The sequence below is a fragment of the Ixodes scapularis genome, unplaced genomic scaffold (assembly GCF_016920785.2).
Source record: "Ixodes scapularis isolate PalLabHiFi unplaced genomic scaffold, ASM1692078v2 PGA_scaffold5__190_contigs__length_132052651, whole genome shotgun sequence".
NCBI lineage: Eukaryota > Metazoa > Arthropoda > Arachnida > Ixodida > Ixodidae > Ixodes > Ixodes scapularis.
In genome coordinates, this window is record NW_024609880.1 from 44,749,374 (window position 1) to 44,810,321 (window position 60,948).

The window sequence follows — 60,948 nt, forward strand, 5'->3', positions numbered from 1 at the left end:
CAGAAGAAAGCAAAGCGTCGCGGGCGTCGAAGTCGGCGTGTCAGCAGAATCGAGCGCTAGGGCGAGACTGACTCGACAAGGTCGCGGGCGGCCTCTTATCTAGAGTGCGCCGCTTATCTCGAAGATTCGGCGAAAGCGGTTCGAGCGTCGCGTGATCGGGGCGAGAATGAACACGTACTTTCTAGAAAACAAAAGCAGGGATAAATGATAGAAGTTACGTGCGGTACATGAATAAACGGGAACTTTCTGGAGGACCGTGACCGAGCGTTTCTTTCTCAGCCTTGCGTGCGGCAATATAACGTGGAACACGGATCAGAAGGACCATTGCACTGCTGTGCACTGCGCAGTTCCGACTCCGAGTGTTTTAGTCATTGGAATGCAGAATAAAAGTTGCTGTATATGTGGTGCAGGTGCCAAAGGGTTTCTGCATCGATTTCCAAGAGATCCTCAACGGTAAGCAAACAATTTATATTTCCATTTTGTCTTCGATCTCACTCTGCAATTCGTGGAAATTAGTTACATTGCTGTAATTTTTTTTAAAGGTATAGTTTTCTTTTTTCTTCCTTTTTTTTATGGCATTGCGAGCGTATACTCTTTCTTAGATTGAATCACATGATGAACGGAATGAAGCGATCGAATTTGTCTTCATTTTATGTATTCGATGCAAAACAGATTAACATGTGCTAGCTGCTACGCATCCCTCGCTTCACGTTTGATTTATTGCGAAAGCAATGAATACCACAAGCGAGGGAGAGAAAAAAAAACGGACCTACGACGATGGTGGGGATATCTCAACAATGCAGGCTTTATAATTGACAGCCATGCCTGCCTCCTCTATGTGCACCTTCAATTGGTCTTCGTCGTTTCCAGCGCTATTACCGAGAGTGCACTCGGCGAGCGCGCAGCTATCATGCAAGTGCTCGGTTTGGCATTGCAGTATAATTAGCAGCTTCAGGCCAGCTTCTCTCGTATGTGCCTATTTCTCCTCCGTCTTTTTTCGCACTATTTAGTTTCTACACCGGAATTATTTAATTTACTTCGGTAATTTTCCCTCATACTCTGCTTTCGTTGCACGTCGCGTGAGTATATCCGTTACGCATTGCTCGATCGATTTTGTTAATTTGTCTGCTAAACAAGACCATTATGTAGCGTGATAGTTAAAATACATCGCCTAAAAATTATTAAAAAAAATTTCCTGCTCATTTTAGGGCCATATTCGCCGTAGTAAAGTAAACCGGGAGTGAGCGATGGATGTAGATTATCTTGTCATATAGCGAAAATTCATATACATTTTTCTTACGATCACGAATTAATTTTTTTCTCTGCTTTACATCTGTAGCAATCTCTCACCTAAAAAAAAAAAAAAAATTAGAATATATTTTTGCTCATGCTGCGAATGTAGTTACACGCGATGTACGTGCTCGCGTCAGTAGTGCTAACTTTGAAATAAAAAGTCTAAAAATTTTATCTTGCACTCGGAATGCCTTACGTGAGGCGCGTGGTCATCATTGTTCTTGATGCAAAGCATAGCTTTTACCTGCCCACCAGAGTGGGTCAGGATCACTTTGTTATAATTCATTATTTTATTCCTCTAATGGCCAGTTCGTCTGGGCCTGCACCGCAACCGTCCTGTGCAGTAAACTCTTTCCACTTCAGTACACAAAAGACTGGTGGGGAGAGAAGGAAGCCCCTCTCCCCTCTAGCCTTCCGTGTACCACGAACCGCACTGCACCAGAGCGATGCGGGCCCAGACAAATTGGCCATAAGTTGTATGGGGTAATACGACTAAAACGAACCTAGACAGATTATATAGCACGAAGGAATAAGGTTTTCTGTTTAGTAGCCAATATTCACATAAAAATGTAAAAAAGATCAAATATAAAATGGAGTGAAAACCCTTGATTTTAAAAATACCATTTATTTAGATATGTATGTATCATTGTTGTGTTTACTTGTAATTTTTACGTATATATTTTTTTGAGACTTGTGTATGTGCTGACTATTGTGCCAGGATCTGTATGGGAGGCAGGAACAAAACTGGTATACAGCCATTCTATCTTTTGTCCTGGCTTCCTTTCCATAAATTGGAGTAAGGAAAAATAAATTTAATTGACAATCTCAGTGTTTTTGTGTTCATCGAGCCACCTGGGAGAAAGCTCACAAACCAGTTAGCAGACGCCGTTTTTGCTTTCTTTGTAATATTTCACCAGCTTCGAGTTGAACTCTAAAAAAATTGGGCACAAAACCTCTAATGAAACGACGTTTGCATGCCCAGTTTCAGGAATGTATGTTTGGAATTAGAATTTTGCAGGGCAGGCCGAGTGTACTGGTCCTTACGGCTGCACCCTGTAATCGAAAGCGCCATTGGCTGACTTTTAAAAAATTTTCAGAAAATTGCTTACAACTGTAGACTAAGGTAATGGTTGTTCTGAAAGTTTAGCATCTGGTTTGGATTGCTAGTTCTACATTTGGGGGTAGAAGTGTCCGGCAAGGCATAGTCTATTTTGCAATAAAACAAAAAGAAAAAAAAATTTGGGGGGGGGGGGGGGGGGGGGAGGGAGGGAAGTGGGGGGGAGTCACCATGTATGTATATGCACAAACATATTGGGATATTGGTTAGGAAAATAATCTCATCACTGTCATAGCAGCATTTACCAAAGTCAAGGTGCATGCTTAATTATGAAGAAATGCTTTCATGACTTGCAGGCTGCAGCTTTGGCTCCAGGCTATCGGGAGTAGCACTCTGCAGGCAGTAGAGCACCGAACTCTACACAACCAATAGAGGCTTTGCAACAGACATTTTAAGGACAACGATTTTACAAGCACCGTGCAGAGATGGCTAACCAAATTTGCAGTACCAAGCCTAAGGTAAGCATGAGATATATGTCACTCTACAGCATGCATGAGGTGGCCCCTTTATTTTTTATCTGTTGGATGTAATAAATTTGACAAAAATATGTAGTCTTCTAAAAATCAAATTTTAAGTGACAATGTATCTATGCAGTGATGAGCTTTAATTGTGTATTTATGTATGAAGCAGTATTAAAATATTAGTGGAGCAGAATTTTATTGTCCGAATTTGAACGATTCTGCTATGGCATATTTCAATTAGAGATACTACGCAGACGTGCAAGCTGGTGTGAATACGGGTAACAGTATTCCAAAGGGATCATTGTTTTTTTTATACTATTTGCCTTAGAAAAGACACCCTATGATGGCAGTGAGTAATAAAATTTATCATTACATATATCCTCTCAAAATGTATGTTTAATATACGACATTATGTTCCAGAGTTTTTAGCAGGGACCGAGTCATGGTTTTTCTAATTTGATTTTTTTTCCCTTATTGACAGGTTGACTGCTCTGGGGGGGACGCACGTCACATCACCGCCCGTGCCAAGCCCAGAGCTCGAGCCCTCGCAGCTGATCCCCTCGGAACCAAGCCAGGCGTGCCCTAAGTAAGCGATGCTCTTTCGTGCTTGTTGCATAGAATGTAAGAATGTTCTGGATACTCATTTCGAATTAAAACTTGTGTTTGGGCGAGTTGGTTCATAATGATTTAAAAGGTTAAAAAGCGCAACACAACAAGGACAATAAAGGCACAAAGACGACCGTCTTCGTGCCTTGATTGTCCTTGTTGTGTTGAGCTTTTTAACATTTTAAATCGGTACCCATTTTGCTTTTTGCCCTCTCCAGACTTCCCGGCCCAGAGCCGAGGCAGACGATGCCTGCCCTTCTGGCCGTGACAAGCCTAGTGCCCGGGCCCTCGCGAACGATCCCCTCGGAACCAGGCCAGGCACGCCCTCAGTAAGCGGTGCTCTTTCGTTTTGCTTGTTGCATCGAATGTAAGAATGCTCTGGATACTCATTTTGCTTTTTGCCCTCTCCAGACTTCCCGGCCCAGAGCCGAGGCAGACGATGCCTGCCCTTCTGGCCGTGCCAAGCCCAGTGCCCGGGCCCTCGCAAAGGATCCCCTCGGAACCAGGCCAGGCACGCCCTCAGTAAGCGGTGCTCTTTCGTTTTGCTTGTTGCATCGAATGTAAGAATGCTTTGGATACTCATTTTGCTTTTTGCCCTCTCCTGACTTCCCGGCCCAGAGCCGACGCAGACGATGCCTGCCCTTCTGGCCATGCCAAGCCCAGTGCCCGGGCCCTCGCAAAGGATCCCCTCGGAACCAAGCCAGGCACGCCCTCAGTAAGCGGTGCTCTTTCGTTTTGCTTGTTGCATCGAATGTAAGAATGCTCTGGATACTCATTTTGCTTTTTGCCCTCTCCAGACTTCCCGGCCCAGAGCCGAGGCAGACGATGCCTGCCCTTCTGGCCGTGCCAAGCCCAGTGCCCGGGCCCTCGCAAAGGATCCCCTCGGAACCAGGCCAGGCACGCCCTCAGTAAGCGGTGCTCTTTCGTTTTGCTTGTTGCATCGAATGTAAGAATGCTCTGGATACTCATTTTGCTTTTTGCCCTCTCCAGACTTCCCGGCCCAGAGCCGAGGCAGACGATGCCTGCCCTTCTGGCCGTGCCAAGCCTAGTGCCCGGGCCCTCGCAAACGATCCCCTCGGAACCAGGCCAGGCACGCCCTCAGTAAGCGGTGCTCTTTCGTTTTGCTTGTTACATCGAATGTAAGAATGCTCTGGATACTCATTTTGCTTTTTGCCCTCTCCAGACTTCCCGGCCCAGAGCCGAGGCAGACGATGCCTGCCCTTTTGGCCGTGCCAAGCCCAGTGCCCGGGCCCTCGCAAAGGATCCCCTCGGAACCAAGCCAGGCACGCCCTCAGTAAGCGGTGCTCTTTCCTTTTGCTTGTTGCATCGAATGTATGAATGCTCTGGATACTCATTTTGCTTTTTGCCCTCTCCAGACTTCCCGGCCCAGAGCCGAGGCAGACGATGCCTGCCCTTCTGGCCGTGCCAAGCCCAGTGCCCGGGCCCTCGCAAACGATCCCCTCGGAACCAGGCCAGGCACGCCCTCAGTAAGCGGTGCTCTTTCGTTTTGCTTGTTGCATCGAATGTAAGAATACTCTGGATACTCATTTTGCTTTTTGCCCTCTCCAGACTTCCCGGCCCAGAGCTGAGGCAGACGATGCCTGCCCTTCTGGCCGTGCCAAGCCCAGTGCCCGGGCCCTCGCAAAGGATCCCCTCGGAACCAAGCCAGGCACGCCCTCAGTAAGCGGTGCTCTTTCGTTTTGCTTGTTTGGTGCTCTTTCGTTTTGCTTGTTGCATCGAATGTAAGAATGCTCTGGATACTCATTTTGCTTTTTGCCCTCTCCAGACTTCCCGGCCCAGAGCCGAGGCAGACATTGCCTACCCTTCTGGCCGTGCCAAGCCCAGTGCCCGGGCCCTCGCAAACGATCCCCTCGGAACCAAGCCAGGCACGCCCTCAGTAAGCGGTGCTCTTTCGTTTTGCTTGTCTGGTGCTCTTTCGTTTTGCTTGTTGCACCGAATGTAAGAATGCTCTGGATACTCATTTTGCTTTTTGCCCTCTCCAGACTTCTCGGCCCAGAGCCGAGGCAGACGATGCCTGCCCTTCTGGCCGTGCCAAGCCCAGTGCCCGGGCCCTCGCAAACGATCCCCTCGGAACCAGGCCAGGCACGCCCTCAGTAAGCGGTGCTCTTTCGTTTTGCTTGTTGCATCGAATGTAAGAATGCTCTGGATACTCATTTTGCTTTTTGCCCTCTCCAGACTTCCCGGCCCAGAGCCGAGGCAGACGATGCCTGCCCTTCTGGACGTGCCAAGCCCAGTGCCCGGGCCCTCGCAAAGGATCCCCTCGGAACCAAGCCAGGCACGCCCTCAGTAAGCGGTGCTCTTTCCTTTTGCTTGTTGCATCGAATGTAAGAATGCTCTGGATACTCATTTTGCTTTTTGCCCTCTCCAGACTTCCCGGCCCAGAGCCGAGGCAGACGATGCCTGCCCTTCTGGCCGTGCCAAGCCCAGTGCCCGGGCCCTCGCAAAGGATCCCCTAGGAACCAAGCCAGGCACGCCCTCAGTAAGCGGTGCTCTTTCGTTTTGCTTGTTTGGTGCTCTTTCGTTTTGCTTGTTGCATCGAATGTAAGAATGCTCTGGATACTCATTTTGCTTTTTGCCCTCTCCAGACTTCCCGGCCCAGAGCCGAGGCAGACGATGCCTGCCCTTCTGGCCGTGCCAAGCCCAGTGCCCGGGCCCTCGCAAACGATCCCCTCGGAACCAGGCCAGGCACGCCCTCAGTAAGCGGTGCTCTTTCGTTTTGCTTGTTGCATCGAATGTAAGAATGCTCTGGATACTCATTTTGCTTTTTGCCCTCTCCAGACTTCCCGGCCCAGAGCCGAGGCAGACGATGCCTGCCCTTCTGGCGTGCCAAGCTTAGTGCCCGGGCCCTCGCAAAGGATCCCTTCGGAACCAAGCCAGGCACGCCCTCAGTAAGCGGTGCTCTTTCGTTTTGCTTGTTTGGTGCTCTTTCGTTTTGCTTGTTGCATCGAATGTAAGAATGCTCTGGATACTCATTTTGCTTTTTGCCCTCTCCAGACTTCCCGGCCCAGGGCCGAGGCAGACGATGCCTGCCCTTCTGGCCGTGCCAAGCCCAGTGCCCGGGCCCTCGCAAAGGATCCCCTCGGAACCAAGCCAGGCACGCCCTAAGTAAGCGGTGCTCTTTCGTTTTGCTTGTTTGGTGCTCTTTCGTTTTGCTTGTTGCTTCGAATGTAAGAATGCTCTGGATACTCGTTCTGCTTTTTGCCCTCTCCAGACTTCCCGGCCCAGAGCCGAGGCAGACGATGCCTGCCCTTCTGGCCGTGCCAAGCCCAGTGCCCGGGCCCTCGCAAAGGATCCCCTCGGAACCAGACCAGGCACGCCCTCAGTAAGCGGTGCTCTTTCGTTTTGCTTGTTTGGTGCTCTTTCGTTTTGCTTGTTGCATCGAATGTAAGAATGCTCTGGATACTCATTTTGCTTTTTGCCCTCTCCAGACTTCCCGGCCCAGAGCCGAGGCAGACGATGCCTGCACTTCTGGCCGTGCCAAGCCCAGTGCCCGGGCCCTCGCAAAGGATCCCCTCGGAACCAAGCCAGGCACACCCTCAGTAAGCGGTGCTCTTTCGTTTTGCTTGTTTGGTGCTCTTTCGTTTTGCTTGTTGCATCGAATGTAAGAATGCTCTGGATACTCATTTTGCTTTTTGCCCTCTCCAGACTTCCCGGCCCAGAGCCAAGGCAGACGATGCCTGCCCTTCTGGCCGTGCCAAGCCCAGTGCCCGGGCCCTCGCAAAGGATCCCCTCGGAATTAAGCCAGGCACGCCCTCAGTAAGCGGTGCTCTTTCGTTTTGCTTGTTGCATCGAATGTAAGAATGCTCTGGATACTCATTTTGCTTTTTGCCCTCTCCAGACTTCCCGGCCCAGAGCCGAGGCAGACGATGCCTGCCCTTCTGGCCGTGCCAAGCCCAGTGCCCGGGCCCTCGCAAACGATCCCTTCGGAACCAAGCCAGGCACGCCCTCAGTAAGCGGCGCGCTTTCGTTTTGCTTGTTTGGTGCTCTTTCGTTTTGCTTGTTGCATCGAATGTGAGAATGCTCTGGATACTCATTTTGCTTTTTGCCCTCTCCAGACTTCCCGGCCCAGAGCCGAGGCAGACGATGCGTGCCCTTCTGGCCGTGCCAAGCCCAGTGCCCGGGCCCTCGCAAACGATCTCCTCGGAACCAAGCCCGGCACGCCCTCAGTAAGCGGTGCTTTTTCGTTTTGCTTGTTTGGTGCTCTTTCGTTTTGCTCGTTGCATCGAATGTAAGAATGCTCTGGATACTCATTTTGCTTTTTGCCCTCTCCAGACTTCCCGGCCCAGAGCCGAGGCAGACGATGCCTGCCCTTCTGGCCGTGCCAAGCCCAGTGCCCGGGCCCTCGCAAAGGATCCCCTCGGAACCAAGCCAGGCACACCCTCAGTAAGCGGTGCTCTTTCGTTTTGCTTGTTTGGTGCTCTTTCGTTTTGCTTGTTGCATCGAATGTAAGAATGCTCTGGATACTCATTTTGCTTTTTGCCCTCTCCAGACTTCCCGGCCCAGAGCCGAGGCAGACGATGCCTGCACTTCTGGCCGTGCCAAGCCCAGTGCCCGGGACCTCGCAAAGGATCCCCTCGGAACCAAGCCAGGCACGCCCTCAGTAAGCGGTGCTCTTTCGTTTTGCTTGTTTGGTGCTCTTTCGTTTTGCTTGTTGCATCGAATGTAAGAATGCTCTGGATACTCATTTTGCCATTTGCCCTCTCCAGACTTCCCGGCCCAGAGCCGAGGCAGACGATGCCTGCACTTCTGGCCGTGCCAAGCCCAGTGCCCGGGCCCTCGCAAAGGATCCCCTCGGAACCAAGCCAGGCACGCCCTCAGTAAGCGGTGCTCTTTCGTTTTGCTTGTTTGGTGCTCTTTCGTTTTGCTTGTTGCATCGAATGTAAGAATGCTCTGGATACTCATTTTGCTTTTTGCCCTCTCCAGACTTCCCGGCCCAGAGCCGAGGCAGACGATGCCTGCCCTTCTGGCAGTGCCAAGCCCAGTGCCCGGGCCCTCGCAAAGGATCCCCTCGGAACCAAGACAGGCACGCCCTCAGTAAGCGGTGCTCTTTCGTTTTGCTTGTTTGGTGCTCTTTCGTTTTGCTTGTTGCATCGAATGTAAGAATGCTCTGGATACTCATTTTGCTTTTTGCCCTCTCCAGACTTCCCGGCCCAGAGCCGAGGCAGACGATGCCTGCCCTTCTGGCCGTGCCAAGCCCAGTGCCCGGGCCCTCGCAAACGATCCCCTCGGAACCAAGCCAGGCACGCCCTCAGTAAGCGGTGCTCTTTCGTTTTGCTTGTTTGGTGCTCTTTCGTTTTGCTTGTTGCATCGAATGTAAGAATGCTCTGGATACTCATTTTGCTTTTTGCCCTCTCCAGACTTCCCGGCCCAGAGCCGAGGCAGACGATGCCTGCACTTCTGGCCGTGCCAAGCCCAGTGCCCGGGCCCTCGCAAAGGATCCTCTCGGAACCAAGCCAGGCACGCCCTCAGTAAGCGGTGCTCTTTCGTTTTGCTTGTTTGGTGCTCTTTCGTTTTGCTTGTTGCATCGAATGTAAGAATGCTCTGGATACTCATTTTGCTTTTTGCCCTCTCCAGACTTCCCGGCCCAGAGCCGAGGCAGACGATGCCTGCACTTCTGGCCGTGCCAAGCCCAGTGCCCGGGCCCTCGCAAAGGATCCCCTCGGAACCAAGCCAGGCACGCCCTCAGTAAGCGGTGCTCTTTCGTTTTGCTTGTTTGGTGCTCTTTCGTTTTGCTTGTTGCATCGAATGTAAGAATGCTCTGGATACTCATTTTGCTTTTTGCCCTCTCCAGACTTCCCGGCCCAGAGCCGAGGCAGACGATGCCTGCCCTTCTGGCCGTGCCAAGCCCAGTGCCCGGGCCCTCGCAAAGGATCCCCTCGGAACCAAGCCAGGCACGCCCTCAGTAAGCGGTGCTCTTTTGTTTTGCTTGTTTGGTGCTCTTTCGTTTTGCTTGTTGCATCGAATGTAAGAATGCTCTGGATACTCATTTTGCTTTTTGCCCTCTCCAGACTTCCCGGCCCAGAGCCGAGGCAGACGATGCCTGCACTTCTGGCCGTGCCAAGCCCAGTGCCCGGGCCCTCGCAAAGGATCCCCTCGGAACCAAGATAGGCACGCCCTCAGTAAGCGGTGCTCTTTCGTTTTGCTTGTTTGGTGCTCTTGCGTTTTGCTTGTTGCATCGAATGTAAGAATGCTCTGGATACTCATTTTGCTTTTTGCCCTCTCCAGACTTCCCGGCCCAGAGCCGAGGCAGACGATGCCTGCACTTCTTGCCGTGCCAAGCCCAGTGCCCGGGCCCTCGCAAAGGATCCCCTCGGAACCAAGCCAGGCACGCCCTCAGTAAGCGGTGCTCTTTCGTTTTGCTTGTTTGGTGCTCTTTCGTTTTGCTTGTTGCATCGAATGTAAGAATGCTCTGGATACTCATTTTGCTTTTTGCCCTCTCCAGACTTCCCGGCCCAGAGCCGAGGCAGACGATGCCTGCACTTCTGGCCGTGCCAAGCCCAGTGCCCGGGCCCTCGCAAAGGATCCCCTCGGAACCAAGCCAGGCACGCCCTCAGTAAGCGGTGCTCTTTCGTTTTGCTTGTTTGGTGCTCTTTCGTTTTGCTTGTTGCATCGACTGTAAGAATGCTCTGGATACTCATTTTGCTTTTTGCCCTCTCCAGACTTCCCGGCCCAGAGCCGAGGCAGACGATGCCTGCCCTTCTGGCCGTGCCAAGCCCAGTGCCCGGGCCCTCGCAAAGGATCCCCTCGGAACCAAGCCAGGCACGCCCTCAGTAAGCGGTGCTCTTTCGTTTTGCTTGTTTGGTGCTCTTTCGTTTTGCTTGTTGCATCGAATGTAAGAATGCTCTGGATACTCATTTTGCTTTTTGCCCTCTCCAGACTTCCCGGCCCAGAGCCGAGGCAGACGATGCCTGCCCTTCTGGCCGTGACAAGCCTAGTGCCCGGGCCCTCGCGAACGATCCCCTCGGAACCAGGCCAGGCACGCCCTCAGTAAGCGGTGCTCTTTCGTTTTGCTTGTTGCATCGAATGTAAGAATGCTCTGGATACTCATTTTGCTTTTTGCCCTCTCCAGACTTCCCGGCCCAGAGCCGAGGCAGACGATGCCTGCCCTTCTGGCCGTGCCAAGCCCAGTGCCCGGGCCCTCGCAAAGGATCCCCTCGGAACCAGGCCAGGCACGCCCTCAGTAAGCGGTGCTCTTTCGTTTTGCTTGTTGCATCGAATGTAAGAATGCTTTGGATACTCATTTTGCTTTTTGCCCTCTCCAGACTTCCCGGCCCAGAGCCGACGCAGACGATGCCTGCCCTTCTGGCCATGCCAAGCCCAGTGCCCGGGCCCTCGCAAAGGATCCCCTCGGAACCAAGCCACGCACGCCCTCAGTAAGCGGTGCTCTTTCGTTTTGCTTGTTGCATCGAATGTAAGAATGCTCTGGATACTCATTTTGCTTTTTGCCCTCTCCAGACTTCCCGGCCCAGAGCCGAGGCAGACGATGCCTGCCCTTCTGGCCGTGCCAAGCCCAGTGCCCGGGCCCTCGCAAAGGATCCCCTCGGAACCAGGCCAGGCACGCCCTCAGTAAGCGGTGCTCTTTCGTTTTGCTTGTTGCATCGAATGTAAGAATGCTCTGGATACTCATTTTGCTTTTTGCCCTCTCCAGACTTCCCGGCCCAGAGCCGAGGCAGACGATGCCTGCCCTTCTGGCCGTGCCAAGCCTAGTGCCCGGGCCCTCGCAAACGATCCCCTCGGAACCAGGCCAGGCACGCCCTCAGTAAGCGGTGCTCTTTCGTTTTGCTTGTTACATCGAATGTAAGAATGCTCTGGATACTCATTTTGCTTTTTGCCCTCTCCAGACTTCCCGGCCCAGAGCCGAGGCAGACGATGCCTGCCCTTTTGGCCGTGCCAAGCCCAGTGCCCGGGCCCTCGCAAAGGATCCCCTCGGAACCAAGCCAGGCACGCCCTCAGTAAGCGGTGCTCTTTCCTTTTGCTTGTTGCATCGAATGTAAGAATGCTCTGGATACTCATTTTGCTTTTTGCCCTCTCCAGACTTCCCGGCCCAGAGCCGAGGCAGACGATGCCTGCCCTTCTGGCCGTGCCAAGCCCAGTGCCCGGGCCCTCGCAAACGATCCCCTCGGAACCAGGCCAGGCACGCCCTCAGTAAGCGGTGCTCTTTCGTTTTGCTTGTTGCATCGAATGTAAGAATGCTCTGGATACTCATTTTGCTTTTTGCCCTCTCCAGACTTCCCGGCCCAGAGCTGAGGCAGACGATGCCTGCCCTTCTGGCCGTGCCAAGCCCAGTGCCCGGGCCCTCGCAAAGGATCCCCTCGGAACCAAGCCAGGCACGCCCTCAGTAAGCGGTGCTCTTTCGTTTTGCTTGTTTGGTGCTCTTTCGTTTTGCTTGTTGCATCGAATGTAAGAATGCTCTGGATACTCATTTTGCTTTTTGCCCTCTCCAGACTTCCCGGCCCAGAGCCGAGGCAGACATTGCCTACCCTTCTGGCCGTGCCAAGCCCAGTGCCCGGGCCCTCGCAAACGATCCCCTCGGAACCAAGCCAGGCACGCCCTCAGTAAGCGGTGCTCTTTCGTTTTGCTTGTCTGGTGCTCTTTCGTTTTGCTTGTTGCACCGAATGTAAGAATGCTCTGGATACTCATTTTGCTTTTTGCCCTCTCCAGACTTCTCGGCCCAGAGCCGAGGCAGACGATGCCTGCCCTTCTGGCCGTGCCAAGCCCAGTGCCCGGGCCCTCGCAAACGATCCCCTCGGAACCAGGCCAGGCACGCCCTCAGTAAGCGGTGCTCTTTCGTTTTGCTTGTTGCATCGAATGTAAGAATGCTCTGGATACTCATTTTGCTTTTTGCCCTCTCCAGACTTCCCGGCCCAGAGCCGAGGCAGACGATGCCTGCCCTTCTGGACGTGCCAAGCCCAGTGCCCGGGCCCTCGCAAAGGATCCCCTCGGAACCAAGCCAGGCACGCCCTCAGTAAGCGGTGCTCTTTCCTTTTGCTTGTTGCATCGAATGTAAGAATGCTCTGGATACTCATTTTGCTTTTTGCCCTCTCCAGACTTCCCGGCCCAGAGCCGAGGCAGACGATGCCTGCCCTTCTGGCCGTGCCAAGCCCAGTGCCCGGGCCCTCGCAAAGGATCCCCTAGGAACCAAGCCAGGCACGCCCTCAGTAAGCGGTGCTCTTTCGTTTTGCTTGTTTGGTGCTCTTTCGTTTTGCTTGTTGCATCGAATGTAAGAATGCTCTGGATACTCATTTTGCTTTTTGCCCTCTCCAGACTTCCCGGCCCAGAGCCGAGGCAGACGATGCCTGCCCTTCTGGCCGTGCCAAGCCCAGTGCCCGGGCCCTCGCAAACGATCCCCTCGGAACCAGGCCAGGCACGCCCTCAGTAAGCGGTGCTCTTTCGTTTTGCTTGTTGCATCGAATGTAAGAATGCTCTGGATACTCATTTTGCTTTTTGCCCTCTCCAGACTTCCCGGCCCAGAGCCGAGGCAGACGATGCCTGCCCTTCTGGCGTGCCAAGCTTAGTGCCCGGGCCCTCGCAAAGGATCCCCTCGGAACCAAGCCAGGCACGCCCTCAGTAAGCGGTGCTCTTTCGTTTTGCTTGTTTGGTGCTCTTTCGTTTTGCTTGTTGCATCGAATGTAAGAATGCTCTGGATACTCATTTTGCTTTTTGCCCTCTCCAGACTTCCCGGCCCAGGGCCGAGGCAGACGATGCCTGCCCTTCTGGCCGTGCCAAGCCCAGTGCCCGGGCCCTCGCAAAGGATCCCCTCGGAACCAAGCCAGGCACGCCCTCAGTAAGCGGTGCTCTTTCGTTTTGCTTGTTTGGTGCTCTTTCGTTTTGCTTGTTGCTTCGAATGTAAGAATGCTCTGGATACTCGTTCTGCTTTTTGCCCTCTCCAGACTTCCCGGCCCAGAGCCGAGGCAGACGATGCCTGCCCTTCTGGCCGTGCCAAGCCCAGTGCCCGGGCCCTCGCAAAGGATCCCCTCGGAACCAGACCAGGCACGCCCTCAGTAAGCGGTGCTCTTTCGTTTTGCTTGTTTGGTGCTCTTTCGTTTTGCTTGTTGCATCGAATGTAAGAATGCTCTGGATACTCATTTTGCTTTTTGCCCTCTCCAGACTTCCCGGCCCAGAGCCGAGGCAGACGATGCCTGCACTTCTGGCCGTGCCAAGCCCAGTGCCCGGGCCCTCGCAAAGGATCCCCTCGGAACCAAGCCAGGCACACCCTCAGTAAGCGGTGCTCTTTCGTTTTGCTTGTTTGGTGCTCTTTCGTTTTGCTTGTTGCATCGAATGTAAGAATGCTCTGGATACTCATTTTGCTTTTTGCCCTCTCCAGACTTCCCGGCCCAGAGCCAAGGCAGACGATGCCTGCCCTTCTGGCCGTGCCAAGCCCAGTGCCCGGGCCCTCGCAAAGGATCCCCTCGGAATTAAGCCAGGCACGCCCTCAGTAAGCGGTGCTCTTTCGTTTTGCTTGTTGCATCGAATGTAAGAATGCTCTGGATACTCATTTTGCTTTTTGCCCTCTCCAGACTTCCCGGCCCAGAGCCGAGGCAGACGATGCGTGCCCTTCTGGCCGTGCCAAGCCCAGTGCCCGGGCCCTCGCAAACGATCTCCTCGGAACCAAGCCCGGCACGCCCTCAGTAAGCGGTGCTTTTTCGTTTTGCTTGTTTGGTGCTCTTTCGTTTTGCTCGTTGCATCGAATGTAAGAATGCTCTGGATACTCATTTTGCTTTTTGCCCTCTCCAGACTTCCCGGCCCAGAGCCGAGGCAGACGATGCCTGCCCTTCTGGCCGTGCCAAGCCCAGTGCCCGGGCCCTCGCAAAGGATCCCCTCGGAACCAAGCCAGGCACACCCTCAGTAAGCGGTGCTCTTTCGTTTTGCTTGTTTGGTGCTCTTTCGTTTTGCTTGTTGCATCGAATGTAAGAATGCTCTGGATACTCATTTTGCTTTTTGCCCTCTCCAGACTTCCCGGCCCAGAGCCGAGGCAGACGATGCCTGCACTTCTGGCCGTGCCAAGCCCAGTGCCCGGGCCCTCGCAAACGATCCCTTCGGAACCAAGCCAGGCACGCCCTCAGTAAGCGGTGCTCTTTCGTTTTGCTTGTTTGGTGCTCTTTCGTTTTGCTTGTTGCATCGAATGTAAGAATGCTCTGGATACTCATTTTGCCATTTGCCCTCTCCAGACTTCCCGGCCCAGAGCCGAGGCAGACGATGCCTGCACTTCTGGCCGTGCCAAGCCCAGTGCCCGGGCCCTCGCAAAGGATCCCCTCGGAACCAAGCCAGGCACGCCCTCAGTAAGCGGTGCTCTTTCGTTTTGCTTGTTTGGTGCTCTTTCGTTTTGCTTGTTGCATCGAATGTAAGAATGCTCTGGATACTCATTTTGCTTTTTGCCCTCTCCAGACTTCCCGGCCCAGAGCCGAGGCAGACGATGCCTGCACTTCTGGCCGTGCCAAGCCCAGTGCCCGGGCCCTCGCAAAGGATCCCCTCGGAACCAAGCCAGGCACGCCCTCAGTAAGCGGTGCTCTTTCGTTTTGCTTGTTTGGTGCTCTTTCGTTTTGCTTGTTGCATCGAATGTAAGAATGCTCTGGATACTCATTTTGCCATTTGCCCTCTCCAGACTTCCCGGCCCAGAGCCGAGGCAGACGATGCCTGCACTTCTGGCCGTGCCAAGCCCAGTGCCCGGGCCCTCGCAAAGGATCCCCTCGGAACCAAGCCAGGCACGCCCTCAGTAAGCGGTGCTCTTTCGTTTTGCTTGTTTGGTGCTCTTTCGTTTTGCTTGTTGCATCGAATGTAAGAATGCTCTGGATACTCATTTTGCTTTTTGCCCTCTCCAGACTTCCCGGCCCAGAGCCGAGGCAGACGATGCCTGCCCTTCTGGCAGTGCCAAGCCCAGTGCCCGGGCCCTCGCAAAGGATCCCCTCGGAACCAAGACAGGCACGCCCTCAGTAAGCGGTGCTCTTTCGTTTTGCTTGTTTGGTGCTCTTTCGTTTTGCTTGTTGCATCGAATGTAAGAATGCTCTGGATACTCATTTTGCTTTTTGCCCTCTCCAGACTTCCCGGCCCAGAGCCGAGGCAGACGATGCCTGCCCTTCTGGCCGTGCCAAGCCCAGTGCCCGGGCCCTCGCAAACGATCCCCTCGGAACCAAGCCAGGCACGCCCTCAGTAAGCGGTGCTCTTTCGTTTTGCTTGTTTGGTGCTCTTTCGTTTTGCTTGTTGCATCGAATGTAAGAATGCTCTGGATACTCATTTTGCTTTTTGCCCTCTCCAGACTTCCCGGCCCAGAGCCGAGGCAGACGATGCCTGCCCTTCTGGCCGTGCCAAGCCCAGTGCCCGGGCCCTCGCAAAGGATCCCCTCGGAACCAAGCCAGGCACGCCCTCAGTAAGCGGTGCTCTTTCGTTTTGCTTGTTTGGTGCTCTTTCGTTTTGCTTGTTGCATCGAATGTAAGAATGCTCTGGATACTCATTTTGCTTTTTGCCCTCTCCAGACTTCCCGGCCCAGAGCCGAGGCAGACGATGCCTGCCCTTCTGGCCGTGCCAAGCCCAGTGCCCGGGCCCTCGCAAAGGATCCCCTCGGAACCAAGCCAGGCACGCCCTCAGTAAGCGGTGCTCTTTCGTTTTGCTTGTTTGGTGCTCTTTCGTTTTGCTTGTTGCATCGAATGTAAGAATGCTCTGGATACTCATTTTGCTTTTTGCCCTCTCCAGACTTCCCGGCCCAGAGCCGAGGCAGACGATGCCTGCACTTCTGGCCGTGCCAAGCCCAGTGCCCGGGCCCTCGCAAAGGATCCCCTCGGAACCAAGCCAGGCACGCCCTCAGTAAGCGGTGCTCTTTCGTTTTGTTTGTTTGGTGCTCTTTCGTTTTGCTTGTTGCATCGAATGTAAGAATGCTCTGGATACTCATTTTGCTTTTTGCCCTCTCCAGACTTCCCGGCCCAAAGCCGAGGCAGACGATGCCTGCCCTTCTGGCCGTGCCAAGCCCAGTGCCCGGGCCCTCGCAAAGGATCCCCTCGGAACCAAGCCAGGCACGCCCTCAGTAAGCGGTGCTCTTTCGTTTTGCTTGTTTGGTGCTCTTTCATTTTGCTTGTTGCATCGAATGTAAGAATGCTCTGGATACTCATTTTGCTTTTTGCCCTCTCCAGACTTCCCGGCCCAGAGCCGAGGCAGACGATGCCTTCCCTTCTGGCCGTGCCAAGCCCAGTGCCCGGGCCCTCGCAAAGGATCCCCTCGGAACCAAGCCAGGCACGCCCTGAGTAAGCGGTGCTCTTTCGTTTTGCTTGTTGCATTGAATGTAAGAATGCTCTGGATACTCATTTTGCTTTTTGCCCTCTCCAGACTTCCCGGCCCAGAGCCGAGGCAGACGATGCCTGCCCTTCTGGCCGTGCCAAGCCCAGTGCCCGGGCCCTCGCAAACGATCCCCTCGGAACCAAGCCAGGCACGCCCTCAGTAAGCGGTGCTCTTTCGTTTTGCTTGTTTGGTGCTCTTTCGTTTTGCTTGTTGCATCGAATGTAAGAATGCTCTGGATACTCATTTTGCTTTTCGCCCTCCAGACTTCCCGGCCCAGAGCCGAGGCAGACGTTGCCTGCCCTTCTGGCCGTGCCAAGCCCAGTGCCTGGGCCTTCGCAAACGATCCCCTCAGAACCAAGCCAGGCACGCCCTCAGTAAGCGGTGCTCTTTTGATTTACTATAGGTCCATTGAACATGAGAGGCGTCCACGGGATACTCAATTTTGCTTTTTTACTACTTCCAGGCCTCCCTGCGTGGCTGAAGAGTTGAGTCGGTCACCGCCTGTCCTCACACCTGTCCCGAGCCCAGTGCCTAGTCATGGATCAGAGTAAGACATAAATTCTGTGCATGCTCTAATGTAATTGATAAAAATAACAATTAAAGGAACAGGTAAACTGCATTATGAAATGTTTTTCTCAAATTTGGGGCCATCTTAGGAATGCGCAAGGCACTGGGGCGTATAAATGCTATGCTGTCCTATTTACACATGGTGTTTATGTGTCCTGCTGGGAATAGTGAGTGTTATTTATAGGTTGCCAATGTTACCTGTCTTGGTCACATTGGCAACTGAAAACCACTGCATTGATACACCATGAAGTTTCGTGCCTAAATAGGACTCAACCCTTTGTGCATTATTGCATGTGCCTTCTTTATAGTGTGCAGCTTTCTTCTGTTAAACCCAAACGTGCTGAAAGTTCCTGCGGAACACCTTATTTATCTTTTGTTTACATTCTCCCCTGCTCCTTTCAGTGGAACAGCTTGGAAAGCTAATCTTTAATTGTCTGGGATAGAAAAAGAAATCAAAGGGATGGTATTGTCGTTTCTATAGTTTTTGTATTTGGAGCTTGTCAGTTGCTATTACCTTGTTGCAGGTTGAGAAACTCCTAGCTGCAAAGCCCTCCACTCTTTCCATAATAGCAGAGCCAATGTTAGAGAAGAGGCGAGCCCTCTCTCCTTTTCTACAGTATTTGCGAACTAAAGTAAAAAGGGTGTAGGGCTTCGTGAGTAGTAGTTTGTCCTGCTTTTCTTAACCTGCAACAGGGTATAGACTTTTTTCTGTTTACAAACACACTCTTGCCCCCCTAAAAGACTTCTGGTTGCTCCGCTTTGGAAGGCTTTCGAGCCTGGTGACATCAACATTTTTGGAACCATGAAGTTATACAAAAATCACGAAGGGCATCTAGTGAGGTCTTTCTTCTGTGCCGTAAAATAGATAAGAGGGGTATTAAAGAATCTCCAACAAATTTCTCACTTACCGGTCCTTTAGCTAATCAGCTAAATGAGAACTGGTCATAAAATATTTAATGAATGTTGCAAGTGCTGCTACGGTGGGAGTTTGTCCTCTTATTTGACTCGAAGTTTGCGGGGACATATATTGTCAACAGCATCTTATGTCGGCGCTTTCAATAGAAGGGCCTCTAGTTGCATTGTAGCATAATTTCATTATTTTCTATTGCAAGTTGTACTTATATATGCTGCATTGTTATTCTTGTCCAGCTCTGCCCTCTTGACAACTCCCGTAGCGAGGAGCCTAAAAAGAAAAGCCCCTGAAGACAGTAGCAGCGGCAAGCGGCGGCTGCTGACCCCAAAGACCAGGCTGATCCGGAACCTCAGGGTGAGAGTCAGCAAGCTGAAGAAAAAGCTGACCTTCAGTGCCAAGAGGACGGCAACTAGAAGTCAAATGCTGGAACAGCTTAAGTCCTGTGTGTCCGTCAATGTGTACAACTTCGTCCTAAGCCAGGTACAGGCATTTTCCGTTCGCCCTCGTGGCATGAGGTGGTCTGCAGCAGATAAGAGGCTGGTCCTTAACCTGTATTTGAAAAGCCCTGCAGCATATAGGGTGTTGAAGAGGTATTTGCAGCTACCATCCAAGTCGACATTGAAGCGTAGCATTCTTGGAGTCGCGAGGGCTCCTGGCTTCTGTCCTGTGATCCTTCAGGCTATCAAGAATGCTGCTACTTCAATGCCTGACATGCACAAGATGTGCGTTTTGTCATTTGATGAGATGCACATCAAAGCTCAGCTGCAGTACTCAACTCAGTGAGATTCTGTGGTAGGCCTTGAGAATTTTGGGACGGAGCATTCTCCTCGTCCTGGGCAGAAACCGGCAACTGAAGCACTCTGCTTCATGGTTCGTAGCATAGGAGGAAAGTGGAAGCAATTGCTCGGGTACTTCTTTTCCTCGTCCTCAACGCCAAGTGACATTTTGCAAACACTTTTGTTCAGTGCCTTGAAGCACCTTGCAGAGTGCGGCCTGAAGGTTTTGGCGGTCGTCTGTGACCAGGGCCCGACAAACCAAAGGCTGTTCTCGCAGCTGGGTGTTTCACCTGACAGGCCATTCTTTACTTTTGGTGAATCAGCTGTTTTTGCCTTTTTGATCCACCACACCTTCTGAAGTCCACAAGGAATATTCTTTCCAAGTATAACATCAGGTTTGGTGGATCAAAAGTGGCAAAGTGGGCTGTAATCGCTCGCTTCTATGCCACGGATTCAAAAAACCGTTACAAGGTGGCACCAAGACTGACTGAGCAGCAGATACAGGTTAGGAACAAAATGAGAGTGAAGTATGCTGCACAGGTACTTAGCCACAGTGTAGCTGCCGGCCTCTGCATGATGCAAGCATGCAGCAGCAGCATTGATGACTGTCCCGGCACAGCAGAGTTTGTGGAAAACATGGACGAACTGTTTGATGCACTGAATTCACAATCTCTAGCTCACTGCAAAGTGCTCGCACGTGCCATGACTGCATCCTCCACGCATGTTGACAGCTTGAGAACAAAGCTGGACTTCATCCGATCATGGGAGCTCCTCGCAGTCGAAGGGAGGCATGTGCCATCGCCTCCGTGCAGACGGGGCTGGCTAGTGACCATTGCTGCTGTTTTGCAGCTCTGGGAACAGCTGCAGGCTGAGGGACTCTCCTTCCTGATGACAAATCGTCTGAATCAGGACTGTCTCGAAAACTCCTTTTCTGTCGTTCGTCAGAAAGGGGGTTTCCGGGACAGCCCTGACACAGAACAGTTTAAAGCATCAGTGAAGGCACTCATGACCGAGAATTTGATGCGGTCGAGTCGGTTGACTAACTGTGAGGAGGACCCGGATGAAGTCCTGCTTTGTGCCAGCAGTTTCCCGTCGGGCAACTTGCCACCAGATGTGATTGGTGAGGAGGATGCAGACCATGATCATGCCCCCGGGCCTTCAGATACTGCACCAAAAATGAATATTTTTGAGGACAACGCAGCAGCCTACTTGGCAGGCTACTGTGTGAGTCGCACACTAGCCAAAGTTGGGCAATGCTCTCAGTGTACGAGTCTGATGACTGTGCCAAAGGCGCTAAGCCCGCAACTTATGTTGCTTTATTTTAAAGAATATGATTCAACGTTGACGGCTCAAGGTCTTAAATGGCCATGTGAAACCGTGGTTGCTGTTCTGGCACAAGGTGCAGACATTTTCGGGAAGGAAATTGATAACCATTTGCATGAAGTGGGTCTTTACAGAAAGTTTTCTAGTTTGTTGGATCTCGACAGTCTCTGTAATGTGTGTTGTCCAGAGCACAAAGATGTTGTTCCTGAAACTTTCTCACATGTTCTCTTCATCATACTTATCCGCCCAAAACTAAAAGAAATAAATTCTTCCTTTAAAAAGTCTGCTTCAACACGCCACATGCGCCATGCCCTACATCAGTAGCCAAGCTTGACTTTCTTACACTTTTACCAGCATTCTGTACGGTATTGCACATTTGTGCTCTACGAAATGCCTGTGACATTAACCGTAAGTGGAAAGTTGCACAATATAATACTTCCCATAAGGCTGTTTCTGTGTGTGTGCCATATATAGTTATGCCATTTTGTCTTCAGTGTTCATGTGTGTGCCACATATATGTATGCGCCTTATATAGCTATGACATTTTCAGTGTTAATTTCTTTACAAACAATTTGTTTGGCTCGGTTGTGACTTCTTCAGCGCATGAAATATGCACCATGCCCTATGTCTGTACCTATAGGTTCTGCTTTCCTATACTCTCTTAGCATTTTGTGCAAAGTTGTGACATATCGGAGCTGAAAATTGGGGAATTTCATACTTCTTAATAGTGTGTGTGGGGACAGCACTATTTGCCTTTGAGGCATTAGGTGGGCTGCAGCAGATAAGAAGCTGGCCCTTAATTTCTACACCTGAAGAGCTTTGCGGCATGTAGACATGTAGTTGCAACGGCAATCCAAGTTGACATTGAAGCATAGCAATCATGGATTCGTCCTTCAGGCTATCGGGAATGCTGCTGCCTGAATGCCTGACATGCAAAAGATGTGCATCTTGTCAGTTTATGAGATGCACATCGAGGCTCAGCTGCAGTACTCAACAGTGTCACGTTCTGTTGTAGATCTTTAAAATATCGAGATGGAACATTCTCCCCGACCTGGGCAGAAACTGGCAAATGAAGCGCCGTTTCATGGTTTTTAGCATAGCAGGAAAGTAACATTTAGCAAACACTTTGATCAGTGCCGTGGAGCACAACAGGCCATTATTTGCTTTCTGCTAGTTAGCCATCTTTGCTCTTTTTTGACCTGCCACACTTTCTGAAGTACACAAGGAATATTCTTTCCAACTACGACATTAGATTGTTAGTGAGCGCGTCTTTCTAAACCTATATGACATTAGGTTTGGTGGATCAAAAATGGAAAGTGGGCTGTGATGGGGACGTTTCTATGCCACGCATTCATGACCGTTACAAGGTGGCATCAAGACTAACTGACCAGTACATATAGGTCAAGAACAAAAATGAGTGAAATATACTGCACAGCTATAACTGTGACAGCACGCATGCTATGACTGCATCCTCCACACACGTTGACAGCTTGAGAACACAGCTGGACTTCATCCAGTCATGGGAGCTCCTCACAGTAAAAGAGACGCATATGCCATCATCTCCATACAGATGGGGCTAGGCTAGTGACCATTGCTACTGTTTTGCAGCTCTGGGAACAGCTGCGGGCTGAGGGACTTTCCTTCCTGATGACAAACCGTCTGAACCAAGACTGTCTCGAAAACTTCTTTTCTGTCATTCGTCAGGAAGGGGGTTTTCGGGACAGCCCCGACGCAGAATAGCATCAGTAATGTGGGCAAGTAGGGTGCGAATAATTGTGAGGAGGACTTGGATGAAGTAGTTTCTCATTGGGCAATTTGCCACAAGATGTAATCGCTGAGCAGGGTACAGATCATGGTCTTGTCTAGGGGCTTGCGCATACTGCGCAGAATGAGTCTGCACCTTAGGCTGCTTTATTTTAAAGGGGCCATGAAATTAATTTTGGGCTGGGATAAATTAATTTAGATTGGAACGCTACTAATAGCATATCGTTTAGCGGGCCAAAAGAAAGAGGGTACAAAGCCAAAAGCCAGCTTTTCTGAACAAACATTTGAATATGTAGCAGACTATCTCATACCTCATTTCCTTCGAAAGCTCTCCGCCTTTTCACTATGATACATCCGCGGTACCCAAAGCATGTCAGTGGTAGCCAAAGCACGTCAGTCGACCCCAGCTCACGCATTGAACACGAGAACTGCGTCAATCGGACGTATCCGCTCGTCGGCAATCAATCCGTCATGGCCATAAGTGCCCTGACAAGTGAACTTATCATCACTTGTGAATTACAAGTTCTATGGGTATGCTTAAAAAGCACTGTAGAAGCTTGGAGTCATCGCACAGGTGCCCAAGCTAAAGAGGAAGAGTGTGATATTCGAAGTTGATGGCTTGAGGTCTTAAATGGCTATGTGAAACCGTGGTTTCTGTTGTGGCACAAGGTGCAGAAATTTTAGGGAAGGAAATTGATGATCACTTGCACAAATGAGGCTATATGTTTTCCAGCTTCTTGGATCTGGACAGTGTCAGTGGGGTGTGCTGTAAGGAGCACATGTAGTGATGATATGCTCCTCAAGCAAGCACGAAGAAATAAATTGAATTAAGAACGCTTCATTGCAGATCAGCATTGGAGCAGTATTGCACAAAACCACTAGCAAATGCCTGCAACATTAAAAAAAAAAATTGCCGAATTTTCGCTATACATATAGCTTTGTAATTTAGTCTTCAGTGCTTTGTCCTATGCTCTGCAACTGCTTCAACGCATCATATTTGCGTTGGGGCAGTTACATGCCCTACATCAGCCGAGCTCTGCTTTGTCTATGCTCTGTCAGCATTTTGTGCATTTAAGTCGAAAATTGCAGAATTTCGTAGTTCCTATAGTGCTGTCCCCATACATACTTCTTCAGTGTTTATTTGTATACATACAATTTGGTCTTCACTGTTTTATGTCTTGGCTACATGAAAAACATTTTGTATCGATCCTCGTGTGCATTTTGTAACATTGCCTGCATTTGTGTCCTCCATTGCACCGATTTCATACAGAGTACAAATAAAGCTTTTTGTGAACAACAAATTCTCTTCTTTAAACTGATCACCTGTGATTGTTGTCCACTGCTGGGCGGATCACAAAAAAGCGCAACGCCAGCGAACGCCAGCGAACGCGAGCGAACGCGGCGCCCCAGAACCAAAATACCATGGGGGCCGCCATCTTTAAGAACGAAACAACAAAACAGAAAGATAAAAAGTGGTTAGTTGCCCCATCCGTGGTGAGAGGGCGCTTTTCCGAGTTTTAAACATTATTTGAGAAGCTTGCGATCTTTTTAAGTTGTTTCGTTGTTAATATAATTTAGATTGTTTTAATAATGTATTAAGAATTTAGTTTTACAATGCACTTTTATTGATACAAGGTGCTTGATCACGTGGTTTGCGATTACCACAGGCTTATTCTACAGTGGGCAAACTGTGTATGATAAACTGTGGTCACTACAGTAGCGAAACCACGCGGAACTGTGTCGACGTTTTCGACGTTATGGAAACCGCAGGAACTGCGTCCAAGACAGGCAGGTTTTTCTGCCGGCTGCCTGGGTGCCTTCGGTCCTGAGTTCGGTTCTGTTTTCCGATGCCGAGTGCAACCGGCGTTCAACGTGGTTCTGTATTTGTGCGTGTCAGCAACATAGCTGCAACATCGTGATGGCAGTGTTGTGAGTTGTGAACAGAAGACTGGTATTATCGCCGATGTGGCCGTGTGTTCGCGTATCAGTGGTGTAACAACAAGATGAGATCGTAAATTGTCGGGCATTGATGCCGTTGGTCGGGCCGTGATCGGAGGGGGCGGGGTGTCGCAGGTTGACATTCCGCTTTACATTAAAAAGTTTAATACCACTTGAGGGATTACGTGCAATCGATCAACGTGCGGATAGTCATGTTGGAACGCTGGTCTGAACAGTAGAAGCTCCTATCGCTATCGTACAGTGGCCAATGTGACTGTGGGAATTGTCTCGTCCCCGAGAGCGATTGCGCTCTGGGGCAAGGACTGAACAGTACGAAATCGTCACGGAAAGTACGTATATTTACAGTATGGAATTTCGGCATTAAAAAACAATAGTAGGTAAAATCGAAAAAAAAGCTACCCTTTATTTTGCTGTTTAAATATTCTACGGTTCCTGGAGAAACCGCCTTCCAAGTGGCGCGCTGGGATGAGCGCTAGAAGTTTTCGGGCTCGCCACGGCGTAGCTCCGTACACTTAACACCTGCCGCAAGTCGCGGTTTCGACTGCATTCAAGTTGATCGAAAAGCGATTTCTCAGCCCGTGAAGCATGACTTCCAGCTGAGTGAATATCCGCTCTACAGAGATTAATTCAAGACGGCAATCGCAGCTTTGCGCGAACAGCACAAATAGAAAAACGAATAGAAATACAGGCTACGACGTGCCGTGTGGGGAAACAAACTCATGGTTTCGAACCGCATTGGAGCGGCTTGATTTGTTAGCTTTCAAAAATTTACGGCATGATCGAGCGTTTATATTTTAATAAGAGATTCATCCCCTGAGCCATTCAAAATACTCTCAGAGGTATGACATTGATGGGAAAACATCAACATGCTGGGAATAGTTTTTATTGCTTAGGGAGCCACCGAAAAGTTCCGTACGTTCAAAACGACCAGTATAAAAGGCGGAAACGCAGAGCACAGGTTTAGTGTTCGGGTTAGTGTGGTGTTCCGTTGTATTGATTTGTGTGTGCCGTGTACGTGCTCAATGTATGTTCTCGTGATGCTTGTAATAAGCGTAATGTGTTTATAGTAGAGGATACTCAAGCACAGTACTGGCCCGAAAAGAGAAAATTATTTTTTGTAGAACATGAATTGGGCGGTACCTAGCGCCACCTAGCCTAGCTACTTTTAATTACTCTGCTTGATCTCGCCATCTGGTGGCTAGCGATTTAACCTTTCACGCTACGCGATAAACAGTGGCTTCGAGTTTGTTCTTTCGAGAGCGGCTTTTGGTTTCGCGGATTGAGTTTGCCCTTCTCCGTGATGTGCGGTTGACGAAGGAATTGTGACTCGAGGAACACCAAAGGTAAGACGCAAAGTGCGCGAAGTAACTGGGTATCGGTTGTCTCCGTTTAACATCGCAGTGCTGTCGACGAGAAGACTGAGTAACTGCTTTCGAATCGCAAGTTTCTGTACGTGTGGGGGGAATCTGGCTTCGGAAATAAACACAGTTTGCGGAAAGCTCGTGTTACGCGTTTATTTGCTGCTGCTCTCGTCCCGTACAAGAGACGTAGCGTCCTCGTCAAGCCTTATTGGGCTCGATTTGCTCGATTCGGGGCCGCCATATTGAGATGCAAGCGACGGAGGAACTTTGCTCCCCTGCTTCAGGGACGAACGTTTCTCCCTTTCTAAAGGAACATAGGTTACAAGACCGTTCCTCCCCCAAGGGAGGGCTATCCATACCCTTTTTTCTAAGAGTGCACACGCACAGCCACTGATAAAATGCAAATGGAAACTGTGGTTTTCTGGATTTCGATGTCTACGCACCAGACATCGCGTATCCGGCACGATTTAGTGGGCTTAGCCCCTCAATGTAGCCTCTGGCCACAAGGTACTCGCTCAAAGCGATATTGGTCGGAACCACAAGAGCACATCCGTACCTTGAAACGCTCTTAATTAACGAAGCTTAAAACCGCGCTGACAGCTCAAGCAAGGACAACTGGGAGCTAGCATGCGGTCAAAATCGAGACGCTAGTCTCCTCCCGGACAAAATGCAATGCGGGAATAATTTCCAAACGCAGCACATGCAACCGCCATCCGCAAGGGGTGCGTTCCCCACCCGGAGCGATGCCTCTATAATGCGTCCGATCGGTAACAAGCGTTCCAATACATTAAATCGATACGCGAGCAAAGGGGGTTAGGCGCATGACATTCCCAAAACATGAGCTGGCATCTTTCCAAGCAGACGTGGACTGCCGGAGGCGTAGGTGGGGTGACGCCTGACGCTACAGGCCTCGAGAGGTGCGGTAATTTCGACGCACACAGCGCTCTTGCGCAGCAGGATCAACCTGCCAGCACCCAACGGTGCGCTGAACAGCAAATATTCATTGCGCGTCTCGCAACGGGTAAGTAAATTCCGGAAATGCTGCGAAAAAGGGTTAATCCCTTAAAACAGCGGTCAAAATCCGCGCCCCCTCGTCAGACAGGCGATAATGACAGGACCTCCGTGCGGCGCTCCCGCAACGAAACTTCGTGCGGCGCTCCCGCGACAAAGATGAGCCTCAAAAAGAGCGCGAAACAGTGCCCCAATTCAACCGGAAACAGGTTGGGAATCGAAATGCCTGAATGATCGAAAATCAGGCCCCACGTTGGGCGCCAGTTTATGCGGGCTTCTACTAGCTCCGATTCCCACAAACCCTGTCTCCGGACACTTCAATACTTCGCTGTCGGCAAAAAGGGTTTATGCACTCACTTATTGTCTGGCGGGGTTTCGGGATCGGGGGACGGTCATCAGCCAGGCCGGGGGAGAGTCCGCTGCAACTGCGGCTTCTCCGAGTCCCAGCGGTGGTCGTTCACACCGCGTCATGGGGACGTCGTCGTCCAGGGTCACTGTCCGGTCCGTTTGTCGAGTCCGCCACTCGACGTAGTGCCCGCACTCCCCGCGCCAGCGACCACCGCCGTCCGAGCTCGCCTCCGTGTTTCGTTGATCCCCAAGTAGGCAGCAAGAGAGAGCCTTCTTTGTCTCCGTTCCCATATTTATATCCTCGCCCCACCACCGATCACGTGCCCACCACGACCCGTCCACGTGTACACGCACGCCCCTGCCACGGGCCCCGCACGATCCACGAGTGGGGATTACGCGCCGTACGGTGACGCTCCCCCGTTCAAGGATCCGGGGGAGCAGGAATGTTCGGCCCTGGCAGGGCGCGGGTATAGTCAGTTACAGGTTAAGAAGGTAGCGGCAAATGCCCCTCAAAGGGAATCAGATATCCCTCCGCCACCTCCGCATCCAATAGCGTCCCACCGTTTCCGTGACGTCGCGGCCAACGCGCGAGGAGGGTCTTGCCCTTCTGTACATATTTGCTTTATCTTTCGACTTTGACTTAGCATTGTGGAAGCCACGAGAGGGAGATTAGAGTTTTCCCCCACCGACGAAAACAAATACGACTTTCGGCGATTAGCTTCCCCCCGATGGATACAAAGGCTGCTTTCAGGGGATCGGTTCCCCCTCCGATGAATACAAAGGTCGCTTTCTGAAAAAGTGGGATCGGAGACAAGTTGGAATCCATTGAAGCGGAACAAGGAGCGTTTTCAGTGAACTCTTCTTTCGACTGCGGAGGGATTTGAAACGGGCGCATCACCGCTTATGGGAGGAGCTTCTCCTACCTTTTTGACTTGTAACCGACTACACTCTCAGAAAAAAAGGTGTATTATTACACCCCTTGTCCCATATAATACACCCCAAAACTTCAATTCGACGTACAGCGCCCCATAATCGAACAGGCGGCCCCAAAGTTTACAAGGGGCTTGATAGCCGTGTGGTACAAGATATTAAGATAGCTGATGTACGTATTAATAACTACAAAAAAGATTATTGGAGTTTTCTTGGCTGTACTGCAAAAGCTCCGTGTTTTCTTTCTTTGGTCTTTTATACGAACTTTAGCAATTTAATAAGTTATATCGCACCGTTATCAAGCCACTGGTAAAATTTGGTGCCGTCAGTTCGCCTATAGGGCGCTGTACGTCGAAATGAAGTTTTGGGGTGTATTATATGGGACAAAAGGGTGTAAGGTGATACCCTTTTTTTTTGAGTGTATAGTACGGGCGAAGGAGCGGGGGAAACGCGGGAAAGACGGGACTCTAGAGTGGGGCGGCCGGACGAATCCCCACAAGCTTCATCCCCGCCGCTCCAAATATCTCGATCCCCTCGGTGCAGAATGTATGGGCGTCCTCTTCACTTTCTGCGCCCGCCAAAATGTCGTGAACGTACACCGATCTACCCAGTCGCCCTTCTGTCTTAGGAAATACGTTGTGTATTTCTTTGAAATGATGTCGCAGGGTTGCGGCCATCAGGAATGGGCTGGATGTGGCTCCGCAAATAACTCTCGCCGTACGCCAGACTTCCTCCTCCCGAGCTGTCTGGTTCTGTCGAGGTGGCTCTTTGTACCAGAGGAACCGCACAGCATTTCGATCCTCCGGGTTTACTCCAATCTGTAGGAAGGCCTTTCCGACATCCGCAACCAGTGCCACCTGGTGTTGCCTAAAGTTGAGAAGCAGGCTAACAATTCCTGGGTTCAGGTTCGGACCGCTCTCCAGGTTGTCGTATAGTGACTTACAGTTCGGTCCATGTGAAGACGCGTCGAAAACGATCCTCAACTTTGTCGTAGTGCTACCCTCTCACAGAACAGCCGATTGAGGCATGTAGTACACGCGTTCACCCGAGTTCTCTTCTCTCTCGACCCTCTCAGCCATTCCGTTCTCGACGTAAAGCCGGATTACCTGATCATATCTCTGCATGAGCTCAGGATTCTTGCTCAGCCTCTTTCGCTGGCTTTCGAGTCTCTTCCAAGCCATCTCTCGATTGCAATCAAGCTTTACATCAGGTTTCCAAGGGAGGCACACTTCGTGTCTTCGATCGGATTTGGTAATGCTTCCCTCAAAGCGCAGCATGATGCTGCTATCGGAGGGAACCTGGACCTCTGCGTCCACGACTCCCATACTCTCAAGCTCCCAAAAGCTCCTCGGGACAGCCGCGTTCTCCTGGACGCTCACATCAGCTCTGAGAACGATCACTTGAGAACAGTTGACAACAGCTGAAGTCGCCTGTGAGCGCCCATGTACTGCACAACCAAAGGCGGTCTCCACTGCCGTCAGGTTCTCACTCAGTCAACGGACTCTTTCTGTAACGCATCCCCGATAGTGATCCGACCAAAAAAGGATTCTGTTGTGATTGACCTTCGTGCGTGCACCTGCCAAAGTTACCAAGAGTGCGTCCCCGCTGTCGGTTCGCCAGACCCCGCCTAATCCGAGGACCGTAAGAACTCTGTCTCCGGAAAGCCACGCCGAGAGGATTACCCGCAGACATATGGACAACGGACCCCGGATGTGGTCAATGGAAGCCGCACCTACCTTCCGCCCGTTCCGACTCGCACATCCTTGTCGCTTTGGATGGCCAGGTGGAACGGTCAGCCACTTCTAGGTCCTACGGCGCCAGCCGGTGGAATTAGCGCAAATGACCTCGTCGAGTGGGTGTGTGACGTGTGGTGTGTGTGCCTGCGAGAAAGGAGAAGGGGGAGGGAGGAGCCCGGTGTATCTTTGACTGGACATTGGCTGCGGACCCGCTGAGGGAAGCCCCTCCCTATCGACACGGGAAACAATACCCTTAAAAAAGAGCAGCGTGCGACCTGCTCGCGTGCTCTCTGATGCCGACTGTAAATGTGTGGTCTATGTAAATAAACAGAGATATTCGACAGAGACCCGCTCCCGGTCCGAACTTTCCTGGTTCCTGCCCTGGCGTCCTGGCTGCTTTGGGGCTCCTGTCGAGTTCGTCTCCGGGAGAACTCCTCGGTAGCAACAATAGGTGGACAGCGGCGGGATGACGTGCCTGATTATGGTCCTCGGTGTCGGTGAGTGCTTTGCGATTTTCCCTTGATTTACAAGACCTTTAGATTTGTGTTAGGTACGCGAGCGGAGAGCTTCCCTGTCGAGCTTTACGAAGGCGAAGTAGTCCCACTGGTTTTAGTTATTTGGGGAGGGAAAACACGACACGCGAGACCATGGATGTCAATAGGTTGCGCAATCGTGATTTGGGGGCGATATGGGAGGAGCTTGGCATAAGCGTGGAAGAGACAAAAAGAAGGAAGCCGATCATGGACCTCCTTCGTGAGGCGGAAGTGTCCAACGGGGAACTTAAGGCAGTGTTGGACAAAACACTCACTACAAGTATTTAAGTTAAGTTACTAAATACCTGCTTCATAAAGTATTTAAATTACGACTCAAGTTACTTTCACTGTAAAGTATCTTGAGTAGAGTATAAATAGTTAGAAATGTAATTGAATCACTTTTGAAGATACTTCTGTATTGCGTAATTTGTATCGACGTCAGTGACAACAGCAATTATACAGTTGCACAAATCTGTTTTACCCAGAATGGTTCATTAGCACGTAACAACACAAAACGGAAAAAAAAGCATCGGAGGACTATTTTATGCAATCCAACTATATTAGGAGCAGGACATTATCACGGATGACAAATGATGAGGGGGCGAAGGACTGAAAAAAACTAAACGTTTGATGGGGCGAACACGTGCCCAAAACAAAACGGAGAAAGGCTAGCGTCGGAGGCGTCGATGTCGGCGCAACAGCAGGATCGAGCGCTGGGACGAGACTGACCCCGGACCGTCACACGGAGCACCTTCTGTACCCGCGTGGGTTTCTGGAACATTCGGCTTAGAACCTTCGGCGCGTAGAACATTCGTAACTCGATCACACGACAAGGTTTTCGAACTTACGAGAATGTCAAGTTGAAAGAATAAACAAAAGAGTCCGCTCCCTGGAATCACACACGGAGCTCCGCGCGAGAGCCAAGCGCGGGAACCATTCGGCCCCGCGCTCGCTCGGCAACGCGCGTGGTAGTATCACCGATACATGTTACAAAATATTTTTGAGACAGAAATGAACAGGTTGCTTTAGCTATTGTCGAGGAGATCGAATTTTGGGGGGCGCTCTGACCCGTTTGTTGTCTCCACCCCTTGGTGTTTACCCAACACAAGACCTGTGCCCATGCCCACAGGCTTTGTGGGAATGTCTATGTTATCTTCTTCAATGGAGCGCGGGGCGCAATGTAATGTAAAAATACTAACAATAAACGAAGTGACGCTAAGTGCCGGATCTCTCCCGAAAGCAGTCGTCAGAGAATACAAGCTTGACGCACTTCTGCTTTTGTGCTGAGTTGGGCACCGTGCATGCTGCAGTGTTCACGAAGGCCGGAGTGGTAAAAAAATAGTCCCTCCTCCCAGTCACCAAAGAACACGAACTCCAGCCGAGCACTGACGCCGTGTTCGGTCAAGCCAGCTGAGCGTTGAGTCATTGTGTTTGTTCTCTCATTCCGTGTAGCTCTAACGTTAGCCGCTCGGGGCGCCACGGTCTGATCTCATCCTCAATAGTGACAGCGCTGAATATTCGTCCTGCGGCGCACCTTAGACGCATACCGACGACCAGACTCAAGATTTTGCAAGGCAGAAGACCCTTCTCGCCATGGGGGAGGAGGAAATAGGCAACGGTGCTCAGGGTAGAAGAAGAGATAGGAGGGATGAAAAGTAGAAAGCGCGAACTCGTCGTCGATCTTTTTAACTACAATCTATATTCCCTCTATGAGGAGTTCACTATAAAGGAACTTGGGATACAGATATGACAGAATGGATAACAAAGAGAACCCACATACTAGCCAGGACAGTGGTCGCACCCTCTTCAAGTAGGTTGCGTTCAGAAAGGCACGTTGGGGACGCTTTGTTGGGATTTCGAGAGGTCATCCAGCTTTTTTGTTCGTTTCCTTTCCTATTCTCTGCTTATCAATCTTCGCTTACAGACAGTGTTCACGAGAACAACCAGTGACGGACTGACGACAAAAGGAAAATAAACAAAAGAAAACCTGGACGTTGTGCCGTAGCGGAATTAAATATACAAAAAAGGCCTTTTTGTGTGTCCACTTCTCATTCTCTTCTATTTGTCATTTTCTTGACACTAAAGTCTGCATAATTGTCGTAGGTCGTTTCCCCATCTGCTTTGCGCCTCAGTGTGGCAATCATTACTTCCGTAAAACCCTCCCTTTTGTTTGAGGATTTTTGGGGAAAACCCTAAGAAACAAAAGGCGCCTTTGGGAAGGCGACGCGGGAAAGCCTTCATTGTACGAAATTTGGGCTGAAATATGAGTCACAATTGGCAAAAAAACGATGTTTTTTTGTTTTGTTTTCACGAGTCTGAACACAGTCACCGTAGCTAATCGGAGCTAGCAACAGGATTTGTATCTCAAAAGAATGTTCACGTGTTCTCGTGCTACGCCCACGCCACTTCATACCGAAAAACTCGAAAAATGGCGGAAGGTCAATAATATATTCGAGATAATGATTACAAGAAAATCAAAAATGTAAATAAAATATAGCTTAAAATACTCTCGATCAAAATATTTGCAAGATACCAAGATATTTCAAAAAGTATTTTAAATACACTATCTTGAGTAGAGTATCTGAGATAGGCACAAGTCTGACTTAAGGACTGTTGGGATGTGATTCGGGAACGCGAAAGGCTCGAATTGAAAAAGAGTGAAAAGCGGGAAAAGCACGAGGCGCGCACACGACCTAGAAATGAGCGAAAAGCGCGAGCGAGAGCGTGCTCAGGAGCTAGAACTACAAAGATTGAAGCTAGAGAAGGCAAAACTCGAGGCTGAGGGTTCTAGCCGTCCTGGATCGGGTGTGCGGCTTGCGGAGAGGGTCAAAATTAAGGAGCTGATGCAACCGTACAAGCTGGTAGACGACATCGTTCTTTTCCTATGTTAACTCGAAGAGAAGTTGTGAGCGGGCAAGTTTCTCACGCGAGGAGTGGCTCCAAAAGCTGCTAATACTTTTGCCGTGTAAAGCGGCAGATGTAGTCGCTCGATTAAGCAGTCATGAGGCAGACGACTACGAGAGCTCGAAAGCCGCGCTTCTCGGGAGGTAACGCCTGTCGACAGAGGTTTTCCGCCAGCGGTTTCGCACTGCGACTAATACCCCTGTCAGACGGGCATCTTGAAGGCCTTTAGGGTAAAGGTCCTTTAACTCAAATGTCATTTAGGCGGTGTCAGACGTGCAAGTCAAATGTCATTCGGGCTAAATGACATTTACGTTCAACGGAGTTACAACAACTCCGTTAACTCCCCAACTGCCTACTCTCGTCGACAGCGATCACGGATGACGACGAAAATAATAAAAAATAGATAGTCTCATTAAGGAATTCATCAGTTAGAATAAATTTTAAAACAATTTACGAAGCTGTCTGCTTACTTTAAAAAGACTTTAGCGCGACCACAGCAATCATGTTCTCTGCTCCTTCCTGTTCGTCGTAACTCGACTCGCCATTGTGCTCGCCGCTCTCCTTATCTCTTCGCTTTTGATCTTGTTTTTGTGTTCTTCCTTCTCCTTCGCTTCTGCTTTCGTTGTATTACTTAACTTTCATTTTGCAGTGTTCTTTTGTATTCCTAAATAGAAAGTTTTAATTTTTCCTTTTTCATAGTTTGTATTTAGTTTGTATTTTGTCGAACGATGACGGAGCCGTCGCAGAAGGGCCCGCGAGTCCAGTGGTCCGTCTCTGAGATTTGGGCCTTGATCGGCCTTTGGGAGGATAGGTTGTGCGACCTCCGGTGCCAAAAAAGGAATGGGGGGATTTACGCCGAAATGTCAGAGGCGATGAAGTTAATTGGGCATAACAAGTCCAAGGATCAAGTGCACAACAAGATCGAAAACCTCACGAGCGTCTACCGGTAAGCAATATTCATGAACCCTGTTTCCTTCGATATTATGGTGCACCAAGACCCGAAATCGGGTGTAAGAACTTTGGGAGAAATATTATCGTAAATATGTAGCTTTAATATTTGCCTCTGGCTCTAGGGTCGGATTTGGTCAACGATGAGAGCAAGATCTCGGCCTCTGTTGATTTTTAACTCAGCCGGCTCGCATTCACGGAACTAAAATATCGTAGCAGAATATCGTCTGCTGACGTGAGGGAAAAGGGGGAGTTCGTCTGCTATGAGTAATTAAAATAAAACATCTGCTAACACGGGAGAAAAAAAAAAAAAAAAAAAGTGGGTCGTCTGCTCCGAGTTCGGCCCCGTGGGCGGTGAGATCGAAAACAAACTTGAATTGGGATTGTCTGCCATTTACCGAAGTACGGAACCGACGACCGTGCTTTGTTTGGAAATGACACAAGCGATTGCTGAGGAACAAAAATGCTTTGTTTGGAAATGGCATAAGCGATTGCTGGGGAACAAAATAATAATTATTACTCGAAACATCAGGATAAGAAGTTACCTGAAACGATCACTATAAACGTTTGCTTTCCTTTCTGAACACGTGAAATAATTCAAAATATGTATCGCAGAGATTGTGTCATGGGTGGTATTGAGAACCATATGGGGCACCAATTTTTAACAGGGCTCAGCAAACACAGGCTGAGTGGATGACTGCACCCCAAAAAGGATTTCTTGGCAACATGAGTCTTTAAATGCTGTGATCATGTGGCTAGCGAGAAAAGATTTGCTTGTTCCACCGCAAGATTCCGAACCACATCTGAAGTAGTCGTGCTCAAAACTCAGCGGAGTGGCTTGTAAAGCTTCCAGAAGTTGAATCCTCCAGTTCCTGAAGTACACAAACTAGTTGAGACTCGTGGCAATAACACGCAAAGCACTATTTAAGAAAAGACAATGGAGGGGGACTCATTACGCTTGGGTGTTTCCACCACCGAGTTTGATATGCAGTCCTTAGTCACTGCTCAGAACCTCAAAAATCTTGTATTCTCGTTCCTAAGCAAGCTCTTAAGTATTTTAAATGTTGCCCTCTTGTCTGTTTGAATGTCTTGCTTGTTTGCTGCCCTTTTTGCATCAGATGGAAACTGTTGGAGTAGCAGATCCTCAGCACCTAGAACCAATTAATGAATGCTGCCTTTTGGGTGATTACAAGATCCAGCTCATGACAGGATAGCAATGCTTATGACTTTAAATCACAAGTGACAAAAGACACTTTTGCTTATGCATTCCCAAAAACTTGGCAGACTTTGGAGTGGTCACTAGCTTTGTAAAATGGCCCAGCCTTGCACTGGAGGTTGCCTTTGCAAACATATTTGCATACATTATAAATTTTATTGAGCTTGCTATATTATTAGGAAGCACCTGCGGACGGCCAGCACAACCGGAGCAGGAGGAGTGAACTGGCCGTTCTACTGGGAGATTCACCGTTTCCTGGGATCCCTGCCCGCAAACGACAACACTCTCGTGGACGAGAGCTTGTGTGCAGATGATGTGACACCAGCTGTGTTGGAGGTAGGCAGTACATGTTGCACTAACGTTTCACCCACAGAGTACTAACAACATTCCTAATCTCCAAATTTGTGCATGCATTCGTAATCTCCTTTACAGAAAATCTCTCAGTAACAAAGTACAAACTTTAGTGCAGATGTTGTAAGCTAAAACACTTTTCATGAATCTGTCCGCCCGTAATTTCGTCTTCAATGAGGACTAAACAACCTTTAATCGAAACAGCCAATGATGCAGTGGTGAGAGAGTAAATAAAGTTCTTCACGCCCACCATCAACCAAACTGCCGAGATTAGTTTTTCGTTCCCGCTCTCGTATGTTTCGCAAATCGTGACAAAACTATGTCGCGGTTCTTCGGAGCCTTACAAGAATTGTAAATTAGGGATGATTTATTGGGCGTGTTCAGTAGCGGCTCCCTCAGCTCCGAACGGAGTCACTCGAGTCGGAATCCTCAGAGCGCCTATTGAACGGCCAAAAAAACCGCGGCTCCAAACCTGCTTCTACGCTATTTCCGCTTCCTCCCCTGTGCCAGACGGTCTCCGAATAAACTGGAAGCAGACGATAGCGAGCACGATCGCTTTTATTTGACACCGGTATTCATAAAGTCTTGACAAGGTCGTTAAATAAAAAGCGAGTCACTGTACACATCAGCGCTGCTGTTCGAAGCGATCCAACGCGATCAAGCACTTCACTTGGCGGTGCAAAGGCAGCTACTGTTATAAAAACCGACAAAATGTCGTCAGCGGACGCAAAATATGGAGCTCGGCAAATCTACGCCGCCGGTTGCGATACTTTTATATGGCCATACGTCTGTTCTGCCCTTCGCAACAAACTTCCTATAAAATGTACTCGTATACACACCGGGAAGTTCGGCTGCGCTCGGCGATCTAGGTTTTGTCGGCCAAGGCGAGCGTCGGCCAACGTGCACCCCGATTTAGCTACGCAAACAAAACCTTAATCGGGATCATGCTCTGTGTGAGTGTCCAACTGGCTACCGAATTCGCATTCATAGCCTGCCTTGCTCTGTTCAGCACGGACAGGATTTTCGTCGATATTCACCGAGTTTCAGAGCAACGGCGATCAAGACATGCCGTCCAGTGAACGTTTACATTGTTTATTAGCATATTCAAACCCAACAAAATACGGTCCAATGCATTTTCCGAAAAAGCATTACCTGAAAAGAAATTCAAAGAAAATGTGTGAATGAGTCAGCGCCTAAGAAGGAGCGCTGACTCTTGACTCCTGGAGCCGCTACTGAACGCGCCCATTGAGATGATGTGCAGTCTACTTGGTTTAAAAAACATCCCATCCACCAGTGGAGTCAGTGCCTCATTCACACAATCATCAAGCTATAAGTGAATCTTTGTGCATGCCTAATTGGGCATTTGGGATTTACAGACACACATCACATGCTGCAATGAAGTTGTCTCCTGCTAAGTCATGTTTGGACATAAACAGGGGACTTGTCTGGACAATGATCACAGTGCAGGAAGGACTATCTGCAACTCGAGCTGGGCATATGGCACCAAGTGTTCTAAATTCTAACCAACCCAGTGACAGTCTTGCGCCAATTTTTTTTTTTTTGTGCTTCAAGATTCCTGGTTGCTTGGCGAATAAAGCCTAAAGTTGTCAAATGAGGGCTGGAGGGCATGTGCTTGGAGATGAGAATAGGCCAATTTAATAAAACTGTTTCGCTTCTGGTTCGTAATTTTCAAACGGATTGGTACACACTTGCCGTTCGGGCATGTAGGTTTTGAGCAGATTGGTGTACACTTTCTGCCGTTTGTCATATTGTTTTACGCGAAAGCGAATCTTTGCTAGTGTCTATTTTTGTTCTGGTGAGCCTCAGAATCACGGCCCCAAGTGGCTTCTTCAACGACGGAACTCTGGAAGCACGATCAGGGATATCTCTCGAGTCATGTAAACCTTCATTTACTCTGTTTTTATCCCCATCGTAGAAGCTTTGGGCACGTCTACCGGAGCCATCTTGGTCATCTGCTAACTTGCTAGCATGTATTAACTCTGAATGAAGGATGAAGGCTGGTAATATTTAAAATTGGGTGCTGGCCTTTGCTTCTTTATGTTGCTGAGAAATACGGCAAGTGCAGTTGATCAAAATGCTAAAGTAGAGCAAGGAGAAAACATATGGCCTTCATTGCCTCTGCCCATTGAAAAAGCATAGAACGGCTGCGCACCAAGATGGATGTCGGCCGGATTTTGAATTGAAATGGTACACGTGAAACCACCCTATACACAGAGTAGGTAGAAAGCCAAACTAGTTTCAGAGGGAGACTGTGTACAAATGACACTTGCCATGCACCTACCAGAAGGAATAACGAGTTTGAGGGTTGGGCTAATTGGTAGTTGTTAAACATAATGAGATAAAACGGCGCAAAAAGTCATAAAAGGAAGCGACGGACAGGACAGAGCGCTGACTTGCTGCAGTGTTCAAGGTACGAGAGATTACTGTGTTTCTAGTTTCTAACAAAATTTATCCTATCAGCTGCTTTCAGAAACACAGGCAGAGGATGTCCCGTCAGACGACATGAGGGACGACACATCCGACGAGACGTCCCAGGAGCTGCCTGGTGCGAGTACCAGCGAACTGCCTGGTGCAAGTACCGGCGAGCTGCCTGGTGCGAGCACCAGCAAATCTAGGAGCGGCCACAATGCTGGCAGCAGCAACCCTGCTGGCCGTGGAAAGAAGGCCGGTGGTGCCAGTAATGGCACAACTATCATGTTGCCGCAGGTGCCAGAGTCAGGAAAAAGGAAAGGACCTCCGCACCCCTCTGCCACCCTCGCAAAGGCGGTAATTGAGGAGCAGAAGTTGCTCCGTTTAAGTTTGGAAACGGCTCGGGGCCGTGAGTTCACTCTGCGGGAGCAGGAGCTCAAAATTCAAGAAAAAGCACTGGCCGTGCAAGAAAAGCTTGCGAATGCCATGATGGCCTTTTTCAATAAAACAGGCTAGAGCGGAAGCTGTAGCTTCAAAAAAGTGGTGCTGCTTTTTTTTTTTTTGTTTGTTTTTCTTTGCTGACAAATTATTTTGGGCTTACCAGGGAAGTAACATCATCTTAAAACCACAAATAACAAGTTTAGAACAGATAGTGCTTGCATGACATTACAACAGTGACAGCAACAATGGGTATTTATTCACCACAGCTGGGATCCAAAGATACACAGGTCCACATTCCGAAGGTGGACAGTAAATAAGAGTGTGGCAACCATCGGCAAAATAGTAATCATACAATGTGAAATACAATGAACATGCATGCTGCATAAACTAGATAGAGAAAAATTAAAAAAGAGCAAGCCACACACAAGCCTGTTAAGGCATGTTCCATCCAATTGTTGAAAACATCTTTTCAAGCCTGCAGCTGAAATGTTCCGAGACATAGCAAAAGAATTGATTACATCATCACATCAAAGCATTTAAAAGTTTACTACAACGCTTAAATCAAGTACACTCTGGAAAAGCTTTTTTTTTTCTCTCCTATACTTCTTTTTACCTTTGGAACCGCAACAAAAAAAAGTCTGACTCCTTGCGGACATTTACAAATTTTCACCCTTTATATGGTGCATCAAGATACTTTATGGGAGTTTGTGGTTAGTCATTGTTACAATATCAAAACATGTTTCAAGCACAAACAAATTTGAAAAGAGTACATGACGGCGGACGATGCAGTGTGTAGGCTTCAGAGTGCAGCGGATGCCAGGAGCTGATGGCGCCAATCACGGCATGCAAAAGAGCAACGTTAAGGCTCTCCTCTTTCCTAGAGGGCATTCTTAGGGGCTAATCCAATCAAATGCAGCAGGAGAGAAGAGGGCGATGATGTTACGATTCTAATTCTGGGATTTTAGTAAGAACTACTTAGTGCACCTTATGAACATTGTAAAAAAAAGAACTTGGTGTTTTCTTTACATGGGAACGATAATAGAATAACTATATCAAGCAACATCCACAAGTATGAACATATGTGCCAAGGGTCTGGAAGGATTGTTTCCCTCGACAACACTGTTGTGCCACCATTGACCCTGTGCTTGAACTGAAGCAAAAGCCCGAGATATATGTCGATAAACTGAAAGTGCAAGTTTTAACTATCGTGTTCATAATTGTTTGAAACAAAGCAACTTCTTTCTTCAGCAGGGAGAATAATAAAAATAAATTGCAGGGTTTTCTCTTTAGGTTAAAAGCACTAACAAAAAAAAATTGGGGTGTCTGAATGCTTATACAGCCTAGCACTTTGTCTGCCTCAATGGGCAATTTGTCTCCCAGCTGTAGATGAGAAATTTAGCTAGTGCAGTACAACCGCTAGCCTGGGGTCTTTAAAATTCATCACGCAGTAGTGATACATGACCGCACGCCAGTACAATGCGCTCATCCACATCGAAACAGGCAGGGGTGGGGATTGAACCCAGGATCCCCCAATTCTGCAGCGTGAGCTTTTGCTCCACGTGCTCCAAGCTCGTGTGTGCTAGCCTACTCAGCCACCAATCCTCCTAAAGCTCTAACATACCAAAAAAAACATCCCTGAAAAAAGAAAATACAAAAGAGTATTTTTCAGTGTTATATTGTTCAATAGATGTCAATTGATGAATATTTCCACAACCAGAGTACAAAACCGCTCACGAGTCTCAGTATGGGAGAAATGCACGCGGATATAATCTCTTGCGGTCTAGGTCTTCGCTATCAATAAGAGCACTCAATATGTGGAGCTCTGATCAATATTGTCATTAATTTTGAAAAAAGTCTGATTCGCATTTAATTGATAATCACTATGTTGGTCAGCCACACGCAATCGCTTGCCCTTTATCGACCGTTTCACTGTTCTGAAATATCTCAAATAAAAGTGTGTGTTACGTTTTTGGATCAAGCTTTTAATATGAAAATAGAATGTGCATGATTGCAATTATTGAATTTTTGGGACGCTTCAAGCTCATAAATTAAGTTACTGCCACAGAAAGTCAATGTCAGAAAAATCATTAGATATGCAAGTTCCTTGAAACAGTCGTACTAAGTGGAGAAGCTATTACAAAAAAAGGTTTCCATTAAGAGTCTTGTTCTCCAAATATGTTGGGTAGCTGAATTACTGTATGTATGAGCAAAGTATGAAATTTGGACATAGTAATGCTGCACATACATACCGGTAAACAGACCAGCACATATGCAGGTGGCAGGGAGGGATTGACGATAAACCATGCAACTTCCGAACAAACAGTAAGGCCAGCTAGCTTCACCAAGAGGTGTGGGCATGCACAGGGCTAGTGCAGTAAGTTGGCTTCACATTTCGTTTGGAAGTTGGATGATCTTCCATCGAGTCCTTCCTGCCACTTGTACATGTGATGTCATCACTAGATTACGTTGCGTGTTGCTGCGTGTTCCGCCTATGGAGGTAGGCTGCTATGGCTGCCCTCACGTCCTGTCCATTTCCAGCGGCAACATCCGTTCTACAGAGAGGTTGCAGGAACATGCGGTCGTAGAGCTGCACCTCGGTGACCCACTGTGGCTCAACCCCATCATTGAAGTGCTCGCAGATGTTGTTGAGCACACAGCAGGCTCGGATGATGACCCTGGCATTGTCTACATGGCACTCCATTCTTTTCATTATGCAGCGAAAGCGTGCCTTCACTCTGCCAAAGGCGTTCTCTACTATCCTTCGTGCTCCCGAGAGCTGCTTGTTGAAGCTAGCTTCCGGAGAACTATCCTTTAAGCCCTTGCGCGGATAGGGCTTGAGGAGGTTTGATGTGAGAGGGAAGGCCTGATCGCACAAGATCAGTGGTGGCACAACAGCTCCATTCACAGTGACAAGCGGAGCTCGAAACAACGGTCCTTCCAAGACCTTTGCAAGCTCCGACCTGCGGAAGACGTGTGCGTCGTGGCATCGCCCTGGTGCTCCCACGTTGACATAGCGGAACATGTAGCGGTGGTCCACCAGAGCCAGCAGAATGATGCTATGCCTGAAAAAGAAGCATTGCATGCAGGCAGATTTAATTATGAAAATCCCAACACTTTGAAATGCTTCGTTTGGCTGTTTGGCACGGAGATCTTCTAATTGTTGATATCCCAAATGTTAAATGGATACAGAAACCAAAGTCTGTAGCTCATCTCTTTGCTTATGGAACTTCACCAACACCAATATTTCGTAGGATAATGCAAGAAAACATAATTTGAACTGAATACAATGATAACCAAGAACCATCTCGTGGATGTCTTGAAAGCTTCAATGGAATGTCGTGCCAATAACATGCAAGTAAAGGCCTGTTCACACCTGCAACTGAGTAGGACGGAGAGAGACAAGACCCTCTTGGCGATGGCCTAGGACAATTTACAAACCCCGCTAGAACCAGACAAGAAAACGACTGAGCCCGGAGTATAGCTGTCCGACGGCAGAAACTGTACTTCAAGCCATCATTACCGAGTGCCCCAATTATGACAGGAACAGGGACAATGTGTACACCAGACTCGCTGTCAAGAGGCAAGTTTCTACGGATAATATTGTTTCTGGTGCTATTAAAAAGATGCGAAACATCTGTCAATGCACCCTTGAATTTTTTTTGTGGTAAAGGACTCTTGCAGAATACACCAAAACAACAGAGACCCGGGGTGGGGGGGGGGGGGAGGGGAGGGAAGGGAGGGAGGGAGGGAGGGAGGGAAGGGAGGGAGGGAGGGAGGGAGGAGGAGGAGGGAGGGAGGGAGGGAGGGAGGGATCAGTGGCCGAGAGGGCTAGCGCACAACAGCTCGGAGCATGTGGAGCGAAAGCTCGCGCTGCAGAACCCAGGGATCCTGGGATCCCCATCACTGCTTGTTTCGATCTGGATGAGCATCGTACTGGCGTGTGGTCATGTACTGCTACTGCGTGGTGCTTGTTAAAGACCCCAGATTAGCGATTGTACCGCACTGGCTAAATTGCTCATCTACAGCTGAGACACCAGACGCCCACTGAGGCAGGCTAACTTCCGGCTGTGTAAACAGACGACAATTTGCATACAGAGACGTATGGTTCAAGAGAGCTCTCGGGCTAAACCCTTAACTAGCCAATGACAGCACCAGCGCTAGATGCTGGCTTAACCTAGGGAAAGTCAAACACAAACAGGCCACCACCACCACCACCACTACATACCAGCCCTTGTAGTTGTGGTAGTCGCTTGCATTTTCTTGTGGTGGTGACACCGGGAAGTGGCACCCATCCAGCGCTCCAACTCCTTGCGGAAACTCCAACGCAGCTTGGAACTCTCGGATATGTTCCGGCAGCTCCTTTGGGGTCATCAGTTTGACCCATTCGGGCTCGAGGACAGCCACGATCGTCTCGCAAAACTCCCGGTACAGTTCATTGACTGTCGATCGGCCGATACCGAACAGGGTGGCCACCGTCCTGTCCTCGGCCGTGGAGCATAGTTTGAAGAGGGCCACTCCCACCCGCTTCTCCATCGCGATCGTCTCCCGCATGCAGGTGACTTGTCGCTCCATGTAAGGCCGGCACACATCAACAAGGTAGCGAAATGTAGCTGGCCTTACACGGAACGCCTGTTTGAAAAAGTACTCCGGCATGTTGGGCAGGGTGTCTTCGAACCATCGCTCGTGCCTCGCGAAGGACTGCACCTGCCGATGCACTGTGAGGCAGTCCACCGCTGTTGTTGCGAGCACGAAGTTATTTGCCAGCATTTGGTCCTCCAAGCGATCGGCCTCACTTTTTGCCGATGACACGGCAGCTCGGACGGCAGCCAGAGAGCTTTGCTGCTGCGCGTGCATGCATAAAAGTAGAGCGACCTGAGTCTCTGGCGGCTCTGAATGTTCCATTGTTGACACTCTCAGAAGCAAACAAATCGAGCAGACGAGGAACCGTCCTGACCGAGCAGACGAGGAATCACGGCAGCGCGAGGAACGATGGCGAGCTCAGTCGCTCAGAAGCTCAGTTTTCGAGCGGGAACATCATTGTTGCCTTTAGAGCGGGTCATACCAGCCAGTACCACCCAAAAGTCGCTTCGCTAGCAAAAACACTGCGTGTATTTGTTGAAAAAACACTATATAAACACAATCCATAATTTTTTTTTACACAAATAAATGGCAATACATCAGTAATTTTGTTTCATTGAGCCATTTATTTTGATAAATGAGTGACTGCTGTCTCTAACAAATCGAAAAATACAATTGCAATAAACATCTCCTAAATGGCATTCGAGATGTTCTCCGACACGTCTGACACCCGAAAGCTTGAATGACCTTTGAGAATCTCGAAGGCCTTTGGCCTAAATGGCATTTGAGTTGACCGTCTGACAGGGGTATAAGAGAGGAGCAGAGTCGTTTCCCGATTTCGCGTTACGCTCAAGGCTAACCTAGTCGAGTGGTTAAAAAGCACGGAGGTTTACGGAGATACGAGAAGGTTGTCGACTGCATTGCGCTCGAACAGTTTTTGCTGAACATTCTAAAGAACATTAGGTTCTGGGTCCACGACAGAGACCCGGAAATGGACCTCCGGAAAGTGGCAGGTCTCACGGAGGATTACTCGATGCGCAGAAGTCTAGAGAAAGACCAGGCTGGACAGCCGCACTTTGGGCGTGAAGGCCAGAAAGGATACCCGCCGGGGAGGGCCGACTCAGATAAGTGATTTCTCATGAAGGGAAACACGAGAAACTTTACAAAAGAGGGGGCGCAGCGCAAAGAGGGGGAAGCTCTCAGTAGAGGGAAGGAAGCAAAGGTTGAGAACAAGGCGAGGGTTTTTGAGGCAGAGACTGGTCCTGTGCTTGATTTAGATGCAACAAACGAGGGCACATTGCAGCTAACTGCCCCGAGAAGGTTGTGTTTTCTTACGTTATTGACAGCGCCAAGAGCGGTGCCCTGCTTGCCCCATGCACGAAAGAAATGATCGTGAATGGCAAAGCCCGCAAGGTGCTTTGTGATTCGGCAGCGACGATGAACGTGGTCAAACCGTCTTATGTTGAGTCAGGCGGCTCTTCAGGCGAGTGCGCATGGATAAGGCAGGTCGTGGAAGAGCACAGCGTCTACCTTTCAATTGCAAAGATGTCTCTTCAGGAACCTTTCGGAAAGCTCATGACCGAGGCAGCGGTATTCGCTACTCTAACTAACTATAGGTGGCGCCACCCATTTTCCAAGATGGCGGGTTTAGTGAGGGTCAAAGATGCGTGCCGCTGTTGAGCCTGTCTAGTGTGCTGGCTTCACTGAGCGACATAAATTATTTCTGGTAATACGAGGAAGCTAATGTTTTATGAGCGCAGGTCACCTCTTTAACCTGAAAAAAAGAACGGTGTTTAGCGTATTATTTACGGAAGGATGCGCGTTTTAATTCTGGAGTGAAACCGAAACTTACCTCTATTTTGGATTTAATTTCTCGACAGAGGTCTTAATTTCGGATTGTTTCATGACTCAAGATGTGTCTCACATCGTAATTATTTACTTAGAAAAGTTGTTCGCAGAAACTTTATTTTGTGACATACTGTTCGATCCAGGCTGATATTCGTAGTTGTTGAAAAAATCAGTGCTGATATCTGTGCGTTCTCGCTGCCTTTTTCTGGCTCAGATAATTGGCATGGGAAATAATGACAATTATCCCAGCACAAGAATAAGAGAATAATTCCAATTTTAACAATATGTCCACGAAACGCCTAAACTAATAAACGCTGCTCTCACTGCAACAACCCAAGACGGAATCCGAGTCAGAGAGCTGAAGTGTGTGTGTGTTTTTATAGCACCGCGTGACACGTTGGACTTTCTTTATTACGTGCAGCGTTTAACTGTTTGTCTACCTTGATAACTATGTCAGAGTTTTTCATTTGCTAAAAAAAAACACAATTATACCTTTCTGAAAAGACTATCATGGTTAAATAAAGTATTCTCGTGATCTTGGCGTTAATTAGAGGCATACATTGCCGCGATTTGTATTAATAATAATAATATTAAAATCACATATTTGAATAAGTAATTCTTTAAGCTCTAATATAATTTGTTGCTTATGATCTAATTTTAGACGCGCGAAGAAATATGACAATGAAAACTGTGCAAATTATCATCACTGGTTCCAATTGCTGCATTTTAATTACAAATAAAATAAAAATAGTCTAAAATAAATGAAAACATTTTAGCTAATGTGAGAAATCCATGTAAAATTACATTAATTGTGGGTAAAGTGTATTGTGCTATTAAAGTCGCAACTTTTGACAATCGGCGAAACGTCCAAAGTCGCCGCCAATATACTTCCAGACCAAATGCTCAAAAGTAAATAAAAAAAAGTTTTTTTTTTAATTACTAGTTTTTTCATAACATATATTTACTTTATATTAGTCTCGTCTTAACCTTCCTCTACTTTCCTCCCGCCGTCGAATTTCCCGCCTTTCTCTTCTTCATAAAGTCTTCTAGAAACCTTTCTTGAAAATGTCTCTTCTGAACCCGCCCACCTACATATCATCAAGATTAGACCATTCATGCAAGATCGCCCGTCCCAAGTCATCAAGTGAAGCACACCAGCATTCCCTCATCCCTGAAGCAGTTGTGGACTGGAATGACCTCCCGGACGCCATAGTCACCATACCCGACTCCAAGCAATTCCGACTAGCCCTTCAAAACCACTTGCACTGACCCACTCCCCTCTATAACGCCCCCGAGGCATTGAGGGTATGTATAAATGAATAAATAAATAAATAAATTTTGTATTTGCTCGCCGTCGTTTTGCCAATCTCAGCCTTTCCAGTTCGAAGGAACGCCTACCTGCTTGCACGTCTGCTCACTGCAGCACGTTTCGTTGGAGTTGGAAGCCGGTGAAACAGTAGTGAGTTTTAATATTGCGTATACGAGCGAACTCAAGCCTTGTGTGTTTGCTTTAGCTTTGCGCGTTCCACACTGCGCGTGCGCGGAGCCCGAAATCGCGGTCTTGGATGGCGCATGGCGATGAGGCGCACGCCTCATCGCCATGCGCCATCCACGCCATCCATACGCCATCCACTCTAACGCATACGCCATCCACTCTAACGCAAACGCACACCGCTTGCGTTTGCTTCTATGCGCAATACTAAAACTCTCCAGTAAGGTACAATCCCATACCGGCTGCAGCACTACGTTGGGACAGTGAAGAGTGCTGTTTACATTCGGAAACGATATTTCGCGAGCCATGATCGCGAGCAGTTCCGCCATGCCCGCTGAGCAGGAGAATCGGGGGACACTCACTAGAGCGCTCCCCGTTTCCGCCGCGGGAGGGCGAGCGTCGAGTTGGAGACGCGAATATAAGAACCCTCCGCTACATTACCCGTACCTATTCGCTAACAAGTCGGAACTTTTGCTACGCGAAAAGAAGAGGAGTTTCGCAGAGGAGACAGTAATGGCACTGACGTGTTCTAAAGCGAGGGAACTCTCCCCAATGTTAAGGAATGACTCTAATAAAGAGGTTCATGATACCGCACCTCGGTACCTCTGCTCGAAACTTTGCCAGTCTATTGGCATATTACGCAGGCTTAGATTACTTCTTCCATGTTGGTTAAAACGTCAATTATATTACGCATTGTTATACTCTCACCTAAACTATTGTCTACTTATCTGGGGCACAACAGGAACTACGAAGTTTAACAGGTTACTTGCCCTACAAAAGAAAGCGATTCGATGCATAGACAATTTAGATTTTTGCGCTCACACCCGCTCTTTCTTTCTCCATACACAAGATTTTTACAATTCAGCAACAATATAACTTCAAATTCGCCTTATTAATTTATAAAGAGATAAAAAAAACGGCGGGTCCTCGTCTATAGATATATATCCAAGGAAAATTACGACATATAATTTACGGCATGAGTTATTCCTTCAGGAGAGAATTCCCACAAATTACGGGCCACAGAACTTGAGCTTTTTGGCTCCCAAATATTTAAACAAATTTTCAGAAGTATTACAGTTTATAAAGTGCTGCTCTTCTTTGCGGAGCTTTAAAAAGAAAATAAAAGCGTACATTTTTACGCTCTCGGCTTAAATATTGGGCCGCTGCTTCATGCTCTCCAGATTCAGATGATTACTATTTTATGCATTCATTTACGAATCGATTTAAGGCAAATCCTCCCTGTTTTTGTCTGGTTGTTTTTATTTTGTGTTTAATTTGTGTTTTGTTTGTGTTTAATTTATGTCAAAACAGTTTCTGTGAAAATATTTTTACCTTGAATTTTATATGTATGACTTTCACACTGCTGCTGCGACTGCTGTAGCGCTGAAAAGGGGAATGGAGCCTCGTCAGGTAGCTTAGGCGACCATTTGCTCCTCCCTCCCCGACATTTCGTATGTCAAATAAACTTCAATTCAATTCAATTCAAGTGCGTGTCACATATACTACACCTTTTGGGGGAACACTTGAACAGCCCAAATATCGGAGTACGTGTAGACCCGTTGGTGTGGTGCACATGTGCACCTTTTTCTATAGAAATCTCACACGAAGGGAACACAGGTGCACCCCATTCAATGGTGTACGGCTACACCTCTTTCTATACCCAATGAAATGAAAGGGAACACAGGTGCACCCCGTTCGAGGGTGTACCATTGCACCGCTTCATAAACCCGCCTCACTCAAAGGGAACCCAATTGCACCCCGCTCAATAGTGTACCATTACTCCCCTTTCTACACCTACTGCCCTCAAAGGGAATACAGGAGCACCCCGTTGAATAGTGTACTGTTACGCCTCCTTCTATACCCACTGAATTCGAAGAGAACACAGATGCAATCGATTCAAAGGTGCATGGTCACACCACTTTATGCACCCGCCTCATAACTGACTTCATAAACCTATTTAAGACATCAAAGAAACCTCTAAAAATGTATGTGCCCCGGTGATTGCAAAAAGGCCGGTAAACGGACACACGGGAAGTTTTCAAATCTCACAGCTCTCAACTCGTGTCGCAAACTGAGTCCAGGGTCGCTAAACTTTTCAAGCACAACTTTGTGCCCGAAGTTTGCGGAACGCGCTAATTGGACTCTCGCGACGCTGACGTCGCGCCGAGCGAGATGTCAATCATTCGAACGCTCATTTTTTTGAGAGAGGCAGAATGTAGCAAAGTTCATCGAGGCGCGCGTGAGCGGCGCGAGGAGCCCGTTGATTGAACGGCTTCGCCGATGACGTAGCGCCCATTTGTTCCTACATCCCTAAGCCAAGCTAAAATTAATGCTTTGCAGATTGTCCCTAGACGACCTGCTGACGCTCAAGATCCCTCCGAAGTTTGTGTAAAAAAGAAACCTCGTTTGTCGAAGCTGTCGCTGACGTCAAAGTGACGTTTCCGAACTTTGCGAGAGCCGTGGTTTGAGCTCGAGATCTTCGCTTCGGATCGAGACGAAGTTAAACTTTGTCAACATGGCGGTGCCGTGCGCTGCGGCCAAGCTCATCTTCCGCCACCGTCGGCGTCGCTACTGAGACCGCTGGGGACGCCTTTCAACTCCCCGACGACGACTTTCGGCGACAGTACCGGCTATCGAAAGCCGTTGTCCGTTGACTCTGCGACGAGCTTCGTTCGCCAGCTCGGACCGTGGAACAACAAGTTCTCTGCGCGCTCCGGTTCTTCGGAACCGGTAGCTTTCAAGGCATGGTGGCGACTGACGAGCACCTGTCAGTCTCCCACATGACTGTGAGCCGCGCTGTCAAAGTTTTTGCAACTGCCATCGTTTTTTGTTGTTTATTTCTGTAATATACGAAGAGATACCAATAAGCTGGTATACAATTCAGAATGCTGGGAAACAAACAAGAACCGGGGTAATTCTTGAATAGGGTCGAGTCTCCCGGCAGCCGGCAGAATTAGTTGCCCGAAATTCTACTGGCAGTCGTCACTCAGTAGTGGTCAAATCAGTTCATCGAACGAAGTGTCATTGACAGATCGTTTCATCGGCGCGCGATGTAATCACATGAAAGAGATTGTCTTCCGTTAAAGGTATATATACATTAAACATTTTTACACCTTTATACATGTAAGTGCGGTGTCCCGTAACTAACACCCTAATAAGTGCAGCGATGGACCTTATAAAAGAAATGTGAACCTCACACATTTAAAAATGTGCGATTCTTTAAACGCGTTTCTTAAAACCTGTGATAATGCACTACACGTTTTTATAGAGATGTAAAACTACAATACCCCTTCTCGTCACGCTATACATTGAAGTGGGGTGTCCCATAACTAACACCCTAATAAGTGTAGCAATAGACCTTATAAAAATTGTAAACCTCACACCTTTAAAAATGAGTGATTTTTTAAACACGTTTCTTAAAACGTGTGATACTGCACTACACCTTTCTATAAAGATGTAAAACTACAATACCCCTTCTCGTCAGGCACGTAGACAAGGGGGGGGGGGGGGCATGAGGCCCGCCCCCCCCCCCCCCCCCGGAATCTTCCATTTTGCTGGGGCCTCCTCTCCTCCCTCCCCCTCATAGAGCACTTTGTCATCGGCGCCACCCCCCCCCCCCCCCCCCCCCCTCCGCCTTAAACAAAATTCTGGCTACGTGCCCGCTTCTCGTCAAGGTGTAATTACCACAGTACATTTCTTTTTTGGGGTGTACACAGTGGTCCGGGACCCAATAATATGACAACAAATAAATTACACAAACGAGTCGCCGCAACAGCACGTTGCTTCTTGGCGTGTGTCGAGGCAATATCGGCCGAAAACCGGCTTCAATATTGACCGGATGTACAGTTTTGCGCCTCGTCCCGACATCCGGCAGGTATGGGTGTACCGATGCAAATAAACAATTTATGTCTAATAACACTGGCACCACTGAATTCTTAGGAGGCTAGATCGCGGATAGAGGCCTGTATTGCTCGGGTCGAGCGGCACCACCGGCAGTCATCGCTTGACACGATCTTATGCATGCTATAGGAGAAACGGAAAAACTCAATTTTATTACGTTAGTAGGTTGTTCTCTACCATAAAACTCTATCGGGTTTCCGCAAATAACAGTTAATATTGTGGGCAAGAATATTAAACGCGTTAGAGTACAAATCTTGTTTAACTAAATGTTGTGTGGTTGAGGGTCCAGGGCGACTTTGTTGGGCGTTAACTGTGATGTGTTTAATAAGACAAGGGCTACCGAGAGTTATTGTGGAGTCATCCGTGCTTTCGGAGCCATCAAAGCTCAGCAAACTATAAGTTAGAATGCCTTTACTGGGGACATTCGCATCGTTTTGACCGCTTGTACATTGTGCTTCATGGTGAAAGCTTTTTCTTTGAAATGCTGTGAGGGCTTCCGTGACAAACTGAAACTCGGAGCGTGCCGTTCAGTCGCTGAACGTGCCATTTATTTAGCAACCGAAGCAAGCGACGTCCGTAAAGTCAATCGTGCTCCGGACAATTTTTTTCAATCGATGTTCAAATGCTTGACGAATGTCTATTTGATCTCCAAGAACCCAACATAATCATCGCAGCACGTCATAAAATGCTCGCCCTCGAGCACCGCGTACAAGCTTCCAATTTTTGCGTGTTTCTCCCTTATACTTGCGTGTATTGCCTCATTGTGTGATAGGCCAAAGCAACAACGACGAAAACGAAGGGAGAACTAGACAGGACGCGGCGTATTGCCTGTCGTCAAGTAATGGCCGCCGGTGAGGCCAGTGACGTGCTCCCGATTCGCGATCCAGACTTGCACTGTGAGAGTTCTAATGCATTACACCCGCCGAGTGCTGCACGGAGAACAGGCCCCGAACGAACTTGCCGAATGCACCGAGTGCAGACTGATGCTGTCGCCATAGATGTTGTAGAAAAGTACCGACCTCAAACCAAAACTAGCGCCTTTTTGTTCGACATGATGGGTGGGAATGCGAGAGTGCCAGTCGCTGCCATCGTTTATCTATATAAACGTTGGTTGCTGCAACGTGGAACTTACATTTGCGATGACTTCCACTTAAGCAACTCGGCTGTCAGAGATATCTACAGACGGCGTAAGTTTCCGAAACCAGCTGACTACAAAACTGCATACACTTGAGGAAATTGATGGCACTGTACGCGCAAGAGCTTGCTTCGTTTTAAGCATAGTATTACGAGTGAACCACTGAAAGGATACGGCTTAAATCTAGTTCCTTGGAACATCTAGCAATACGTTTCGTAAGACTTTTTTATTTCCCTGGTAAGGGCATTGAGAACGAGAGCTTTCTCAAATCAAAATATGAAGGGGCAAGATAGCTGCCGTTCAAATATGACTTTGCTTGAGTCTCGGGCAACGTCTCCATGTTTAGCCTTCACGGACGCTGAGTGAATGCGTCACAGGTTTCTGCTGTGGAAGCTTTGTCGAAAAATTTTCCACTTTTCACCCATACACAAATGATGCTAGATCTGGCGGCCTCTGTGGTTGTCCTGGGCCTTTCATTACACACTGGTAGGTTTCAGCGTCTGTACGGCTACAAAACGACTCAAATTTTGCAAATAAAACACGGGCCGTCGATTCCTCTCTTCGTAAAATATCAGATGTTTACAATTCAGGCTCGCGTTTGAGTTTGTGGACCGCGGGACGGGATTTCGAGCAGAAAACCAACTTTTTCTTTCAGTTCCACTGTGCGAATGCCGCATCGTAGCAGACGAACTCTCGTCGTCTGCTCTCGCTTCTCGCCTGGGCGAGGCATGACGGGATTCTCGGCTCTAGAGAGCTCAAAGACAACGTACAGCGAGCGGCGTGAACGCTCGCCTCCCCACGTTGTCTCATGCTCTCGTGTACCGCCTAGGGATCGCGGGGGAGTTTTCGTCAAAAGTTGCGAAGTTGAGCGCCCGAAGGGTGGAGGAAACTTTGCGGCGTTCTTTTGGTAACTCCCCCCGCTACGTCAAAAAACGAAGAATGTTTTGCTCTACGAGTTTAGCTACCCTGGGATTCTTTCTCCATTTTAGTGGCTTTGAGAAAAAGCCTCCTGTACTGAGCCGGCGACTATTTGAGTTCCAAGAGAACTCGCTCCTTAACGCACCGTAATCACTCGCTTCGCCGACAGGCAGTCTATTCACCAGCGCCCGCATGCGCTCCGTAAAATAAGGTCGCACGAGCCAGCCCCTCAAGCGCTCAGGCGCCTCATATGTGGCAAAAACCTTTTTGACACCGTCGAACCAGCTTGGTATGAGCAGTTTGGACGACGGCATTTTTGTCAACACACCCTTTATGAGCCTGGAAAAGCTAAGTACCTCCTTCCTCAGGTTGCATTCTGCGCCGCTTCAATTGGTTCCGCGTCTGTTTTCCGCACTCACTCGCTCTAGTTCAAGTTCTAGACACACCAGCCGTTCGTTTTCCTTTACGAGCTCGATTTCTCTTTCCATCAGTGACCTACTCGATCGGCCTTCCCGGAACCCTTCCTCGTGCGTCCCCACGGTCGCCACTGTTCTACTCTAAGGTGACAGTTCACCTCGCTCGTCGACACTGTTATCATTAGTTCCATCCCGATCCAACAAGGTAACCGGCCTACGTCGTTCCACACTACGTAGCTCCATGGCGGGCACCAGTCAAAATAATCACCTTACCTTTGAAGGTTGACAAGCCCCTATGGCAAGCGCACGCAGTCTGTAAATCGGAACAGTCCGGCCCGATAACGGTGTCCGAGTCGTGTAGACGCTTCGCAGGGTTGTGAGTCTGCAACACTACCGAAGCCCCGTCGACGCGAAGTCTTAGCGTTCGAAGTCTTCTTCGTTAAACACGGCTGCTGAGGCCCAGGAACTTGCCGCTTCTCTTCTTGTTGAATGGAGTCGCTGTCCGCTGAATCTGCTGGGTCGCTCCAGCCGGCAGAGCCCGCTGACGCAACCCTGTCGACTGCGCCAGTGAAGGTTGGTTCTTTTCTTACGATTGCGTCAGGGACCCGATGACTGAGAAAGTCGATGGTCTGCGGATGTTGGGGGCCATAAAAACGACTGACTGGACTCCATCAAGGAGAGAAAAATAAAAAGAAACGTCTATTTATACAGTACAGATCAAATCGTAGCCCAACCGCAGTTCTTCACAACCCTAGAGTGTCTTCAACCTTTTTTTCGTTTTTCTTCCCCAATGTCTCGCACAAGCCAGAGAGAGAGAGATGAATCGTTTTATTAAAACAATCGGAAATCCGGCTGGAGTTAGTCTTGCCACTAGGCCGACATTGTCCCACGCGCGAAAGGAAAAATATAAAATTAAATTATTGAGAAGATAAAAAGAAAGGGGATAGATATGAGAAGATTAGAGGAGGTATTAAAGTTAGTGGTCAGAAATTTCCACTGTTGTCTTTGTCACGTTTGTAGTATATGAGCCCTTTACAGTTGAGTGTGTAGGCCAGTGGCTCGGAAGAAATTCAAAAATAATCTCTGAAGTAATTTCCTCGTAGCACGAGTACCAGAAGGAAATATAAGTTGTGCTGTGTCCTGTATCACAAATTTGTGCTTTCTCAACTCAGCCGAGAATGTTTTTCTTTCCTCTTCAAACTTTTGACAATCGTCCGGCATGTGATTGAGGTCTTCGGTCACTCCACATTTGCTGCAGGTATCGGTATCTCGCTTCTTCCAGCGGTGCAGCAGTTGGCCTGTACGTGCACTCCCTGTACGTAAACGGAAAAGCAGAGTGGCGTCTGCGCAGCGGAGATTTCGGGTTAAGCACGGCTGAACCGGAGAGGAGTGGCCTATGGATAGCGAGCATATATGGTCGTATATAGTTTTGTAGAAATTTCTAGTATCTTCTGTGGTCTTAATGCTAGCGTGTAAATTATGAGCTGCGGAAGCAAGTTGATCCGCTTTTTCGTTGCCTCGTAGCCCGATATGTGCCGGTACCCACTGATAGTAAATTTTGAAACCGTTCACTTCCAGTGTTTTTGTAGTTAATTTAGCTACCGTTGCTGCTTTCGACGTTTCTTGGGGTCTTTGTAGCTGTTGGAGAGCAGCACGAGAGTCTGTTAGTAAAACCACATTTTGTGGTGTGAGCTTACTTATCATACTGAGAGCTTCTACAATCGCATACATTTCAGCTATTGTTGGCGATACCATCTTATCGAGTCGTCCACTCCATTCAAGTTGTAAACTAGGCATATAGAAAGCGGAAGTGCCGCTTCCTCTGGTACGATTTACTGACCCGTCTGTGTATACTTGTAGACAGTCAGCGTATGTTATCGAGATATATTCAATTGTTTTTTGCTTGATTACTGTTACATTTTCGCTCATCTTATTGCGTACACCCGGAATGTGGCAGGTGCACTTTGGGCAGTAGTTGTTCCAGGGGGGGGCGATGGTTTAACACTATTTCGATCATGAGAAATGTCAGGTGTCCATCCAAGGTGTTGAAGAGTTTGTCCAGAAATATGAAGACGCGATTGTTGCCTAGCTTTAAGTCGTCGCAACAGGTCTCTTCCTGCAGGCGTGGTACTCAAACGTACGTGCTGAGAAAGAAGACTCTTGGTTGCTAGCAGCGGTAAATTGAAAGCACGAGCTTCTTTGTATACATTTTCATTTTTTGTTGACCTTGGAACTCCGAGGCAAGTGCGCAGGCCTTGTCTATGTATGCACTCGAGCATTTGGGAATCTGTTGATGACACCTTAATGAATGGCAAAGAATATAATATACGATTTACAATAAGGGCTGAATGCAGACGCATCATGGATCTTGGTGAGTTTCCCCACGACTGTCCTGCGACTCTACGAATTGCGTTTCTTGCTGTCAGTGTAGATTTCTTTACGAGCATAGCTTCTGCATGCCAGTTAAGCCTAGAGTTCAAAGTGATTCCTAAGAATCTGTGTTGTCGTTCGCGACGTATCGGTGTATTGTAAAGTGTGAGGTCAATTTTGGTACTACGTCGGGTTTTTCCCAGCAACAGAATGAATGCAGTTTTTTCGAGTGAGAATTCTAGGCCAGAATCATTGAGATAATTGCTTGGTGCGGTGATGGTTACTTGAGCGGCGTTTCGAAGGCCATGGTACCTGTACCCTGAAACCCAGACGCATATATCATCTGCATACACTGACATATTAATGGGAAGAGTGTACTTAGGAAGGCATGCTGGTAATCTTGCCAAAACAATGTTGAACAAAATGGGCGATAATACGCTTCCTTGTGGTAAGCCTCTAGTACATCTGCGAGTAGTGCTGAGAGACGGACCAAGCCGAACCCTGAGAGTTCTGTTGGTGAAGACGCTTTTCAGAAATGTTTGGAACTTCCCTGTTATGCCGATGTCTGTCAATTTTTCGAGAACTACCGCTGGTTCAACATTATGGTATGCTTTCGAGATATCGAAAAATACCGCCAAAGTTGATTTTTTGTTAGATTGGTTGTGTTCGATCGAACTAATTAGGTCTAAGATGCTGTCTTGAGTCGATAGCCCGCGTCTGAATCCTGTCATTTCGTGCGGCAAAAGATTTTTAGTTTCAAGCCACCATGTGAGTCCAGCATGTATCATCCTTTCCATGAGCTTCATCACGCAGGAGGTGAGAGAAATGGGGCGGTAGGATGATGGTGCGTCGTGTGGTTTTCCTGGTTTGTGTATGGGTACAACCCAAGCTGTTCTCCATTCTTCTGGTATGATACCTGATTCCCATACAGCATTAAAAAACTCTAGTAGCTCTTGTAGCCGCTCAGCTGGTAAATTTTGCAGCATCTGGTTTGTGATTCCGTCTGGTCCGGGGGCACTTTTCCGCTTAGTTGATTTTAACGCGAACGTTAATTCTTCAATGTTGAAGTCCGTGTCCAAGGGAGACGATCTGGTCACAGCTTCATACACCTTGTCGGTCTGGTCTTGGGTCGAAAAAAATTGGTCCGCAAATTTCTCCGCTGCTTCCCTCAGATTTGTTCCGAGGCGAAATGCCATCGAAGCATGTGAAAGGCGTAAATCACGTTTGCCTGTAAAAACATCGAGTATTCTCCAAATCTCAGTACCAGGTTTGTTGGCATCAGCTGTAGCACATATGTCATCCCAATGCTTACGTTTTGTTTTCTTGGCATAGCGGTTCGTAAGTGCATTGATTCTGTTTAAATTAGTTTTGCCAGTGCTGGAGTATTTTCGCTGGATCTGTCGTTGGGCCTGTCTTCGGGCTGCACAAAGATTAAGCAACTTGAGATCAGTTCTGGGTAGTGCTCTGGTAGTCGTATCTTAATAGTAGCCTTCTCCGCGCTTGTCAATATAGCTTGTAGTATGGGCTCTGTCGACGTTTCCATGTTTGTTCTAAAAGAGTCCCAGTGGGTGACCTGTCTGGTGCACTGTCGAGTCCCACGAAATCCATGTAGATCTATAAATATTGGATAATGATCACTACTCATTGTGTCAGGGTATCGTTTCCAATCTACACACAGGCTTGGTGAGTGGACAGTGATGTCGATGGCGCTGTAAGTGTCAGGTGGTCGAAAAAACGTTGGACTGCCGTCATTCGCCACAGCAAGATTGCATACTTCAAAAACTCTTACCAAAGCCCGGCCGCGCGTATCATCTCTGTTTGCTCCCCAGAGGCTATGATGTGCGTTCCAGTCGCCGCACATTAAAATCGGATCCTCGCAGCGTTGGCAGATTTCTTTTACACAATCTGCAACTTTAATTCCGCCCTTTCCAGCACGGACATACACTGTTACCACACATAAAATCTGATTGTTGAATTTGACACGAGCTGCTATAATCTCCGAATCCTCTGTACATAAGTCAGTGGTGTCAATCTGAAGGTGAGGGACGGCCTTTCTTATAAATAGGGCCGCGCTCCCATTTGGAAAACCGGTCATTGTAGGGTTTCGGTAGCAAAAATACCCTGATATGCTCTGATCCTTTGGCAGACCCGCCTCACTAAATGCAAGTATCGGAATTCGCGTACATTTTAAAAACAATGAAAGTTCCGCATGGCGAAGGTGAAGACTAGCACAGTTCCATTGCATGAGAAAAGGTAAATGTCGTTGTTTGGCTTTTGCGCTGGGTTGACAATTTGAAGAGTCAGCCATGACACTGTTGCAGGTTTCGTGTCATCTCTACTATGGCTGGTTGTAGAAGCATAGCTCCTTGGAGTATGGTCTTGAAAATACCTGGCGGTAGGATAGCGACGAATTTCGACAATACAGAAAAAATGAAACTTATTATGTCTCCAATCGCCATGGATCCTTAATGAGATCTGGTAGTACTCTGAGGGGGTCTGGTATCTGTTACCACTTTGCTATATAAGCGCCTTCCCGTAGCACCTTCACTTGGTACTTGGGCAGCGGGTGCATTTGCTGTTTTTGGGGAAGATGTTACCATGTCGTTGGTCTCTAAAGAAGCTTCCTTCTGCTGTCCAGTGGTTGAGGTTGGGCTTGCTCTCTGTTTTTTCGCCTTGTACTTTGGAGGTCAGTAGCGTCTGTCCACTTCAACGGTGACTTCATCCTCCTTATGAGCTGTGCTCGAGGACGGCATTCCGGGCTCAACAATTTGGCCTTCTGTGGTTTTGATAGGATCTGGGCCGCGGACAAAAAGCTTCTTCTTGGCAAGCGCCTGGAGTCTTGCCTTACAATTAACATAATCGGCTGGATGGTTCCCACCACAGTTGGAACATTTGACAGGTGATTCGCCTTTGCAGTCTTTTGTGGAGTGAGTCCCACTACAATGCTTGCATTTCGCATTTTCCTTGCAATATTTAACCTCATGGCCCAACGCTTGGCAATTGAAGCACCTTGGTGGCGCTTCAACATAGTCGATCACTTCATGTCGAGTAAAGCAAAGGCTTACCTTGGTAGGGCGTTCCGTATTTGGGCAAAAAGAGATCACGACTCGATCCGTTGGTTTGGCTGCTTCACCAGGCTTGCCATATCTCTGGTAGAGACGACGAGCTGCAATGACGCCAATGAGTTCAAGAAATTCTGTCAACTGTGAGTTTGAGTACCAGTCAGGAACTCCCTCGATAAGTCCATTGTTTTGCATATATGCCTTGGGGATTGTTGCCAGAACTGCGATTTCTCCTATAGAGTGAATCTTCAAGAGTCGGTTAACTGTTGCCGGCTCCGTTACGTCGACGAGGAGTCCTCCTTTAGCAGTGAAGCGATGGCGAACAAAAGTTGCGCCAGCGGCTGCCTTCAATTCCTCACTTAGCTTGAGGGGGTTAAGGTGTTGCAAACGGCTGGATTCTTCTGTTGGAGTCAGCAGCACGGGTATACCTGTTGTCCTCTTTCGACGATGTTGGACAAGGGTGAAACTATCGTCGTCATCGTCTGCCTGGGGTTCTTTTCTTGCATCACCGTTTTTGATGTACAGCTTCGCTGGTGTTGTCTCTGGTTGCACGAAGTCATCTTGATCGTCGAATCGCCTTTTCCAATGTATATAAGCTCGCTGACTTGTTAAGGTGGCACTGCTTGTAGTGTCGTTTTCAGCGGCCAGCTCTTGGTCATCCATTGGGTCGGCCTCCAGCGAGGTCATATCTGGTGGTCTAGGTACCCAGTTTGACCCAGGAAGGGATCTTCTGGGCGTCGAGTAGTCCGGTTGTATAAACAGAGCCTCGGAAGGTGGAAAACAAAGGATGCAGTCTCCAAACTTGCCAGAAAATCAAGGAGCCGTTGTCAAGAACAACCTCGACATTGACCACTTCTTTTTCTTTCCTCCGCACAAGCCACAGCCGCGTCAATCACTTTAAAGTCATCACTGAACGAAAAGAAAGACGAAACCGAAACCCTGCGTATATCGCGCCTTTGGACTTATGGTTGTCATTTACGTTGACCTTCATACTTATCTAGACGACACTGCGGTATTCTCCGGAAGTTGGGAAGAACATGTCAATCACCTACGCAAGGTGCTAACGAGACTTTGCGGAAGGTCGGTCTCACCGTTGAAACTGAGAAATGTCAACTCGGGAAGGCGGAAGTTCATTACTTGGGGCATGTTATCAGCCAGGGTTGTCGACGCCCTTCCGAAATCAAGATATCTGTCGTACTGGAGTTCCGACAAGCGATTACTAAAAGGGATATCTGGGAATTTCTGGGCATCGCTGGATATTACCAGCACTACATCCATAACTTCTTTCATAGAGCGACTCCTTCGACAGACGCTCTCCGGAAGAACGATACACAAAACGTGATCTGGGATGACGCTAAAGCAGCAGCCTTTCGGGCATTGAAGGCAGCTTTATTTCAAAAGCCAATGTTAACGGTACCGAATTATAACATGAATGTTGTTGTGCAATATGACGCCAGTAAGGAAGGGATCGGCGCTCTTTTGTCGCAGACAGACGAGCAGGAAAACGAGCGACCTATCCTCTGCATTAGCCGTAAACTCACAGTCCGTGAAGAGGCTTACAGTACCTCAGAGAAAGAGTGCGCCTGTCCTGTCTGGGCAGTGCAGAAGCTATCCTGTTACTTAGCCGGGACAAAGTTTGTCGCGGAAATATGTCACCAAAAATGGCCGCCTGATGCAATGGAGCCTCGCTCTCCAACAGCACGCACTTGAAATGAAGTACAAAGAAAGAAAGCTAACTAAAAAACCCTGATGGCCTAAGTTGGAGCTTCTAGTGTTCAAAAGTTCATAATCGCTCGAAAAAAAAAATGTCATGTGTTTTTTGTACACTTGTTTGACTTTCTGATGGTTTTAGTGGACGCGCTAACGTAATAATGTTTTGTCTTTCATGACTGTTTTAAGGCATGTATTGTACTGCGCCTAACTTGTGACCTCCTGAGCTTGTGTGCCAGGTTAGGGGAAGTATTATTTAAGCTGAGGGATATATCTGCTTTGGTCTGGTAGATCGGGCGAAAGACGCGGAGCGCTCATTGGCGCTGGATCATGGCTGGCTGAGTTCGTATCGCCAATGTTTTTCATGGTGTGACTTGACTTAAAGGGGTACTCCACTGGTTTTTTCATTGTCTCCGATTTGCTTGAACTTTTGCTAAACTAACCCACAAACATCGTGAAAATAGTATCCCAACCATTAGGTCAAAATATTGTTGTTTTTTTTGCAAAGTTATTGATTTTATAGTTTTGGTCCTCACCGTGTTTTTCAAGCTCGAAGTCTCTACTAGCAACAATAAAAAAGTGACGTCAGTGGAAGGCAGGGGTTCACTCTTTGGGCTGTAGATTTTGTTTTAAACTGATTCAAAGCAGTTTCATGGTGTCAAATGAATGCTTGGGAAGCTCGCTGCAGTACCCGCGCTCCAGCACGAAACAAATGATTGGCATATTCTATTTTTTGGCTGCTTGCTCGACTGGCAAGCTTGCCTGCCACTAACGTCACGGCACTGAAAAGTGCGCGTATATTTGAATGTTAGTTTTTGCATCATTTTCATTTGCCGATTTCACAATACCTATTATGAATTTCGCAATTCTAAATAGCATACCGGAGAGAGTAAAGGCCGGGGAGTCAGAAAATATAGCTAGTTAAGGTAGCTCAAAAAATCGGTGGAGTACCCCTTTAAAGGGACACTGACACCCCCAAAAAAATTTTTTTATTTTTTGCCAGGCGCTTTATTATGGTGTCGGAGGACTACCCAATTAATATTTTGCAACAGAGTAGCGTATTTTTTTAATAAAGTCAAAAGGCGCAACTGCTCGAAACCGAAACCGAAACCCGATGGCGGTCGGAGAAGTGGAGAGAAGAGCGTGAGTGGCGGAAGTCACGTAACATCACCCCACCGTGCGTTTTTTTTTTTTTTTTTTTTTCTCCTTCCCGGTAGCAGACGACGCGACATCCGGCGTGCGAT

At 48.6% G+C, this 60,948-nt stretch overlaps 3 protein-coding genes across 3 annotated transcripts; 1 reads left to right on the forward strand and 2 right to left on the reverse strand.

Moving 5' to 3' along the window:
* Positions 1 to 33,732: 33,732 nt before the first annotated feature.
* Positions 33,733 to 38,350, forward strand: LOC115322408. Its single transcript, XM_040223453.3, has 3 exons — positions 33,733 to 33,835; positions 35,233 to 35,389; positions 37,886 to 38,350. Exons 1-3 carry the CDS (start codon positions 33,750 to 33,752, stop codon positions 38,348 to 38,350), a joined length of 708 nt encoding a protein of 235 aa, XP_040079387.1. The 5' UTR covers positions 33,733 to 33,749.
* A 2,086-nt stretch (positions 38,351 to 40,436) lies between these two features.
* On the reverse strand, positions 40,437 to 41,357 carry LOC115317886 (protein ALP1-like). The gene has a single exon (XM_029977641.2). It carries the CDS (start codon positions 41,355 to 41,357, stop codon positions 40,737 to 40,739), a length of 621 nt encoding a protein of 206 aa, XP_029833501.2. The 3' UTR covers positions 40,437 to 40,736.
* A 1,049-nt stretch (positions 41,358 to 42,406) lies between these two features.
* On the reverse strand, positions 42,407 to 43,236 carry LOC115317892. The gene has a single exon (XM_040223452.3). The coding sequence runs from the start codon at positions 43,175 to 43,177 to the stop codon at positions 42,407 to 42,409; it is 771 nt and encodes a 256-aa protein (XP_040079386.1). The 5' UTR covers positions 43,178 to 43,236.
* Positions 43,237 to 60,948: the final 17,712 nt, after the last annotated feature.

Bases quoted from the DNA above. Each gene is read 5' to 3' on its own strand.
- LOC115322408 (XM_040223453.3), top strand. From the start codon at position 33,750: ATGTCAGAGGCGATGAAGTTAATTGGGCATAACAAGTCCAAGGATCAA. The intron at 33,836-35,232 runs GTAAGCAATATT...CTATATTATTAG, and splicing joins AACCTCACGAGCGTCTACCG to GAAGCACCTGCGGACGGCCA. The intron at 35,390-37,885 runs GTAGGCAGTACA...TTATCCTATCAG, and splicing joins TGACACCAGCTGTGTTGGAG to CTGCTTTCAGAAACACAGGC.
- LOC115317886 (XM_029977641.2), bottom strand. From the start codon at position 41,357: ATGCAATGCTTCTTTTTCAGGCATAGCATCATTCTGCTGGCTCTGGTG.
- LOC115317892 (XM_040223452.3), bottom strand. From the start codon at position 43,177: ATGGAACATTCAGAGCCGCCAGAGACTCAGGTCGCTCTACTTTTATGC.